Source organism: Sturnira hondurensis, unplaced genomic scaffold (genome assembly GCF_014824575.4).
Source record: "Sturnira hondurensis isolate 20B ecotype Veracruz unplaced genomic scaffold, ASM1482457v3 Scaffold0000780, whole genome shotgun sequence".
Taxonomy (NCBI): Eukaryota; Metazoa; Chordata; class Mammalia; order Chiroptera; family Phyllostomidae; genus Sturnira; species Sturnira hondurensis.
Window position 1 is genome coordinate 18,485,908 of NW_028073411.1, and position 66,673 is coordinate 18,552,580.

General features: G+C 60.8%; 4 protein-coding genes across 5 annotated transcripts in view; 3 read left to right on the forward strand and 1 right to left on the reverse strand.

The window, feature by feature from the left end:
• Positions 1 to 23,763: 23,763 nt before the first annotated feature.
• On the reverse strand, positions 23,764 to 33,235 carry TACC3 (transforming acidic coiled-coil containing protein 3). 2 transcript variants are annotated; one of them, XM_037047201.1, is made up of 16 exons: positions 33,103 to 33,235; positions 31,524 to 31,686; positions 31,214 to 31,356; positions 28,941 to 29,810; positions 28,219 to 28,294; positions 27,874 to 28,018; positions 26,489 to 26,541; positions 26,121 to 26,224; positions 25,784 to 25,871; positions 25,537 to 25,623; positions 25,149 to 25,225; positions 25,030 to 25,073; positions 24,668 to 24,828; positions 24,329 to 24,435; positions 24,131 to 24,251; positions 23,764 to 23,983 (listed from the first exon to the last, which is right to left on the reverse strand). In XM_037047201.1, exons 2-16 carry the CDS (start codon positions 31,683 to 31,685, stop codon positions 23,918 to 23,920), a joined length of 2,304 nt encoding a protein of 767 aa, XP_036903096.1. In that variant the 5' UTR covers position 31,686; positions 33,103 to 33,235; the 3' UTR covers positions 23,764 to 23,917. The 2 variants fall into 2 exon arrangements, with proteins under 2 accessions (XP_036903096.1, XP_036903087.1); XM_037047192.1 differs by having other exon boundaries at positions 25,784 to 25,877.
• Positions 33,236 to 33,381: 146 nt separating this feature from the next.
• On the forward strand, positions 33,382 to 39,109 carry TMEM129 (transmembrane protein 129, E3 ubiquitin ligase). Its single transcript, XM_037047213.1, has 4 exons — positions 33,382 to 33,967; positions 36,136 to 36,610; positions 37,264 to 37,423; positions 37,556 to 39,109. The coding sequence occupies exons 1-4, from the start codon at positions 33,763 to 33,765 to the stop codon at positions 37,802 to 37,804; spliced, it is 1,089 nt and encodes a 362-aa protein (XP_036903108.1). The 5' UTR covers positions 33,382 to 33,762; the 3' UTR covers positions 37,805 to 39,109.
• A 1,282-nt stretch (positions 39,110 to 40,391) lies between these two features.
• Positions 40,392 to 50,365, forward strand: SLBP (stem-loop histone mRNA binding protein). The gene is made up of 8 exons (XM_037047221.1): positions 40,392 to 40,516; positions 40,618 to 40,734; positions 42,950 to 43,054; positions 45,116 to 45,175; positions 46,020 to 46,157; positions 46,689 to 46,838; positions 47,948 to 48,032; positions 49,485 to 50,365. The coding sequence occupies exons 1-8, from the start codon at positions 40,458 to 40,460 to the stop codon at positions 49,599 to 49,601; spliced, it is 831 nt and encodes a 276-aa protein (XP_036903116.1). The 5' UTR covers positions 40,392 to 40,457; the 3' UTR covers positions 49,602 to 50,365.
• Positions 50,366 to 57,141: 6,776 nt separating this feature from the next.
• Positions 57,142 to 66,673, forward strand: part of FAM53A (family with sequence similarity 53 member A) — a 17,384-nt gene continuing 7,852 nt past the window's right edge. Inside the window, exon 1 of the mRNA XM_037047224.1 lies at positions 57,142 to 57,865. The gene's annotated coding sequence lies outside the window, so the exon portion shown is untranslated. The remainder of the gene's footprint in view (positions 57,866 to 66,673) is intronic.

Sequence of the window (66,673 nt, forward strand, 5' to 3'; positions counted from 1 at the left end):
AGCTAGCCTGTCCCTGGGGCGCCCTTCACTGGGTCTCTGGTGCGTTCCGTGCCCCCGCCCCTGTGGCCTGGAGCTGGCTCTGGCTGGTCCCCTGGTGCCCTGGCCCGTCCCAGGCTCTCTGCCTGGCTCAGCTGTCCCAGGAAACTGGGTCATCACGCGGCCTCCAGACCCCTCTGCCCAAAGCCTCAGCCTTCCCCGCTGCCGCACACCACAAGTATTCTCGAAGCCCGACCCTGCAGCGGGCTGGGCCAGGCCCCTCCCACAGGCTGCCGCCCAGGGCCACCCCCCCAAGGGTGAACGAGCACCTCTGTGTGCAGAGGGCTCAGGCTACAGAGTCCCCGGCAGACTTTCAGATCAGGCCCCGAGGTCCACCGAGTCCGGGTCCCCACGAGCATTCTCAGCCCGGGAAGCCTCGGCCTGTGCTCCCAGCCAACCCTCTTCCCAGCGCCGGCTGCTCCCCTCTGGGCCTCTGCGGCCTGAATTGGGGCCTCTCTGCCTGCCAAAGCCCTCTCCCCCCTCCCAAGCCTGGGGCCCCACAGCCGGGTCCGTACTGGAGGGGGTGGGCGTGTGAGCAGGGCTGCACCGCAGGCCAGACCTGGAGGCCCCAGTGAAACCACGAGCCAGGGCTGAGAGCCCCCCCATGGGGCTGGGATGCGGGGGGGGGGGGGGGGGNCACCCCCCCTTGGGGGGGGGGGGGGGGGGGGGGGGGGGGAGGCTCTGGCCTGCAGAGAGGGGTGGCTCCTCCGAGGTTGCACAGCACTCAAGCTGTGCAGACAGAATGGGGTGCTCCCGGGGTGAGACCCCAACCCCAGCAACCCAGCCACCCGTCTGCCTGGGGACTTCCAATCTCCCCAGCACTGGGTATGACCTATACACTGTGCCAGGTCTCTGTTCCCCACTGGGGGGTCTCGGCTCTGAACCAGGAACCTGCTCGGGGGGCCTTGATGTCTGGGGCCCTGAAGCCCTGAGTTGGGGGAGTTTGCAAACCCCATAAAGTCCCCCAGGGACCGCCCCTCCCAGCTTGAGCTGGTGCCCCAGGTCAGCCTGAGACTTTTCCGGCAATCCCCCGGTCCTACCCCCCAGCCCTCCTCTGGCACCCGGAGCTGCAGAGCCTGGAATGCCAAGGCCTTGGTCCTTCTGGCCCCTCCGCCCCTGACCCCAGGCTCCAAGCCGCTCCTCTGAGTGGCAGGCAGAGAGGGGACACTGCTCCTGCCTGAGCCCCACAAGGTGTCAAACAACAGCCAGGTGCCAGCCATTCACCGGTGAGAGGAAGACACCACTGCTGTTCCCGTGAGCGGTAGCCCCTGGCCAGGCCACATCCCACCGGCCCCACGGCCCCTGCGCTGCCCTGAGCAGGGGGCCATGCCCCTGAGCACCCCTCCCTGCTCCTGTAGGTGGCCCGGGACCTTGGCCGGCAGGCAGGCCTTTCTCCCTCGTGGGGGTCACAGAGCTCACCCCAGCAGGTGGACACTGATGGGGGTGTCCCTTGGGCCTCTCCCTAGGAGTAGTCCCAAGTCACCCCACCCAAGCGGACTCCGCCCCCACCGCCCCGCCCCTGCACCCCCCTGGCGTGGAGCCCAGTGGCCTGTGAGCTCATTAGCAGCGGCAGCCCCGCGGAGCTCGCTTTAATTGGGGCCTGCAGGACGTGAGAACCCGGGGACCTGGTGCCCAGGCTGGGGGGGCACCCGCCCGAGCCTCCCGTGGCGGCGGCCCCGGATTAGTGTGGCTCAGTGGGCCCAGTGAGCGGTAATTAAAGCTGCCTGCCGAAGGCAGCAGCAAAGAGCAATTCTGGCGCCCGCCCCGGCCGCAGTGAGTGCCTGCGCCCGTGAGTCCGGGAGGCTGCATCTGCTCGCTGGGTCCCAGCGGGTCCCCCACCCTCTGTGCTGGGGCGCCCAGGGCCCTGGGCTTCTTGCTCTGAAAGTCACACAGGGCTTTCCTGTGGGACCTCAGGAGGGGACTCTGGTTTCTGAGTGGGGGTGTGGGCATGGCCACCCCTCCAGGACCCTCTGGGACCCCGGCAGGCCGGCTTCTGCTGCAGGAACTGCCCAAAGGCCTGGCTGGGCAGCCGGACACGGGGACTGAAGGGCCCCAGTCCAGCCTGCAGACCCTCCCCCAGGCCAGCCCCATGGGGCTGGAGCAGGTGGTGTCCCTGTGTGGGTCCTCTCAGGTCCACGGGGGCCAGTGCAGCCACTGGCTGCAGGACGTTTGTGACCTCTTGTTTCTTTTACTTCATGTGAGCCCCCAGCCCTCCCAGACCCTCACCGCAGAGCCTTGGGGCTAGGGGGGCCGGCCTGGCCTGAGGAGGGGCGCAGCTGACAATGCAGAGCGCAGAGCTGCCCCTCAGCCTGACCCCTCCTGGGGTGCATTTCAGAAGAGCAGTCCCAGAAGCTTCAGAAGGTTCCAGAAGGGGGCCTGGTGTGGGCTGGGAGGTAGATGGCCAGGCTGAGAGGCTGGGGGCTACCAGGGGGAAAGGCAGCGGGGGCGATGGGCAGGCCTGGAGCCTGGCTCCCGGGTGCACTGCCAGGGGGAGTGCAGGGCGTTGGTGTTCTCCGCTGGCTGAGAGGCCGTGGGGTGGCTCCCTCGGCCAGTCATCCCCACACCAACCCTGTGATTACTTGATCGGGTTTCCCACTGCAAACCCAGGCTCCGCGTGGTTTCTCCACAGTCATAGGATCTGGCTGGGTCTCTCCTTGTCCTGGCCAGAGGGTAGGGGCCCCTGGTGGGGGCTGCCTCTCTCCTGCTTTTCCAGAGGCCAGGGGGTCAGGGTCAGTCATCACTTCCCACAGCCAGCCAAGGTAGGACTCCCGGACTCAGCTGCACTTCAGGGGCAACCAGGACCCAGGGGCTGTCACCTCAGGCCTCCCTCAGCCAGGGCACCCCTCAAGCCCCACAGGCCCCAGTGTCTGCAGCTGGCCCTGAGCCTTCTGGGCCCAGGGTCAGTATGCAAGGAGCCACGAGCGGGCTGTGGGCTCACGGCTCTCTCCTGGGCAAGACCCTAGGGACACACGTGGGCCTGCCCACTGGTGCCCGCTGGGACACCAGCACCCAGGTGGGTCCTCTGGGCCTGCCCAGCCCCTGGCTCCCCGCTGCCTGCCCTGGGGGGTGCCTGGCTGAGGGGTGGCTGTCAATGTTTCACCACCGACTGGAGAGGCCACTGTGACCCTGGGGCGGTAGCAAGGGGGGGCCCATAGGCCGCCTGAGTCTGGTTCCGCCACATTTTTTCTCTCCTGAGACCGACCTGTCGCTTCCTCCGGCAAAGATGTTTACTTTTCTCAAGCCTGGGCCCTCGTTGTGGTGTGTGTGCATGCATGTGCATGAGTGTGAACAAGTACATGTGTACACCCCTGTGAATGGGTCCCAGACGGTGGGGGGAGCTTGGGCCTGAACCAGCAATGAGCTTGAATGGAGGGGGGGCAGATCTGGACCCCCACTGCAGGCCCACACCACCTGGGCCAGCAGGTGCCCCAAACAGGCAGGCGGCTAGGGGTGAGGCAGAGGGTAGATGGCTGTCCCACACGCTCTGGCCGCTCGGCCTCGCTGCTTCCCCCCACGAGGCACCTCTGTTTCCTCATCGGTTGGATGAGGTTATGCTTATACCTTCCTGTAATTTACTCCGGGCCAGGTGTCAGGCAACTCTCCACTCAGCTCCATCTTCCGACAGGCGGCTCTTCCCCCTGCAGCCTCCTCTGTGCCCCGCGGGAGGCCCTGGGCCCAGGAAACACTGGGAGAGAAAAGGGTAAGGTGCTCAACGCTCTGCGCCCTGGCCGGGTCAGGGCGGCACCTGTGTGATCCTGCAGCCAGGGGTTCCGGGAGGACGGAAAAACACAGGCAGGCTACTGGGGGGGTGGGGGAAGGGCCTGGAGGTGGGTGTGCGGCCGGCCCTGCACGTAGGGCTGAAGGGCGGCTGGGGGATCCTGGGCGGGTCCAGCCCCACATAGGAGGCTGCACGGGGTTGTCTCCTGCGGAGACCACCTGGGGCCCCTTGTGGCTGGGGCTCTCCCCCAGCCAGCCCCGGCGCGGAGGAGGGTGCGAGGTCTCTCCCTCCACACACCTGCCTCCGCGGGGTGCGCGCCCGCTTGGGTGTGCTGAGCCGGCCTCCTGCCGACCCTCGACCCTCGTCTCAACTAGGGCAGAGGAGCCCTGGCCCCAGGCCTGGCCCTGCCCGGGGGAATTCCGTCCTCGCGGAGCCGCGGGGTGGCGGGACGGGTCCCGGGTGGGCGGGCAGAAGGGGCGGCCGCGGAAGGGGCGCCCCGGGCGCCGCTCAAAGGGCCGCTAATGTTCGCTAATCCCAGCCTTTCAGGCGGCCAGGCCGGGCTGTTGGCCCAACAACAGGCGTGTGAAAGGGGAGCGCGGGGCGCGGGGGGGGGGTTGCTGCCCCCGCCGCCCCGCCCCCGACCCCGCGGCCTCCCGCGCGGACCCCGAGCCTCGAGACGCGGCTCAGGTGCCGGGAGCGCTGGCTCGTGCGCTCCCGGAGGCGGGCGCCAGTTCTCGGTCCGGCCCGGCGTGGGGAGACCGGGCCTGGGGGGCGGGGGGGGCGGTTCCCAGGCCCGGGAGGGGCGCGGCGCTCACGTAGCAGACGGGCCAGGCCCCTCCGGAGCGTGACCCCAGCACCGCCCCTGGCCCGGCCCCAGCGCCTCGTTAGGTATTTAATTAAGGAGCCGCGGGGATTTGCATAATCTCCGAGCCTCTGGGAAGCCCCGGGCGGAATGGCGAGCCGGGCGGGGAGGGGGGGAGAGCGAGCTTAGCAAGCACTTGGGCTGGGGTCTCCAGGTCCCGGGACCAGCCAGACGCAGGAAGGACCCTTTTGTGTCGCAGCGGCCCTGGAATTCCCCAACCAAGCCGGAGGGTCCCCCCCCTCCCCAGCTGTTTGGATCTGTGGACTCAGCTGGGCCTGGGCCCCCAGGTGTGGGGAGGGGCTCCCCAGGAGGGGCCATGGGCACCCCTTCGGGCAAACAGTGAGCGCAAACATTCCAGTCCAGCCCAGCCTCAGGGAGCACCAGGCCCTGCCCCTGTTCGCAGGTCCCCATCCCTTGTGGCAGCGGGGTCACCAGCCAGAGCAGAGGGAGGGGAGAGGCAGCCCACCCGCCCACGCACTTCTCCCCGGTCACAGCGACTGGCTGGGTGAGGGCAGGCACCGGGCTCCGGCCCGAACCCCAGTGAAGCTGCTGTGCTGACCGTGATGTGGTGGCTCCTAGTCATGTCCTCGGCCCTGGGGCCCTGGGCTGGAGCTCAGAGAGGGGCCTCTGAGCTGGGAGAAGTTTCTGCCCTCCTCTGTGGTCAGCAAGACTGATGCTGGGGGTGGGAGTGGGGAGTAGCCTGGCTCCCCCTGCCCCATCCCCCAACATTCGGAAAACCTCATCCATACAGCAGTGCAGGGCTGAGGCAGAGGCCCTGGTCAGCTGGGTCAAGAAAGGTGGCATCTCAGGGCAAGGGCATGACACTCGGCCCCAGGAGCAGAGCCAGGACCCATCCCGGGTCCTCTGCGTCCCAGTCGCAGCTCCTGGCACCCGCCTGCCCCACAGACAGAAAGCAGCCTCCCAAGGGCCCTATGGCCCTCTCCAGGGCAGGGCCTCTCGTGTCCCAGGTGGTGAGCGTGGGTGGGGGGAGCCGTGATCCCTGGTGTGGTCACTTCACAGGCAGGCTCTTCCTGCCCCATGGGGGCCCCAGCCCCCAGCCCCCTTACCCCAGTAAGGGGGCCCTGCCTCTCCCTATGGGGGCAACTTTGCACTTGCAGTGGTTCCTGTGGCCTCTGAGCCCAAGCCAGAGTCGAGTCCCTGTGGTGCCCACGAGGCCATAGTGCCAGATGCTCTGGGGACCCAGTGCCCACCCGCTCGCTGGATCGAGGCTCTCCCTCCTCCAGCCACCAGGTACCCCTCACTTGAGGGCTGCTCAGGGGTCAGCCCAGGAGGGCCCCCTGGACTCTCCTCCATCATGCCTGCTGCCCTCAATCCAGATGTGTCTTGTCCACAGGCTGTGGTCTGTCCCGGAGCCGGAGGGCAGCTGTGAGTCGTTGGTGCCTCTCAGGGTTGGCATCTGCCCTCATGACTGCTGGGAGCTGAGTCCCCGCGGAAAGAACCAGAGACCCAGGCAGTGGGGCACACAGTGCGTGCTCAGGTAGTCCTGGGCTGCTGCACGCCACCCAGGCCCACCGTCCTTCATGCCCCCTCCCCTCTGCCATCTCTCAGGACAGAGGGCAGGGGGACAGGACCCAGGGGGCTGTGGTCAGCATGAGCTGCCCTGGCTTGGCTGAGTCAGGAAGGGGAGGAGGTGATACAGGAGGACGAAGCAGCCTGAACCGGGCCAGGCAGATGGGCCTGGGCTTTGGGCCTCGAGGTTGTCCCCAGAACCTTGCCCAGCCCAGGGACCCTGGGGACAGGTTGCTGCCTGAACACGTGTGTGTACCTTGTCCCCCCTCCTTCCGTGGGACTGGGCTCTGTCCAGCTCTGTGCCCTGAGAACCCGCATTCAACAGAGACCTGGAGCCGAGGGCAGGGGGGGAGACAGGGCAGACAGGCAGGACCTGGACTCGGGACGGGCCAGCCCTGGGCCAGCCCTGGGCATAGCGTGGGCAGTGCAGCCTGACGGGGGAAGGGGTCCGAGGGGTTCTAAGACAGCAGGTGTACCTCCGAGTGAGCTCTGGCCCCGAGTGCCCACCCCACTCTCAGCTGAGGTGTCCAGGGAGCCCAGGGGGCCCCACCCAGGTGGCCGCACCACAGACACGCAGAGAAGCTGGAGGACCTTCTGCCCCCAACTAGCCCTTGCTGGCCTGACGAGGTGCCCAAGGGCCCCACCGGGGCTGCTGTGCCGGTAGGCCCCTCCTTGTCGGCACGAGGGGTGCAGGAAGGAGGGAGGGTGGTGGGTCCCCAACAGCTCGTGAGGCTGGGGGTGCTTTCAGGGGGGCTGTGGGGAAGGCGGGGGACACCGAAGGTGGCAGTAGGCAGAGAAGATCTGGCTGGGGAGGCCCTACAAGGGCCCTACGTGGGGGTCAGGGCTGTGGCCCACCAGGGGCCTCCTCACAGGCAGGGCGACCTGGGTCAGGAGAAGCCTGTACTCACAGCCAGTCCCCTGGCTCCCCAGCTGCCTGCCACACAGGGCGCAGGACCCCAGAGCCCTCTGGCCCAGGACACATGGAGACAGGCCCCCTAGTTGCATTAATTTCCACTTGAATTGTCTAAATGTTGTCCTGGGAAGTCCCCACTGCACCGGGGCCTCCCCTGAACCTGGCGCTGGAGCAGTCAGGACTGGGCGCAAGCTCCGGCCAGGGGGCTGCACCCACAGCTGAATGAGGCTACTCAGCCGGTCCTCCTCCTTCCTCCTTCCCAGACCCCCCCCCCCCCCCCCCCGCTGGCCCTCGTGAGCTCTGAGCCCCAAGGGAAGACCCAGCTTTCGGCAGTGGGGGCCGCTCACCCGGACCCCCACTTTGTGCACAGGCCCTCTGGCCAAGCAGAGGTTGGCTCCAGGCCCCAAATGGCTCCTGTGGTCTCTGGATCTGGGGTACAAGGGTGAGGCTGCCAGAGAGTGCGCTGGGGGCACAAACCCCCCCGGCCGTCCTTCCTGAAGGGGCCTTTCTCCTGGCCCCTGCCCGCTGGTGCCTGCCCTGCGCTGGCGCCTCCCGGCCGGGCGGCCACAGCCCTGGTGTTGCTCTAATCAAACAAAGTTTTCCTTCGTGCGCGGCCTCCAGTGGTGAAAGAGCCGATTTACGGAGCCCGAGCCCCTCCAGGCCCCGCCCACCCTGCGGTGGCGCTGGCCGCGGCCGGGGTAATTTATAGCTTCAACTTAGCGCACTCGCGCTGGGCCAGCCAGCGGATGACTGGGGCCATTTATCCCGGGCCCCCCGGCCGGCCGCAGAGGACCGCCTTTCTCCGGTGCTCACAGGCGCCATTCACAGCCCAGCCGCCGAGCCCCCGCCTAGGCCACGTTCCTTATTAAGACGTTGGAAACCCGGTGGAACCCCGTGGGTGAAAACAAGCCGGCTGTTTGCGCCTTGGCAGCACGCGGCCCCCCGCAACCCAGCACCCGCCCCCCCCCAGCCCCTGCCTCGCCCTGGGACAGCAAGGCCCCCTGGGCTGGCCTGGCCACAGGTGAATGGCCTGGGCGGCTGCGGCGGGGGCAGCTGCTGCTCTTTTCTGTTCAGCCGGACCCCTATTTCCTCCCAGGAGCTTGGATTGACAGGTCCCATCACCTCCAGGAAGCTGTCCTGTTCTGAGGCTCCTGGCTGGGGGCCTGCTTGCTCGCTGGGGGCCAGGAAATGGCTTCATTCACAGGGTGCTCACTGACAGGCCGGCACTGCAGGCCCCCTGCCAGCCCCACTCCCCAGGGAGGAAGGTAGGGGAGCCCCTACTGGGGGCTGGGGGCCCTAGGGGCTGCCCCAAGCGCGGGGCCTTGAAGCAGGGGCAGAGCTCGGGTCCTGCAGGGAGGACCAGTGGCCTGACCGCTCAGAGGAGACTGCTGCGTGGGACTCAGACACCCTGCTGGCTGCCGTGTCAGTCTTGCCGCTACAACACCCTGCTGGCACTTCAAGTCCAGGGCTGGCACACACAGCCCTGTGGCACACGGACACCCACACATGAGCACATGTGTGGGCATGGACACACGTCCCTCCACGCAGCATCTGCGCTTGGACTTGGCTGATGGGCATCTGGACTGGGCATCCCTTGGAGTCTGACCACACTCTCAGCACCGGGGGCCCCCGCCAGACCTGGAGCCCCCGGCGGCCTCCTCTGCATCCTCAGGGCTGAGGCTGTGTGGGTGGGTCGAACTGTCTGTCCCCTGCAGACACCTTGGTGGTGGGGGCTGGAGAGCAGGGGACCCCTGACCTCTGCTGCTGCCCAGGCCGCAGGAGCCCCCGACCTGAGCCCGCTTCTGGAAGTTGGCCGCGCAGCAGAAGCCCGTGATTTCAGCCCTGGGGCCCCACCGAAGCTGGGCCGGAGGACCGGCCCAGGGTGGGATGCAGGGCCCAGGAAGTGGGTTCTCTGCACAGGGACCTGGCATATGGGAGAGACCGGCTCTGTCTGGGCCTTGGCCCCCCCGGGAGCCGCGCAGAGAGCCACCTCAGGAGCTCTGGTGGGTTGTCCAGTGTGACTTGGACTGGAAACTTCCATCTGCTGCCTCACTTCTGCCCTAGGTCCCTGGACACCTCCCCCTCCAGAAAAACAAGGCTCAGGGCACCCAGGGGCTGCCCAAGGGCAGGAAGCAAGGCCAAAGGCACAGCCGATGGCAGACATGGGCGGGAGGCAGTCAGAGGGGGAGGGCCCATGGGGTGATGCTGCCTCTGAGGACCTTGGGGGGCTGGGAGTAGACAAGGGTGGAACGTGGGGCTGTCGGGGCCCCCACAGGTCTCCTCGCACCAGGACCCCAGCCTGGGACCCAGGCAGACTGGTCCCGTCACTTAGCCTCCTCCCCACGACATGCCAATCTTGGGGGTGGGGAAACTGAGGCGGGAGGGGCAAGGAGACTCCAGGACTGTGTGGCATGAGACCCACAGGGCCCCAGGCTGGTGGCCCCCTGCCCGGCTCCCAAGAGAGGAGAGGAGAGGGGCTTCCGGTCGGAGAGCAGGTTCCCACGGGGCAGGTGGCAGGCCAGGCCTGAGAACAGAGGGCTGAGTGCAGAGGGTTCTGGGCTCGTGTCTGGTTGTCTGAGCCCTCGCCCCGGCACCTTGGGCTGAGCACCGTCCACAGGCTCCCTGGTAGGGGTGTCGGGGACTCTCTTTGGAGAGATTTTAACTTTGTTCCCCGCCTCTTGGGGTCAGTGATGGGGGCCCAGCGGGTGGCGGGCGTCCCCAGCGCCAGGGCCCGACAGGGTTAACGAGCTTCCTCGCTGCCGCGTTCCAGTTGGGTCATTAAAACCCCATCTCCGGCCTGTGTCCCGCCCTCCCGGGCCTCCCGGGCCTTTGTCCCCCTTTCTAAGGCTGTGACAGCACTGCCCGTGGGGGCCGGGGAGGAGGGTGGGGCCGCAGCCCATGGAGCCCAGCCCTGGCGCCTCCTCTGCCAGGGTGCCAGCCTGAAGCCCCTCCCAGGGTGCCCTCCTGGGGGGCTGGTGTGGCCCTGCAGGGCAGCTGTCCCCCGGGTCCGGTTGGGGCAGTGTGCCCAGCCTCGCCCAGGGCCACCCCTGTGCTGTTCCCAGGCCCGCAGTGCAGCCCCCGGCGCTCCTGCAATTTGCCCACGCTCGGCTGCCAGTTGCTAGGAGCTGGGTGGGGGTGGGGGTGTATGGCGATGGCAGGGCTGGGGGAGGATCTAGGCCGGCGGGCGCACCGGGACAAAGCCCGCCTGAGATTAAGTCATCTGCCGGACGGCGACGCGCAAGCCCCCCAGGCCCACCGAGGGCCACTCCTGCCAACACCAAGGCCAACACCATGGCCTCCCGCTCTGGGCCAGGCACGAGGCCCCGCCTTGGTCAGGGCATCCCCCTCCTCGGTACTCCCACCCACCGCGTGGCCTCTGCTACTTAGGTGTCCAGGACGCCCTGCCGGCCCTGCTCCGCCCCCACAGGTGACCACAGCCAGGGCCCCTCTTCCTCGGTGTGCCTGTCTGCTCCAGCAGCTGGATGGATACTCGCACGTCCCCACACCCCCGTCATGTGACCCTTCTCCTGGCTGGCCCCACCTTGCTGCCAGAGCTCAAAGGTGAGCTGGAGCTGTGGCCTTGGGTCCCAGGGCCAGGCCCGGTGGGCCGCCTCACTCAGGGGGAGGCAGCCGGAGACCCCTGTGCCCCCAGTCACCTTTCTGGCTGCTCCCAGTGTGCCTCCCACGTCCTCTGGGGCCCCCCTCCTTGGGGTGGGCAGGCTCGGCCAGTCCCACCTCCCACAGGGGCTCTGGTCCGCAGGACTGGGCTGTTCTGCGGTAGTGCACAGCTCTTCAAAGGAAGAGACCAGACTCGGGGTCCCTGGGGGCGGGGTGTCTGAGGCAAGGGGAGCATAGACCCAGCACCTTGGGCCCTGCCAGCTCCCCGGTCCTTCGGGGCCCAGGTCACAGAAGGACTGCACCCCTGCTTCAGCCTCCGAGGAGTGGGGCCCCCTAGGGGACTTTCCCTGTGCCAGAGAAAATGCTCAAGGGGGGACCCGGGGGCCTGGAGCCCTCAGTCCTGCCATCCCTGAGGTGGGCGTGCCGCCCTCGGGCAGGGCAGGCTGGGGCCGCCTGTAGGGGCGACAGGGCCCGAGGCCCGGATGGGCGGGGTTGCTGGAGCCAGGCTCCAGATGGGGTTTCAGGATGGGGCGGGAACTTCCTGGGATTTGCGGGCAACGAGGGCCTGGGGCAGAGGAGAGGTTTATCTCTGCCTCCTCGACCGTTATCTCTGCTGGGCGGGAGGGCAGGGTGGGGTGATGGGGGGGCCAGGCCCCGCTGAGGCTGGGGAGGGACACTGCAGCCTCCCAGCCGGTCTTTCTGTCCAAGTCCCCAGCCCCCTCCAGGGGTGGAAAGGCTGGTGGGCTCTCTGGCCCGCAGGCCATGGGAGAAGCAGCCAGTGGGGTCACAGGGCTCCCTTCTCCCCAGGCAGCAGCTGTGGGCGCTGGGGGGAGGTATGGGCTTGGGTGAGATGCCCAGAGCGGGTGCAGGCAGGAAGGCCGCTGGCATGCTCCCTGAGGGTAGGAGATGTGGGTGGGATCAGCCCCTAGGACCCCACTTCCCATCCCCAGGGCTTCCGCCCGAGACGCTCGTTCTCCTGGGCACCTGGGCCCCGACCCAGGCCTGGGGTGGCGGTGCCGTGTCGTCTTGGTTTGTACCCCTTTCCCCAACTCCGCCTCAGCCGTGCCTGGCCTGTCTCTGCCCTGAGCTCCACCGCATGTCTGTGTCTGTGTCCATGTCCGAGTGGCAGCCCCAGGACCCGCAGTGCAGCTGCGGGAGTCCTGGAGGACCCGGGTGTCCCCAGCAGGTGCTCCCCCCCAGCCCCCTGCACCGACTCCTTTTCCACCCACCACCCATGCACTGCTGGCCCCTGACTCCGAGGTCGTTCCTTCACTGGCTCCCCCCCTACCTGGGGCAGCTTCGAGCGTGGCTGTCAGGGGCCAGGACACAGGGCTGAGAGCTGGTGGGGGCCTGGTCTTTGCATTTTCAGGTATGAAAAGGAACAACGCCCCACCTGCACGGCCAGGCACCATGCCAGCCTGGTGCGGCAGTGACAAGACAGGCCTGGCGAGGGCCCAGCGTCCCCACACACCCTGCCTGCAGACCCCCATGAGCAGGGCCAGCCTGGGGGTGGAAGCAGCCCGTGAACCAGGCTCCACAGGCCGGTGGGGCCTCTGCTCACCCTACAGCCTCGCTGAACTGGTCCTGCTTTTGAAACCCACGTGGGGGGCCCCCCAAACCGAGTCTCTGTTTCACCGGCGGGTGTGAGAGGCAGCTCCAGGGTGTGTTCTGGTGCAGGGCTGTCAGGACCTCCGGCCACTGCCTGAGGCTGGATTGTGGTGGGGGGGAGTGATGGCTGCTGGCAGGGGGGCAGTCAAGGTGGGGGTGAAGGCTTTAGCCCTTGTCCCTGTGTCCCCTGTGTCCCCTGTGGGGGGGGCAGGGTGGGGCACGTGTGCCTGGGTCCTGGGCAGTTGGCGGCCTCCCTGGGCCTCTGAGGTCTGGCCCAATGGGGGCTGTGGGTGGGGCGGCCCGCCTTCCGCCGCAGCCCACTCACTTGTACTTGTGAGTGTGGGTGGCAATGCAGTGCTTTGTCCCCTGCTGTCCCCAGCCTGGGTGGCAGCGTTGTGAGAGTGGGCCCACAGGCGTGGTCAGTAAAGGCGGGTCAGACGGACAGGCGGAACCGGGGCTTGGTCCAGGGGCAGGTGAGAGCGCTGCATGACAGAGAGGTGGCCAGGGGAGCGTCGATGCCGAGTGACTGGGGTAGGGGAAGGGACAGGGTAGGGGGGACAGGTGGGCTCTCAGAGTTGGGGGGGTGGTGAGTCTATGGAGGGTGGACCTGGGAATGGAGGTCTGCTTCTCCCGGGGTCCTGGGAGCTGGGTCCCAGACTGGGTGTGTTTTTGAGATGCCAGGAAGTTTGTAAGAGTCCCCAAAATCGGTGGGCACGACCTGTCCAATCTCAGGTGTCAGAGTGTGACCTGTGGGCTGGGTCCAAGTGGGGCAGGCCCCAGGCGGGAGGAGGCTGCCCGAGTCTGTACCAGGAGGCCAGAGCCCCCCAGGGTCAGCGCCGGCCTCCCTCTGCCTCTCCCGAAGGGAGCCCAGCTAGGGGCCCGGGTGGGCGGGAGGGAAGAGAGTGAGTCATCCATCAGCCTGGGGAGTCTGGGTGAACCAGCACCCACACCGGCCTTGGTGGGCCCAGTGGAGTGACGTCATGTCTGCTGTGGGTGCCCCGGGGCAGGGCAAGGAGCCCAGGGTCATCTCGGGCCAGGTGCCCTGCCCAGGGCTGGGCCAGGTCCCACCTGGACCCCGCAGCAGCCTCGGATCTCTAGGGGTCACCCCGTGGGTGGACCAGGAGGAGGAAGGGGGCCTCCCCAACCTCCCCGGACTGCTGGCCCCAACGCAGTGGCAGCCTCACTGGGGCCAAGGGCCCTGTCTTCCCTCAAGGCCCCGGGGGGCTGGTGCTTCTGAGGAGTTGGGCCGGGCTGGGTCATGGCTGGGGGCACTGGCTGGGGCAGTGGGCAGGGCCAGGAGAGCCCGGGGTCCCACAGAACACAGCCAGCCCCGTGCCCTCCTAGATGCTCTGGAAGGGACCTTGTCTCGTGCCCGTGTTACAGGTGGGCACTCAGGCCCGGCAGCAGCAGGCCCAGGGGCTGCCGGTGGCACAGACTCTGGAGGCCCCGGTCTGATGGGTTGGTGTCCCCCCAGCCCAGGCGAGAGCCCAGCCAACCAAGGTCGCCCTGGCCCCTGGCCACTGATGCCCTGGCAGCTGCTGTCCCTGCGCCCTGTGCCAACTTGCCCACTTGTTCCTCCCAGGCTGGCGCTCAGGCGGAGATGGAGTCTTGGCTTCTCCGGGTTCCTGCCTCGCCCCCACCTTCTGATGGCCACACGAGGAGCCAGGACTTGCTTATGTCCTACCCGCTCAGGCTGGGCAGAGCTGGGGTGGGGGTCGCAGCCGGCCACAGGAAGGACGGCCCCAGCAGACGCCAGAGCCAGGAAAGCTGACGGGCAAATCTCGTTAGCAGCGGGCGGGCTTCCGAAGCGCCCGCCACTGACCGCCCAGCGACCTTTCTCCACAGCCTGCCCTGGGGCTGGGACTGCGGGGCAGGCAGCACCCAGGCCTCAGGTCCTGGCAGTGCCCCAGGCCAGGCTGCGGCCACCTCCGTCCTCACTGGGCCCCAGCTCTCGCTTGGGGCCTGGGGAGGCTGCTGGGTCTCAGGGTGCTTCCCTGCCTGGAGGAAGCCAAAGGGCCTGCAGGACACTGCCCAGCCCTGGGTCTCAGGCAGTGGTGGGGACACGGAAGGCCCAGGACTGGTCCCACTCACCCGGAGCCAGGACAGCGAAGGCTCGACCCTTCTCCATGGAGACAGCTTTCCTGGGCCACGTGGGTCAGGCCCTCTCCTGGTCTGGGGCCTGGACAAGCGGCCGACATCCCTGACACACTGGCCCTGCAGGCCCCTGCAGGCCCCTGCTCCAGGGTCCGAGTCCACCCACCCTGGGGTCCTCCCAGCTGGAAAGGGCAGGACTGGGCCTCAGGTTCCAGTCTGCAGAATGGGAACCACAGTCAGTAACAGCCACTCTGGTCCCAGCGTGGGCTGGGCAGCGAGCCCTGGGCCACAGGGCCCTGGTTGCCCCCGAGGGGGCCTGGCCCCTGCTCCCCCTCCCCAGGCGCAGCACGGAGAGGCCGGCAGCAGGGCCCCCATCTGGAAATGATTGTGCGGTGGCCCTCAAAGATATAATTAAAATATATTGGGTCTTCTTGCTCCCTCCTCGGCTGGGGCAGAATCCAGGCTGGTTTTGAAACTGATCGTGATGACGCTGGCATGGGGCACGTCTGACCCCCCCTCTGCCCGCCCCTGGGGCCACCTCAAAGCTGCCGGGGCCTGCGAGGCCCCGATGGCTTCACGGGCCCGCTGCCCCTTGTCCCCAGTGACCCTGTTCACATCGGGAGCACGGAGGAGGGGGTGGGTAGCACCGGCTGCATCAGTTGCTCCCAGGCCCTGGGTGTGGTGCTGTCCCCAGCAGTCTGTCCTCCCGGCAGGGCCCCCGTGAGCCTGAGTGGCAGGCAGCACTACGCCCACCCACCGGCCCCTCCTCCCCGGTGCCCGTCTTTCCCCGGTTCTTTACCCTCTAGGCTGGCCGCCTCTCCCAGGAGGCTCCTGTCACCAGGTGCTGACGCCACCATGGGCCCCAGTTGTGAGGTCTAAGGGTCATCCTGGTCCCCCAAGGAGCACGTGGGCCTAGGACAGGCTTGGGTATGAGGGGCCAAAGCCAGCCCCTCCTGCCCAGAAACCTCCGCCAAACTGAGGACTCCTGGGTTCCAATGAGGAAAGCCCGCCAGAGCCTTGAGCGGCGGCCCCAGGGGAAGGTGTGGGTGGCTCTGGGCAGGCCGCTGCCTCCTCATCCAGGGAGCCTTCCTGTTCCTCTCAGCTTGCGGTGCTGGACCCAGTCCTACCCCGAGCTCAAGCAGCAGCCTGCCCCTGCAGTGGGGCCTCAGGCTCTCCCTGTCCAGGTCACCCCCGGGGAGAGGCAGTGGGACTTGGCCAAGTGACCTGCCTCTGCTCTGGCAGGTTCTTAGGGGGCCGGGGGTGGTGCCACTCCTGGCCTAGGTGTGGCCACGCCACCCACTCCCACCTGAGCAAGTGGTGGTTCTGAGCTCCTTGGTCATTAGGGACAGTCACCCCCCAGGGCCTGGTGGCTGCTGCCCCTTGGACTCCCACCACACCCCCCACTCGGCTCTGGTGCCCACATCCCAGGCTCAGGGGTCCCCAGCTCCCCAGCATGTCCCACAGGACAGGCCCCAAAGGTTGCCATCCGGCCATCCACCCTTCAGAACCCTTCCCCCCCCCCACTCAGCCCCCTAGGGACCCACCGAGTTTCTGGACCCGGGTCCCAGGCCGAGCTTCCCGCCCAGGTGCAGGAATGCCCAGGCCTCCTCCTCCCCACGGTCCCCACCTGGTCCCCAGCTCTGGTGGAAGAGAGGGGCCTTGGTTCTGGGGTCTGGGGTCTTCAGTGTGAAGATGGGGTACGGAGCCTGGCCGTAGAGGCCCCCTGTCTGGGGCTGCAAAGCCAGGTCATCTGGTCCCCATCTCCCTGCACCTCCCCTGTGGCCCGAGGTAAGGTCCCGCCCTGAGTCCTGGCCCACCAGCCTCCCCTCCGGTTTGGCCTCTGGGAGGCCCCAGGCACCTCCTCCAGGAAGCCAGCCTCTCCCAACCGGGAGCAGGGGCGGGCGGCGGGGGTGTTGTCAGGCGGGGTTGGTGGGGCATCTGGGGCCAGGCAAGCCTGGGCTGGGGCAAGGGCGCATTCTTGCTTCCTTCGCGTGTGGGGGGTTCCCAGACGCCGAGGAGGCCTGGCCAGTGGCCCGAGGGGAGAGCCCCAGCGCTTCCTGCTTGGTGAGAGGCAGGCTCCAAAGTGCAGAGTGAGGCCCAGCCCTGGTGCCCTGCTCCTGGCGCATCCGGCTTCGGCCTCCAGCGCCACCAAGCCTGGGCTGGGCCCACTGCTCTCGGCTCCCCAGTTGCCACCGTCCAAGTGAGGACAGGCAGGCTCAGGAGCCCCTGGGCTCGTCCAGGGCACAGAGGAGGGGGACGGCCGAGCAGGGTGGGGAGCCACCAGGATGTCTGTGGGACCTCGGGCAAGTCACATCGCCTGTGGGGTGGGATGTCGCCAGGGCCCGCCCTGCCGACTGAGGGATGAGATCACGCTGCCCGCAGGCAAGCCAGCACCTGGCTCCAGGAACGCTCCTGGGGGGAGCGGCACCGGGGCACGTCCGGGCGGGCGCAGGTCTGGCCCGCACTCGCCTGGCCTGAGTGGCCCTCGGCAGGGTGGGGTCTTCCGGAGAGGGGGAGCATGGCCAGCCCCTGAGCAGCTGAGAGACTGGCTGCTGTGAAGTGAGAGGCCTGGGCGTGGCCGAGGCACTGCCCCTGCAGAGCCCAGCTCAGGGGCCCCTTCTTCCAGGCTGCTCCGCCCAGCGGGGCTGGCCTGCAGGAGTCACCCACAGAGAGGAGCAGCAGGTGAGCGGTGCCGCCCGGTCTGCAGGGCTGGACTCCATGGCAGCCTGGGGCCCAGACGCCATACCCGCAGCTCTGGAGGCAGCGCTTAGGGGCTGGGTGCTCTCACAGGGAATGGACCCAGCACCCAGCTCCTGGCTGGGGTGTGGCCAAGTCACTGACCAGGGCTCAGGAAGGGCTGGGCTCCCAGTGGCTGGGGACTGTGTGTCTTTGATGCGTTCCCCGGACCCTGGAGACCCAGGTCCTCTGGATGCCGGGCTCCTGGAGCCAGAGGTGCCTCCCTGTGGGCAACTCTGACCTCAGCTTCGAAGGTCCACCTTCGACTAACAAGGCTGGGCGCAAAGTCACGAGCCTCCAGGCAGACAAAGGAAGCAAGCCGAGCTGGGAAATGAAGGGACTGGGACCAATGGCCTGTCCTTCGTGCAAAAGTAAAAAGGGCAGAAAGTTCCCAGCAGACCCCTGCCGCCTGGGCCCCGGCCGAGTGCCTGGTCCAGCTCTGTGGGTGAGCTTTCCGAGGCTGGATGCGGGGACACAGCAGTGCTGGCCCGGCCTGGCCATGTGTTTCTGATTTCTGAAGGCCCCCCCCAGAGCTGCACCCGCCCCCACCCGCGGCGGGCCCGCCCAGTGCCGGGCACAGGACGGCCCATCCTCAGCCGAGGCTGGGCCCGGCTGCGGGGGTGGGTGCAGTCTGTGGTGTTTCATTACAGCAGTAGGTGCCTCCCAGTGGGAGACTGCTTTCCAGGTCCAGAGGGGCCTGAGGGTCATCGGTGCCCAAAGGCCTGTATGGCACAGGCAGTGTGAGGGGTTGCCTGGGCCCCAGAGCAGGGGAAGGGCTGGCCAGCTGGGCAGGGGGCTGCCAGTACCCCAGGGGAATGTGAGACCTTGCTGGCGTGTAGGGGCTGCCCCCTCCTGGGGTAGGGGTCAGACCACCCAGGCCCAAAGTCCCTGCTCATCGTTGCTCTGGCCTTGAACATGTTGGGTGCCCTGGAGCCCCTGCCTGGCTGGCATGGGTGGGAGTGAGTGCCCCAGCCTAGGTGCTTAGCAGAGGTGGGTGACCCTCCCTGCGTGGTGTGGGGATCAGGGGACACTGGCTGGAGGGGCACCGGGAGTCCCCCAAGATGCCCCTACATCACTCTTTGCTGCCCCCCCCATCACCTTCAGACATGTTCTGGATCTGACCGTTTTTTCCTTCCCTGTCAGCTCCCCTAGCCACTGGCGCCAGAGCTGGGCTCCACCAGGGCAGGCATGGGACTGGCCTGTCCCCGAGGCCCCCCAGGGCTTGGATCAGGGAAGGCTCCCACATGCATTCTCACGTGTGGGAGTGAAGGGCCCAGTGTGAGAGCAGCCTTAGAGCCTGGGGGTCCTGTTCCCTTGTGGGCTGATGAGGACACCAGGTGTGGGGGCTGGGAGGAGGCTGGGTGGGCTCCATACAGAGCTGAGGGCCCCGCCCTCGCCGTCTCCCCCCCCAACTGCCTTGTGGGGGCGGCTCTGCTGATGAGACGCCCCGGGTGGAAGCCCCAGCTGGCAGGCCTCTCCCAGCCTGTGGCTGCTGTGCCCCAGAGGCCATGAGGGAGAAGCGACCACTTGGGTGCCCCTGGCTGTCCTTGGCTGACCGAAAGCACTGCCTGGGAATCCCCCTCTCGCCAGGCACACGGGGAGCCAGCGCCCTCTGGTGGGCCCCTCGGGCTAGCTGTGACCTCCATCTCCCCGGTAGCATAGGCATCCAGATCGCCCCTTGAGGTTCAGGCCCCGAGGTGGTTCCTGCCAAACGGCCCCCAAGCAGGCCCCTCCAAACTTCAGAGTGGACACACACTGGGCAGGCCCAGGCCAGTGTCACCCCCAGGTGTCCCCTGCGCCCTGGGCCGGCCAGGCTGAGCGCCTCACATGCTCTCCCGTTGAAAATAAACGCACAGCACCCTGGTCGGGTGGCTCAGCCGGCCAGAGCGCCACTGTGTCACTGAAAGGCTGCAGGTTCGATCCCAGGTCCGGGTGCGTACGGGAGGCCGCCGATTGATGTTTTTCTCTCTCTCTTCCTCTATCTCTGAAAAGCAATGAAAAAAAATCCTCAGCTGAGGACTAATCAAACAAACACTGAGCCCTCCCCCACAGTCCCTCCTGCCCGCATCTCTGCACCCCTGCAGGGGGGGCTTGGCCCCAGGAGCCCAGCCCAGCGTGGGCCCTGTCATCGCCCGCAGAGCTGAGGGGGAGCTGGAACACAAGACGGGGATGCAGGAGAGGGGACATGGCCACCCCCGTGATGCGCACCGCCTTGCTCATTCATTCATTCACTCACTCATTCAAAGGTTCGTTCAAATCCCACCTGCTGTCTGCAGGGGTGTGATGCCCTCAAATTACCCCTTGCCCTAGAGCAAGGGGGCCTGGGGGCCACTGGTGCCACACCCCCACTCCTTACTCTACAAATGCCTGTGACCCACCCGGTTCAGGGCCCAGGGCCAGGCCACGGGCCACCGTGTCTCAATGAGGGTCCTGCCCACTCCTGAAAAAGTCCCGGCTGGTGCTTCACGGGGCCAAGATGCAGTGTCCACCCCACCAGGGGTGGCCCAGAACATTTGTGGATGAGGACTGGGCCTGAGGAGGGGGCCCAGACCTGGCCACAGACCCTGTCCCCTCCAGGCTTGCCCAGACCCTGGACCTGGGCCTTGCCCGCCCACTTGGCACGCCTGCCTTGGCCAGGCCTGCCCCACCATGGGCTCGGGGTAGAGGCCGTCCCTCCACTCTTTAGCACAGCAGTCTGAGAGACACCCCCACCCCGCGCAGGAGTCTCAGCTGGGCCTTCTAGAGGTGGTGGCTGAGGGGCCAGAGGCTCCGGCTGGACCATTGGCGCCCCCTGCAGGCCTCCCAGCTCAGCAAAGCCAGCTCAGCCCCAGCAGCTTGGGGCCTCAGGATTTGGCAGGAGGGGGTGGGGTGCCAAGGGTGGGGGTGGGGGTGTGGGCCGGGTGGGGGGGTGCTGGGAGTTAGGAGAGCTGGAGCCAGAGCATCACAGGGGTCCTGGGGTCTGGGGACTGAGGATGGGAGACCATTAGGAGCAGGACCAGGATGCCCACTCTGGCCCTAACACTGCCCCCAAGAGCCTGGGCTGAGTTGAGACCCTGCTCTCTGGCCTCTTCCAGCCCCAGCAGCTGTGGGGGTGGGCGGCTGTCCCCGAGTGTACTCCTGCTTCCAGAGTGGGCCATCATGCATAGGGACACCAGGGACGTGTGCCCAGAGCCCCTGGGCACACATGGGCCACACACGGAGGGAGGGAGGGCCTGACTGGAGGACGACGACACGGGGAGACACCAGCAGGAGCTCTGCCCCAGACAGTGGTGTCCACAGGCCTGGGCTTCTCCACCGAAGCTGGAGCCCCTGTGGGCCACCAGCCACGGAGGACCGGTGGGCAGTGGGTCACTGTGACTCAAACACTGTGGCCCTCTCAGGAGGCACTTACTGCTGTAACGAAACACCAGGGACAGCAGATATTTATTTTGCACGGTGCTGGTGGCTGGACGTTCTCGCTCAGAGCGGCGGTCAGTTCAGTTGCCGGTGGGGGCAGCTGGTCACTGCCTTCGAATAGCGAAGGGAGGCGCTCGGCCTCCTCTCCCCGGGCATGAATCCCCCAGGGGTCTGGCTCATGGCCTCACCCCACCCCACTCAGCTCCACACTCTGTCCCCTTGGCCCGAAGTTTCAACACATGAGTTTGGAGGGAAGAAGAAGCTCAGTCATGCTGTGGGGTCTCAGTTCAGGTCCCAGGGACTTGCCCCCAGGCCCACCACACCGGGGGGCAGGGGGTTGGCGACACTTCACCTCCTGTGCTCCAGGAAGGTGGGGTGGCCCTGAGCCTGGGAGGCAGACCCCTGGTGCTCTGTCTGCAGGTCTCACTGCTTAGAGATGGTGACCTGGAGGGGGCCCCCAGGACAGCTCCCCCCCCGTTTTCCCATATTCCCATCTGGCAGGAGGCCGCATGCTGCTGGGCTGTTGAGGTGCAGGAGATGCAGGGGGCAGGAGTCCAGGCCTGCTGCTGAAGGCCCGGCGCGGGTCATGTTTACCCTCAGAAGGCCAGTGCCAGGGGCCCCTGCCCGGCCTCGCGGCCCTGAGTTAACGCAGGTTCCAGGATAAACACCCATTCAGCTGCACAAGGCCCCTTTGTCCAGATAGGCTCCTGGGCCAGGACGATGCCCAGCGGCCTGTGGCCTTCTCCAGGCAGAGTCCTGGGGTCTGGTTCAGAGGCCCTGGCAGGGGACAGGGCACTGGGCAGTTCTTAGAGTGGCTGGAGGGGCCAGACAGGCAGAGATGGGCCATGAGGATGCCCCTCCAGGCCCCTTCAGAGCAGCCCTGACTGTGCAGCAGAAGGGCAGCCCTGAGGCCATGTGGGCAGCTCTCGGAGCCCTGGGGCTGCAGGCCCCATTGGCCCGTCGCCTGCCCCCACCCTGACCCCAGGTGCCCTGCCCTGCCTCTCCCCAGCCATGGTCACTGGTCCATTTCCTGGTCTGTGAAGTGAGCCTTGGCCAGCCCCAGAGGGCTTCTCAGCCTCAGAGCCCCTCCCAGGTGGAGTGCACCCCATTTGCATCTAGGATAGGGGGTGAGGATGGGGCTCATGGGAGGGAGGTTCTTGTCCAGGGTCCAGTGGAAAGGGTGCCAGGGGTGGGGCTGATACAGGATAGGGCATATATGGAAGGGGTCACGGTTTGGAGTGGGGGGCTGCCTGTTGAGGGAGGGGCCCAGCATGGTGAGGAGGGGACAAAACCCTGTTCTGAGTAGCAGGACTTGCGGGGGGTTCTGGCCTGGATTGGGGTGCCCACACCCACTGCCCACACCCCTGCAGCTGGCGAGCGCCCTGGAGCCTGGTGAAATGGGAGGCATGCCTTCCAGGGGCTGCAGCCCCGCAGACCTGCTGAGCAGGATACCAGCAGTCAGATGAAGTCCCTGAGCAGGGAGGCTGGAGGGCCAGGCTGGGCCATTGGGCCTGCTGTTGGGAGGGGGAGCATTCTGCTGAGGCAGAACCCCACCAGCTGCTGCAGCTGGTTTGGGTGGAGGGGAAGCCCCCCGAGGGGTGGCTTGAAGCAGAGAAGTTCTGGCCTGGGGCAGCGTCAGGCTGGCCAGGTCTGTGGGCTTGGCACTCACACCTGGAGCTGGAGCCTCTGCAGGTGGGTCCTTAACCACAGGAGGGATGTGTGCAAACGGTTAGATGAGGACCTCCAGTGGCTGCACCGGAAAGGGCAGCAGGGGTCCCAGGAGGCCAGACAAGCTGCCGCAGGGACAAGCAGATGCCGGGGCCAGAGCCCTGGGGTCCGTGGGGAGCAGGGGCAAGCGTGGCCCCTGGGTCCCTGGCCTCAATCTGGCCTTCTGCTCTCCAATACGCTGGGGACAAAGGTGCCCTCCACCTGTGGGGCCCTGGACACCCGCTTGAACGCCAGAGGCCCGCCCGACCCCTCCCGAGTCAGTATGTCACGGGCAGGTGCTTTTCGGACCCTACATGACGGCCCACGGCTGGCAGCGCCCCCTGGTGGTGGGCAGGCATGTTGCTGCTGCCCACCCTCAGGCCCTGGAGGGAGATCTGACTGAGCAGGACTCAACTGTGGTTCTGTGTGGGGAATGCACCCCTGCCCCCCGCACCACTCCCCAGAGAAAAGACCCCTTTGTGGGCTTCCCCCCCCCCCCAAGGCCTGAGCTGGAGNCTGACTGAGCAGGACTCAACTGTGGTTCTGTGTGGGGAATGCACCCCTGCCCCCCGCACCACTCCCCAGAGAAAAGACCCCTTTGTGGGCTTCCCCCCCCCCCCCAAGGCCTGAGCTGGAGCACTGCCTTAGCTGCCCCTGGGTGGCGCTCACTCCCTGGCACCTGCGCTGGGAGCACGGGGAGCTCTGGGCCCAGCACCACCGGCCTCACCTGGGAATGCTTAGCATTGCAGCCTCGGCCACCTGTACCCACTGGGTCAGTGCACAGGAGCCCCGTGCCCTCCAGCTGGTTCTGAGGGCCGAGGAGTGAGCACGCGGCTCAGAGCAGAGGGCTACATTTCAGCCTGTGGCCCGTGTCTGGTGCCTGGCTGGCGCCGTGCCCATCTGTGTCTGGGGGCTGCAGGCCAAGCCTCTGCCCTGACCCCAAGGGCTTCTGGGGTAGCCGTACTCCCACTGTGCCTGTCTGGGCCCCCACCACCACCCTGCAATGCAGCCCCTCTGTGTCCCAGCCCCTGAACAACACGGGCAGTGAGGAGGGCCAGAGGCCCCGGTGTCCAGTGTGTATGACACGCCCCTCCTGAGCCGGCTGGGGGATGGGGCCTGCTGTCTGTCCTGAGACGGTTCTGTGGGAGCTCATGGAGCCTCTGCCACCGGCTTCGAACACCCGCTTCGGTCAGGGCTCTGTAGGCAGAGCCGGGGGGTGGGGGGGCACAGGGGAGAGCCCGTCTCAGCTGTGGCACCCAGCTGCCTCCTGCGAGCCCGGGGGGGCACAGACCTTGACCATGGGGCTGGACGAGGCAGTGCAGGTGTTAACCCTCAGCCACACGCAGCGAGCACGCCATCCACGGGCTGTGGCCTCGCTGAGCTGCACAGGGCCGAGCTGCACAGGGCCGACCGTCTCTTGCCCATTTGCTTTTTCCCACGAAGAACCCAGTCCATCGGGTTCAACTCTGCGCGCAGGGACAGAGCAGGCCGCTGTGGCGAAGGCTGGAAACCTTGGTTTTAACCAAGACAAGGCGACTGCAGCGATAAACTCAAGGGAAACTTTATTTAGTCTTTTTAAAGCAATCTAGTTTAAAAGGGAGCTGAAGTGAGGAGAGAAGAAAGAACACGAAAACTTCCAATAGACAGACAGACAGACAGACAGAAAGAAGGCTGGGGGTGTACAGCAGGAACCCCGTCATCAGATCTTCTCCATCTTGGAGATGAGGTCGTCGCAGATCCGAGTCAGTTCGTCATTCTCCTTCGTCTGGAGAAGAGATGTCCAGCCCTGAGTCTTCCAGGGCTCAGGCAGGGCTGTGGGGGCCCTGGTGGCACCCCGCTTGGCCTGGAAGCTGACAGGACCCAAACCCGGGGACTGGTCCCTCCCACGCCCCGGGCCTCTGGCCCACCCCACCTTCTGCTCCACGGTCTTCTCCAGCGAGTGCACGCGCATCTGCTCCTTCCTCAAGCTCGCCTGGAAGGCCAGCGCCTCCGCCTGCGCCTTGCTCCGGACCTGGGAGATCTCCTCGCTGGCCCTGCGCACACACCAGGTGGGCTGAGCTCCCCTCCCCCAGCTGCCCTCCCCCAACTGCCCGCAGGGGCCTGAACTCACAGCCGCAGTTTCTCCTCCGCGTGGGCCTTCAGTGCTTGGTACCTCTGGCCTTCCTTCTCGATTCTGACGATGTAATCCTCTACACACTTCTTCAGGGACTCTTCATTCTTTAGGGAGGAAGGGCGTCACTGCCAACAGGCTTCCACTCGGGGGGATGGGCCGGGGGCCAGGCATGGGCAGGTCCCGTCACTTCGCAGGTGAGCAGGCCGCAGGGAAACGGCACATCGGCTCCCCATGCAGCCCGGGCCTCCCCAGGCCCACGGCGCCTCCATCCCCCAGCCCTGCCCACTGAAGAGCCTGGCCTCAGCCCGGTGCCGGGCATGACGCAGCCCCACCTACCGTCCGGTAGCCTTCGATCACCTCCTTCTGCTTCTCAAACCGCTTGAAGAGGTCTGAGAACGACTTTTCCATGGAGCTCAGGTCCGAGGCCAGCTGGTCTTTTTCTTTCAGAGCCTTTTCAATCTCAGCTTTGGCCAGTTCCTTCTGTTTCTGAGCCTCCTCTTGAAAAGAGGGGAGCACAGAAGGTTGGGGGGCAGCCTCCACACGTGACTGAGGGCAGGAGGCCAGCTTGGCAAGACCACCCAGGCACCCTGAGGGCCCCTGGGGGACGTGGAGCAGGCCCTGCCCCCACTGCTGTCCTGGAGCGGGGCCTGGGGGCCCAGGGGGGGGCCGCCGCTGCTCTGGAGAAGCACCACACTCACCCATCGCCTGGTACACAATGCTCTCAAACCCATCCATGACCTTCCTGCAGGAGGGGGACATGTGTGAACACCACGGCTGGCTTTGGGTCCCCTCCCAGCCTCACAGCCCCAGGCCTCACCCCATCTCCAGGTTCTTCTCCTGCAGCTCTTTACACTGGCTCCTCAGCTGCACATTCTCTTTCTGCGCCGCCTCTACCTGCACAGACCACACCCCTGGTGCCTCACCGGCTGGACGTCAGCAGGCTGGGCCAGCAGGTACTGCTGAGAGCCCAGGCCCCGGGGGTGTCGTGTGCCAGAGCCCGTCAAGCTGCCCTTGAGGGCAGGTGTGCTCTGGGGGGCCCCACTGGCCCAGGGTGGGACACAGTCGCCAGCGGGGACACCTGGGAGCACCTGCTAGTCGGGCGACCCCACCCACAGGCCCTGCCCGTGCACACCCCCAGTCCCCTGAGTGGCACAGGGTGGTCGGCACTCGGGGCTCCCCTCCCGGGCTGTGTCCCCCGCCCTCACCGCCGCGTCCAGGTCCCTCTGGCTGTACTGCAGCAGGTCCACGATGGGCGCCCCTGGTCCAAGGACACACGGCGGCGGGCCCAGCGCCTGGGGGGCAACAGAAGGGCAGCAGAGGGGCTGGTGGCTCCAGCACAGCAAGGCAGTGACCAGAGACAGCAGTGGCTGAGCAGCCCCCAAAGCCTGACCTGCTTTGACCCGAGGGCCCTCCCACCACGCGTCTCTGCAGGACAGAGGGTGGCACACTCACGGGCAGGTCAGGAGCTCCTGGGAAGTCAAGGTCCAGCAGCTTGGCCTCGGGCGGGCCCCCCAAGGACGGGGCAGCGGTGCCCTGCACGCTGGAACCAGAACAGAGGCGCACACGCCGTTTCGCTCCAGAGCAGGTGGGCCCAGCCCCCCAGGGCCCGTCGCCCCTGGTCTCCAGGTGCCCGTCCCCGCTCCATCCCTTCCTGTTCCCAGTCACCTGTGAGGCGGCCCCCCTGCCCCCAAGGGGTGTCAGTGCAAAGCCTGCCGTTCAGAGCCGAGCTGTGACACCCCTCAGACCTGACGTCTCTGACACCCAAGCCCCCCCCAGATGTCTGACACACCTGCCCACGTCGGGGGTTGGGGGGGCCGGTCTGCGAGGACTGTCCCTCAGGAGCGGGTCAAACTTGAGGTACAAGGACTGCTTCCTCAGGGCCGACTCCTTAAACTGAAGGGGCAGGCATGTCAGCAGGGTCCTCGTCACCCAAGGACAACAGCCCTGCACACGAAGCAAGCAAAGGGCCCGGGGAGACGGCCGCACGCCGGGAGGGTCTCTGAGCGCGGCGGCGAGGCGGCTGCAGGAAGCGGCCGGCCAGCTGGCCCTGCAGCTGAGGGCCGCGGCTGCCCAGGTGTGGCCTGGCGCGGGCTGCTCTAGCGAACGTCCCTCCTCCAGGCACCCTCAGGAACGGCTGAGCTGGGCACGGGCACTCACCAGGGTCGTCCCGAACTGCTCCAGGTAGTCCACGTCGGCACCTGTGCCTAGAACTGAGGGGAGCAGGTCAGCGCCACTGCTGCTGCTGCCCCCCAGCCCCATGCAACCCACGGCGCTTCCTCCATGACAGAGCCAGCCCACAGCTCCCTTGGTACTCGGAGCGCGACCCCAGAGTGCCCGGCACACCGACTGTGCCCACTCCGAGAGGCCACCACCTGCCCAGGCCCGCCCGGACTGGAACCCGAGGTCCTTGGCTCTCAGTCAGGGTGTCTGGCCACACAGGACTGGGGCCTGGGGCCAGACTTCTGGGCGGGGCAGTGCCACACACCCCTGGGTAGAGGGAAGCAGCTGGGGCTGTGGCACCCATCGGGCCCTGGGGCTAAGCCGTCCTGGGGGGGACCTGTTGTGTGCCGACAGCGCCCCGCAGAGCCCACCCATTTCCAGTAATGTGGCCTCTGCTTGGGAAGCCTGGCGCCGTGTGGGAAGTCCGCGCCAAATGGGCCAAAGGCTATGCAAGAGCCGGAGCTGGAGTGTCCCCAGAAGGAAGTGAGGGCACAGCTTCAGGCCCTGGGCGCCCGTCTCTCAGACTGAACACCAAAACCGCCCGCGGTAGCGGGAAAAGACACGGATGTCACAGTCCGAGTCCGGGCCTCCACTATGAACCAAGTGGAGACAGCCTGCCTGCAGGGTGAGGGGACTGCTGCGTGCCATGCGGCTGGTCCGGGCCCCCTCTCCAGTTTGCAAGCAGCCCAGGGACGGACAGCTTCGGACAAGGGCATGAGGCAGACCCTCCTCGGAGACTCACGAAGGCGCCTAGCGTGCTGGTGCCACCAGGGAGTGCCTCTCCGAGCACCCATAGCGCGTCAAGGCCATAGGGCCAGCGGGAACTGAGGCCAGGCAGCACACGCGGGTAAGGCACCAAGGGCCCATGGGAGGTCAGACAGCCACGCGGGTGCCGGTGCTGACACCCAGGAGACACAGGAGACACACCCCCATGTGCTCACAACGCTCAGGAGCCACTGGGGAGCAAGCTACGTGCTGCTCTGTGCACTTGCAGCTGCTCAGCAAGAGGTCAGACTCAGAGCCCACGACCCTGACCCTGACCCTGGCCCACCGACCAGTGTTTCTCCAACAACCCCTGAGGTCCAGGTGTCCACGTGCTTGTGACGGTAACAGCCTCATTCATGTCTCTGCACCCCGACCTGCGCGTGCTGGCAATGGCCACCCCCAGAAGCCCTTTGCACCCCGGCTGTCCCTGGCATCTCCCAGCTGCCGCACGGGGGCCTCCCTGATCCCAGGGAGCCGAGCTGCCTGCACACGTTGCTCAGCACACGGGCTCCCAAAGCTGATGGCGGGAGGACGAGTGACAGCCACGGACAACGTACCCTCGGTTGGGTCTCGGAATTGCTCCTCACTCAGGTCCGAGGCAGGCTCTGGCCCCTGCAGAGCTGGGGCCGCTGGCAAGGCTGGAGGCTTGTGGTCTGGACTGCTGGGGGTGGCTGCTGGCCCTGCAGAAGTCTTGATGCCCTCCTGGAAGGGAGGTGATGGTCACCTGCATGGCTCTGTTTGAGGATCTCGAGATCCCCAGCCTCACCCGGGCTCGTCAGGACGAGGGGGTGGAGGCAGGGGTGTGTCCTGCCCGGTCACCATGGGCCCTGCTTTATTATAACGTGCGAACGGTGAGGACAGGGCAGAGATGAGCTCACACTTGGCGCACACACACTCGGTACCTCGCTCGCCGCTCCCGGGGTCCACACTGCGGTCTGCATCACAGGCGTGCCCTCTGCGGAGGCTGGAGGCACCTGCCTAAAGAGATGAGGTAAACAGGGGCTGTGCCACAACCCCCCCCCCGGCCCTGAACCAAACCTGCCCTGTGCACCTTCACCCACAGAGCCAGGCAAAGCCCACCCACTCCTGGGAGAGCACCCAAGCCTAGGAGGAGTGCTTGGAAGCAGGCTCTGAGGGCTTTTCTACTCGATGGACAGTGGCCCTGACATTCATTTGTCCTTTGTACCAGAAAACTGGTCAAGAAGCTGAATGGGGGTGAGGGCAGCCTCCCTGGGCAGTGCCAGGATGCCAGGACCCGGGGGCAGCTGGGGACAGTCAGGGGTCTGCGTGCGAGTGGGAGTAGCGGGCACTGGGCTTCCCTTAGGACCCGTTGCTTGGCAGCCACTTGGCCGCCGGGGAGCCGCCGTCCCTGGGCAGCGCAAGGGGCACACACACGGGGGACGGGAGCCTCGGGGACGGCCTGCACGGCTGCCGACAGCTCCCAAGCCCTGGTTTCCTCTCCAGGCACCTCTCTGTGGTGGGGACCTAGCAGGGTGCAGGCCTGCTCCTCCACGAGAGCCCCCTGCTTTGTAGCTCCTTCTTGGGGGCGAGTGAGCAGCATCTGTGGTCCCAGGTCTTCCTGCACCACAGATCAGCCTCGCCAACACCCCCCCCCCCCACTCACTGGCTTGGAGGTGAGTCCTCTGCAGCCGCAGGCCCTGCTGGTCTGCTCTGGGGGCCTTCTGGGGGCCAGGCCTCTCCATCGCCTCCAAACGGGTTGAGGTCAGGGTCACCCAGCTTGTCCCAGTCCAGGCTATACGATCCCTGAGGAGGAGGAGCAGGAGCCTCATCCACCTCCGTGGGGGCCTTTTCCTGCGTTGCTGCTGGTCTCTTCCCCAGTTTTCTTGGTGGAGGTGGCTTTTTGGTGGGGGCATCACCAGAAAAGTCAAATTCTAGCCTTATGGGCCCATTCCTTGATGAGCTGTCCATTTGGCCACTGGCCTCCTCCTTCTGAGGACTTGGGGCTGTCGCCCCTCCAGCCTGCAGAGGGCCCACCAGGGCAGTGTCCTCAGGGCTGGCTGGGGGCCCAGGCGGGTCTGTGAGGAGGTCTTCTCTGAGGGCCACTTTGGGATGAGTCCCAGGGAGCAAAGTGGCCCCAGCTGAGGAAGCCGGGGGTCCGTTCGAGGGTTCTCCTGTGGTTCTGTGGGTGCCCTGTGTTCTGTCTGGGGATGTGACCTTGGCAGGATCTTCTACAACTTCTGAAGTGGACGTAATGGTTTTATCTGGGGAATAAGAACTGATGTTTTCCTCCGAGACTTGCTCAGGGCTGTCAGACATTCCTGGTGGAGATGCCGTCTGGTTTCCAAGACTCGTGGTGGCCTGGGCACAGCCTGAGAGGCCCGGCTGGGTCTGGAGAGTGGTGGCCGGCTCGCTGGAATGCCTGTCTTCAGAGGCTGGCCTCACGTCCTCCACAGGCCGGTGGGTGCCTGCCACCGCTGGGCTCTGTAGAGTCCCATCTGTTACTGGAGGGTCCACTTCCTTGGAAAGCTGTTGGCTTTGGAAACACACTTAGTCAACGCTAACAAACCTGCTGGCTTGGTGAGTAGATTTTTGTCTACACTGAAAACATCAGCTAAAGACAGAAAAAAAAAAAAGGACATTCGGTGAACCCTGTCCCCAGGATGAGTTTTCACGAGTGTGTTCCCATAAGTCACTGCTGGCGAGCCAGCTGGAGACACACAGGCCACAGCGAGAGACAAACACTCAAAGGTGAGGTTTTCTGTGCTAGCCTCTTACCCTTCCGGTTGGGACCCCTAGCTCTGCAGTCAGGACAGTCAGGACAGTCAGGGCACTTGAGGGCCATGTTTGCACTGAGGGGGGGCGGTGGGGCCAGAGGGCTGCCCTCAGCAGCTCCCAGGGTACCTTGCTGGGTCCTCTCCCACCACCCTCCACCTCTGCTCTGAGGCCCCCAAAGCCAGAAGGCAACATCCGAGCCACCAGGCCTCCCTTCTGACTTGGGGTCGCTGTAAGGGAAGAGCGTCTGAGTTGCTCTCATTAAGTTGAATTTCAAAAGTAAAAGCACAGAGTGAAGTTGAAAAGTAACAAGGAGAACTGGGGAGAGAAACAGGTCCAGGTTCGAGAAGCCCCTGCAGGGCCTTGGGCAAGGGGCCCCTAGATGTCCTAGAAGTCGGACAAAGGGTCCATCAGTGGTGTTTTACTCAAATGTCTTTCTCTGTACATCTGAAATCTCTTTAAAAGAGAAAAAAAAGTTCCAGCCCTGGCTGGTATGGCTCAGGGTTGGGTGTTATCCTGCAGAGCAAAAGGTCACTGGTTCAATTCAGCAGGCAGCCCCCAGGAGTGAGACCAGAGGCTGGGGACACAGCCACAGACAAGACACCGCCTGGCCTCACAGGCCTGGCGCTCTGGTGGGTGGAAGTGCAGGCGTCTCATGTCACTGCTGTGACTGATTACTGCTAAGTTAATGGCTTAAATAAAAAAACACAACTGGATTGTCTTCTTTAAAAAAATCTTTAAAAAGGGCCCTGGCTGGTATAGCTCAGTGGATTGATCACCGGCCTGTGAACCAAAGGATCACGGTTCAATTCCCAGTCAGGGTACACGCCTGGGTTGCGGGCCAGTTCCCAGTGGGGGACTCACAAGAGGCAACCATACATTGATGTTTCTCTCCCTCTCTCCTTCCCTTTCCCTCTAAAGATAAATAAATAAAATCTTTAAAAAATTTTTTTAAAGAAAAAGGAAGTTTAAAAAAACTATTTACTTATTTTTAGAGAAGGGAAGGGAAGAAGAGAAAGACGAAAGGCAGGCCTCATCCTGCACAGACTCAGAGCACTGACCAGAAGAGACCCAAGTGGGGTGGCCGAGAGCACCACACCACTGTCCTGCCAAGTCCGTCAGAGTTGACACAAAATGCAGGACATCAAAAGCACTGACACTTACTTCTCTTTTTGGGTCCAGACTTGATGGGAGGTCTCTAATCCAGCGGTATTACCCAGAGGAGAACCAGTATCGGGCCTGCTGCTCACGCTGGGACTCAGGATCCTATGTGTCTGTGGGTCCCGCAGGGGCGTCTGAAAGGTCACCTGTGGGGGAGGGAGGAGAGCACCTGTTTAATACTTCAAGTTCTCACTGCTACCCTGGCTACGCCCTGCTCAGCCTCGCCAGCTTAGTTAAGTCACCAGGAAGGCAGGTCCTGGGGTGTCCAAAGGTGTGACACAGGATCATTCTTGCACAGGCAAAATGCACTCACCTTTGTAGCTCTGGCCGTGCCCTTGGGTGGCACGTTTTCTTTCTGTGACAGACGGAGAACAGGCGATCTCCCACTAAGTTCCGGTGGTGGAAACAGGAAGTCGCAGTTTTCTGTACTTTTGTCCCCAGTGACATTTTCGTCATTGAAGATCAGCAGACTCATTCTGCAGAAGCAGACGATTTGTGTCACTGTGAGGGCTGCACTGCCCGGAGGGACAGAGGTGACAGTGAGAGCTGCCCCCACAAGGAGGGTCATGCCTCAGGCAGGGTCCTTTGGCAGGCAGTCCCTGTCCTATTTCAGGGGACTGGGACTCCTCCACAGGGCTGGGGAGCCTCCACCCCCCCCCCCGCCCCAGGACAACAGCTAGAGGAGCCATCAGTGAGGGGAAAGGACTGGGTTCTCACTCACAACCTCTGTGGGTGAAAGTCAGTGGACAGGTGAGTGCTGGCCTGGAAGAAAACCGGGAGTGGAAAAAGCCGCCTCCCCCCCCCCCCGCCCCGCCCCCAGGCCTCGGCTGCAGGGCAGGGCCAAGTCATGGGAGGATGGAGAGGCAGAGGTGGGCGCTGGACAGGGAAACAGCAGTGAGCGGCAAGGTGAGTAGGTGGGGAGTTGAGGAGCTTCTACATCCGCACCCACGTCTGAAACCGCAGGGGTCTCTGGTCAGGCCCAGAAGGTTCTAGGACAGCACATTATTCCTTCCCACAGTCTTTGGCATGGTCACTGATTTGACATTCTCAATCTAGAAGACGCCAGACCACTGGGCATCAACCTGCCTGGGGGCCCTGGGGGCTGTGGCTGGAAGGGCAAGGCCAGGGTGGCTGGGGCAGGGGGAACAGGGCGCCAGGAAAGAAAGTTTGGGGTGGGCAGGACAAGATGGCTTGGAAGGCGTGGGGGCGGGGAGTGGGTGGTTCCTGCAGCAGCAGGAACTGGAGTCAGCCATGGCTTGGCCAGCAGGCCACTACGCTCAGTGCTGAAGCAGTAAAGACAAGTCGAGGGTGATTCAGGTTTCTGGTCTGAGCAAGATAAAAGGGGCAGCGGCCCCTTCCTGCAGTGCCCTGCCTGGGGAGAGAGCAGCACAGGGTTGGTGGCTTCCATAAGGCTGGGCTCCTTCTGCGACAGGGACCACAGGAGGGGCTTGTGAGCAGAGGCTGCCTGCGCGCTGCGGTGGGTGGGGAGGGTGAGAGCCCAGGTGTCGCGTCGGGTGCAGCTGGAGTAGGGCTCCCAGCTGGAGGGGCACCCAAGTGAGGAGGCGGGTCCAGGGGCGTCGGCAAGGGGCTGGGGGCGGAGACGTGCCCTTGCCAGTAGCAACTGTGTGTAGAATTTGAGACTGGACGAGGTCCTGGAGGACCAAGGGGGAGGCCCAAGGTCCACGCCCGACAGACGAACCGTCCTGGAGGACGGCGGAGAAGACCGAGGGGCCCGGGAGGCTGGCGGACCTAAGCGACGGCGGGCTCGGGGAGGAGGGGCGGTGCCAGCAGCAGCCACAGAGGAGGAGCCAAGGGGAGGGGCGGCGCCCACCTGCCGCCAGAGGGGCCAGAGCCTCGAACGGAGGCCCCAGACTGGGAGCCCGCCGCCTTACCTGCCGGTCGCCGCGCGTAGTCGAGGATGGAGTAGGAGGTGCCGCGTCCCGGAGTCAGTCCACCCGCCACCGATTCAAATACCGACGTTTGGCGCAGGCAGCCAATCAGCGCGCGGTTGGAACGCACGGGGAGCCTGCAGCCAATAGAAGGAGGTGCCAGCCAGCCACGCCCCTCCAGCGAGCCAGAGGGTGTGCTTCCGGCATGAGGGCCACCGGGGCCGCGGCCGGAGCCGGAAGTCTTTGGGAGCAGTGTTTAGCAGAGCACGTGAAGGGGAAGGCTGCTTGCGTGCGGGCGGTGATTGCGGAGTTCTCTGCCGACCGGGGACCTCGGGCTCTGTTTCGAGTGCGACTGTACTGCGCGGAGAGCCTGGGGCCTAAGGGCCCCTCACCCGAGCGTCTCAGCTTCCCCAGCCGTAAAATGGGACCAGGTGCAGACCGCCTTTAAGGCGGGTCTTGACTGGGAACCAAACACTCGCGAGGACTGCCGCGGCGGCTCTCGATTTCGGGCTCTGTCCAGGATGGGAGAACTCCACCTCCCAGAATGCCTCTTGCCGGTCCGTAGCGGGACTCCATCTCCCAGGGCACCCCGCGCCGTACCGGCTCCGGACGACCGGCAAGCGGGGGCCTGTTTTCTGCTCCGTGGGCGGCGGCGACGGCACGATGGACAGCCCCGAGGTCACCTTTACTCTAGCCTATCTGGTGTTTGCCGTTTGCTTCGTGTTCACGCCCACCGAGTTCCACTCGGCGGGGCTCACGGTGCAGAATCTGTTGTCCGGCTGGCTGGGCAGCGAGGACGCCGCCTTCGTGCCCTACCATCAGCGCCGCACAGCCGCGACGCTGTTCTGCCACTCCCTGCTGCCCCTGGGTGAGGTCCCCCCCGCCCCCCCGCCCTGCTCTCCTGGCCGGTATACCCGTCTGCTGGGCGGAAGTGGTCGGCCCTGCCGGGGCTCGCGGTGGAGCTTTGGGGCCCCAGAGGTGCCCGGGCCGTGGGACCACTCTTTCTGGGGAAGAGTCAAGGGAGGGTTTTGGGATCTCCCCGAGAGCCGAGGCTCCTGGCCAGCCGCTCATGGGTTCCGTACTAGCGGCAGCTGCTCGTTTCTAAGTGGTAGAAACGGAGGCTCAGAGCCCTAGGGAGAGGCGATGCTTCGCCCAGCTGGTGTGGATCGTGCACAGTCATGTGGGTGGCAGTTAACTGATTCCAACCGAGAGCGGAGGTGCCCTTGGCCCAGCCCTTGAAAGGTGGGTGTGGGAAGGGCAGGCAGATAGGGGTGGGTGACACCACCCCTGGGGGTGTCACTGGAGGAGAGACTGGAAAGCCTGTGTGTAGCTAGGACGCTCCCACCTTGCCCAGGGGCTGTACTGGACAGTGGCCTCGGTGCTAATGGGCCTCTGGGGGGCGACTCTGTCAGCTGATTGATTGGTCGGAGGACTGGCTGAAGAGTGGGGTACCAGGCAGGGGATCTCTGGAGGACTTGGGGGCAGAATCGGACTTGGGACAGCAGGTGGCTGTTGCCTGCCCACAGCCGTGTGGACCCAGGGAGGGGTTTTCAGCTGGCAGCAGGAAGCAGCAGCCCTGGTGGGTGTGGGTGTGGAGAGGAGCCAGGAGGGCCCCCCCCAGGCCGGAAGTGCATGGGGGCTGTCTATGGGAGTAGAACTGGTGGGAGTAGAGGGATTCAAGGAGGCCACACCTGGAGGGGTTAGCAGAGCCTGCCTTAACAGTTTTTTATCTTTCAGCTACAGTACTTGTGTACAGTATTAGTTTCAGATGTACAACCCAGTGATTAGATACAGACCTTAACAAGTGGTCACTGTGTGAGTCTAGCATCCACCTGGCACCACACACAGCTGATAAAACATTGCTGACTCCACTCTCTGTGCTGCGCACTTCAAGTTCCCCCGACTATTCTTTTTTAAAAAATTCTTACTCAAGGGTGTGTTTATTGACTCTTAGAGAAAGAGAAAACATTGACGTGAGAGGGAAACATCGATTGGTTGCCTCCCATTTGCAACCACAACAGGGGATGGAACCTGTAACCAACCTAGGCATGTGCCCTGCCTGGGAATTGAACCCCCAGCCTGGTGTATAGCATGACGCTCCAACCAACTGAGCCACCTGGTCAGGGCTCCCTTGACTATTCTGTAACTACCAGTGTTATTTGATTCCACTTATTTATTTTTAGAAAGAGGGAGAGAAACATCTGTGTAACAGAAACATCGGTTGGTTGCTTCGTGCACCCCAACTGGGGACTGAACCCACAACCCTTTGCTTTTCGGGATGACGGCCAACCCAGTGAGCCGTGCCGACTAGAGCCAGAACCACCAATTTGTACTTCTCCACCCACCCGCTCCCATCTGACAACTGTTCACGTGCAGATGGAGCCTGTCCTGTGGCCCCAGACCCAGCTCCCGTTTCTCTTTGCCATTTGTTTGGACCAGTTCTGACCCTTTGCAGGCACAGTGTCCACTGCAGCACAACAGGCTGCCCTGAAATGTTGCAGCTGAGCCAGCTCAGTCAGATGTTTGCTCTTAACTTCGCAACCTCAGACCTACCATTGCAGCCCTTCGCATCTGCCTCCGTTAATTTCACCCTGGGAACTGGCCCTGGTCTGGCCCTCATGTGACATGTGACATCCCAGCTAGGGCGGGCCACACTCAGATCTGCCTCAGGGGGTGGGGCCACTCTGCAGGTGACACCAGGCCTTGCATTTGTTTTCACCTTTCCTGGGTTTTGCTGGTTTTTAGTGCTCACATGTGTCGACTGAAGCAGCGAGTAAAAGACACTTTTCTTTCACCTGCAAAGTCGTTGCTATGGGCATGGTCTGGGCCAGACAGGCCATGGAGGTAGCTAAGACCTATCTGGTGACCCAGTCAGAGGGTCAGTTGTAGGCTGTGAGAGGAAGTGGCCCCCTGTGAGGTCACAGGAAATGACCTGGTCAGGGCTCCCTTGACAGTACTGTGGCTGTCAGTGGGCCCCACCCGGAGGACATAGGCCGGGCAGTCCAACCTCCACTGAGACCGCCCTGTCCTCTGCAGGCTACTATGTGGGCATGTGTTTTGCGGCCTCGGAAAAGCAGCTCTTCGCCCCCAGCCAGGCCCCACAGGCCTGGCGGCTCTTCTTCCTGCTGGCGGTGCTCCTGCCCACTGTTGCCGGCACCCTGATCTACTACTGGTACCGGGATGGGTGGGCCCGCCACCCACTGGCCCGCTCCTTGGCCCTCTATGCCCTCCCGCAGTCAGGCTGGCAGGCTGTTGCTTCCTCTGTCAACACCGAGTTCCGGAGGATTGACAAGTTTGCCACAGGGGCACCGGGTGCCCGTGTGATTGTGACAGACACATGGGTGATGAAGGTGACCACATACCGCGTACATGTGGCCCAGCAGCAGGATGTGCACCTGACTGTAACGGAGTCACAGCAACATGAGCTCTCGCCGGATTCGAACTTGCCTGTGCAGCTTCTCACCATCCGAGTAGCCAGCAGCAGCCCTGTGGTGCAGGCCTTCGACATCCGGTAGGTGGACCGAGACTGGAACTCCACAAGGCCTCATGCTCAGCTGGCACCTGGTTCTGGTCTTTGTGTCCCTCTGGGAGGCAATGATGGGTAGGAGTGGCCCCTCCAGTGTGACCTTCGCTCAGGGCCCCTGTCACCCACCCCAGGCCTCTTCCCTTTGTGCCCTGGCCTTCTGTTCCCTTTGTGCCCCATGGGTACCCCCTGTGCTTCCCCTTTACCCATGCTGTGTCCTCTGAGCTGCCTTCTTCCCTTTCTCAGGGGAACACACTGGGACCTTTGGGGGCTGGATGGGACAGAGGCTTGGTGGCTGCCTCACCTCTGAGGCTTAGGCTGGAGCTGAGGCCCTTCCATCTTGTTCAGGCCATGTCGGTCTGCTGGGCCCCTGCCGGGATACCCCTTGCTCTCGAACCTGCAAAAGCCAGGCACTGGGTCTGTTGACTCTGGCCTTACGGCCATCTTGGCTGGCTGATTTTCACTGGGCAGCTGGGCTGTGCCTGAAGCCCCCGTGTTCTGTTTGTGGGCACCCTGGTCCCCGCAGGGTATAGCCTTGGCCTCCCTGACGCCTGTCCCAGGGTTCTCGTCAGGCCTCCAGGGAACAGGGTCCTGCCCTGCAGGGTCCAGTGGCCCCAGCTCAGCAGCCCCGCCTTGTGCAGGCTGAACTCCACGGAGTATGGCGAGCTGTGTGAGAAGATCCGGGCTCCCATCCTCCGAGCGGCCAACGTGGTCATCCGCCAGAGCCTGGGCGACCTGTTCCTGGAGACATTCGCCTCCCTGGTGGAGGTCAACCCAACCTACGTGGTCCCTAGCAGCCAGGTGGGGGGCTGGGTGGTGGGGTGGAGGGTGGGCTCCCACTGCAGGGCCCCCATGGGCTAGGACCCTGGGTGCAGCGGGGGACCCCTTGGGGGTGTCCGGCGGTCTCCTGTGACTTCCTTGGGCTACCCGTAGGAGCTGGAGGCGTGCATTGGCTGCATGCAGACGCGTGCCAGTGTGAAGCTGGTGAAGACCTGCCAGGAGGCGGCTGAGGGAGAGTGCCAGCAGTGCTACTGCCGCCCCATGTGGTGTCTCACCTGCATGGGCAAGTGGTTTGCCAGCCGCCAGGACCCACAGCGCCCTGACACCTGGCTGGCCAGCCGTGTGCCCTGCCCCACCTGCCGTGCACGCTTCTGCATCCTGGACGTGTGTGCGGTGCACTGAGTCGGCTGGGTCAGGGTGAGGGAGCAGCCATGGGGGTCCTGCCAGCCCTGCCAGGGCCCCCACTGCTGCCTTGGGGAGCAGCCAGGCCTCCAGGCCCAGGGCTCCTTTCCCAGCTGCAGAGGGACAAGGGCTTTTTTAGAAAGGAAGTTCTCTGCCAAAGTTTGGGAGGGGGCAGTGGGATGGGTCTTCTGGGCCCTGCTGCCTTCCTTTCCCACCCCTCGGGGTATGGGTGGTACAGGTCACAGAACACAGTGTGGGCCCATTGCCCGGGTATTATGGCCCCATGAGCTGTCTTTGGGAGAAACTGGCGTCTGTCCCAGATGACCCTGACCTGGGCCACTTGCCTTAATTTTATGGAGCACATCGGCCCCTTGGTTACATGCCAGACGCAGATTCATCCAAGACGGGTGTGGTCAGTTCTGCTACAGTCCCCATGCTGGCTGCTGGCCCCATGGAGGCTGCTCTGAAGGACCTGGGGCAGAACCCGACAGTGGAGCAGAGACCTAGGGTGTCACTGCATGGTGACAGCACCACCCAGGGCTTCCTGGTGGCTGCTCCTGAATGAAGGGGCCCCTGCTTGCTCCCTGCCCACAGGGACTCAGCTTCCCATCAGGGGTTAGGCAAGGCACTGGCTGCTTTCATGCGCCTGCCTCTTAGCTGTTCGCTCCTAGGGCCACTCATCCCCTAGAGGATCACTGCCTGTAGCCTGCTGCCCCAAGAGTCCAGGGAAGAGCCGAGCTTCAGATTCCTGGCTGGTGAGGCAGTGAGCTGAAGACCAAGTGCCACAGTGGCAACCTGCATTTGCACAAACTTGTCAGGACGCAGCACAGGACTGGCCACAGCCCACAGGGCCCACCTGGTTCAGCAGGGGACATGCCCAGCAGGCAAGGCACTGACCGGTAGCTCAGCAAGCTCTGGTGGTGCAGGTGTGGGGGCAGTGCCAGGGCCCTGCTCTGATCATGTGGCTGCTGGAGCCCTCAAACTCGAGACAAGTAAGCCCCCCTAAAACTGGCCCCTTTATGCAGAGACAATGCACCCAGCTGGTCCAACTCACCCAGGGCCATGCCAAACCCCAGGGATTAGTGGGGGAGAGTATGTGGGCCCTTGGGGTGCTCAGCAGGTGAAGGCATTAGAAGGGCACTGGGAGCAACTCCCAGCCCAGTTTGGAGTTTCAGGTGCTGCCTGGGGAGGGCCGGTATGGGGCGTTTTTTTCTACAAAAGGAAGTGACCTAGTTTTATAAAGATAAGTCCATTGTAGCTAAGTGACACAGTATTCAATAAAACCTTAGCCTGAAGTTAAATGCACTTTCTCTTGAGTGGACTGATTTTCCTGATATTCAAGCTTTGGTAACAGGTGGAGAGAAGCCATCTTAAAAATGTACCCACTTCAGTGTGGGGGTTGTGTCCAAGAAAGGGGAGGCCTCTCCCGAGAACTTCCCCTCTGATTTCCTGCTGGGGTGCAGGTCTGCGAAGCCCATTTCCAGAGCAGCTAGGGGAGCAGGCCCAGTGGTCCCTGGCGGGTGTTCTGGTTGGAGGGGCGGTGGCCTGGGCGGGGGGGGGGGCGCGGCGGGGGCTGAGGTCAGCCTGGGACACTGGTGGCCCAAGGGCACAGGCCTCCCCGTGCTCTTGAGTTGTCCTGTGGCAGGGGGCGGGGGGGGGGGCTGGGTGACCCAGGCTCAGGGTTGGGAGCGGGTGAGCTCCCCAACACTCTCACTGCCAGACCCGAAATGTGAGCCACTGAAAATCCAGAGCCCTGGCCAGGTGGTTCCGCGGGTTAGAGTTTCGCCGATTCGCCAGGGTTGAGGATCCGACCCCCAGTCAGGGCATATACAAGCATGAATGCGTAAGTGGAACAAGTCGACGTTTCGCTCTCTCTACAACTGGTAACAAATTAAAAAACTCGACTTTTCTGTGTCCACAATCCGAGGTCTCTTTCCACCTGGGGTCGTTTTACTGGCCAGGGCGCGCTCTGCTGGGTGGGGTGGGGTGGGGCGGAGTGAGCGCGGGAGGCGGTGCTGGAAGCGGCCGAGAGAGCAGGGCTGCGAGGCGGAACCGGACGAGGCGCGGCGCCAGCAGCTGTCCCGGCTCACAAGTTTCCGCAGACTTGCAAGGGGTGAAAACAAGTTTTTCGCGCGTCCTCGCTACCGCCCCTTCCGGGTTCCAGTTCCCGCCAGCGCGCGGAACGCCGCCGCCCGGTGGACCAATCGGAGACAGCCCCCGCCCGGGCCTGGGCCAATGGGGAGGGCTGAGCCGCTGGCCTCCCCGCGAGCAGTCGCGTCACGCGCTTCGGAATCTCCCGCCAATGCCCCGCCCCTCCCGCGAAGGAGCGTCCAATCGGCGTTCGAGGGCTGCGGGCGCCTCCACACGGAGGGGCGATTTTTTCGGGATCGCGTGCTCAGTCAGCCCCAGGGCGTCCGCCCGCCTGCATCGGGCGGCGTCCGAACGGAGGCTTCGTGTCTCCTGCGGTCCTAGGCCGCCTGCGCGGCGCGCGTCCGAGCGGGATTCCCCCCGCGGGCCTGATGGTCTCGTCCTCCGGGCGCGGGACAGCCGGGCGCAGGGCGGGGCGGGGCGGGGTGGATAAAGGCGGTTGGGGGCGGGGCGCGCAGTGTATCTGCGCCGCGGGAGAAGACGTGTTGGCCGGCGGTCTTCGGAAATGGCCTGCAGCCCGCGAAGCCCCCCTAGGTACCGGAGCCGCTGTGACCGCGACGCCAGGTGAGGACAGGCCGCGCGTTGCGGGCGGGCCAGGCGGGGGCACGGCGCGGCGGGGGGGCGCGGTCCCGCTTGCCTGCCCTGACGCGGCCTCTCGCCCGCAGCCCGCCGCCCCCAGCGAGATGGAGCCTCGGGCGCAAGCGCAGAGCCGACCGCCCGCATGGGACGTCGGAGGACGCCGAGGTCCCCGCGAAGCCGGCGGACGACCGAAGACCCGACAGGTGAGCCCTGCGCGAACTCCGGGCAGGAGGTGCGGGCGACGGGATGGTTAGGGTGGCGGTGTGTCGGGCGCCAGCGCCACTCAGCGCGACTGCGCAGTCTTTGAGGGGCCCCGGGGGAGGGTGTCATCACCTTAGCCGGCAGCCCCTTTGTATTCCCGGACAGTTGGGCAGGCTCAGCCTTGGGAGGTGTGGTGTCGGGGCCGCGGTGAAGGCAGCCGAGCGCTTCTCTTCCTGGAGCCTTTTGCTGCATTTGCATATCTTCTAGGCCGGGCGTCGTGCTGGAGCGAGGTCAGGACCCGTGCCCAGCGAGGTTCTGCTTTTGTGGGGATGGCCGGTGCGGGGTGAGGGGGGACGCGGTCCGCTTGAGGCCGGCGGTGCTGGCCCTTTGGTCCCTGGGAGCGTCCAGGCGCCGAGGCCTTTGTCCCGCAGGTGGGCCGCGGCCGCGCGGAGGAAGTGGGCGCTGGAAGACTGAGTAGAAGTGCCAGGAAACGGGTGCAGGGGAGACTGGAGGCAGGACTCCGAGAGCGTGCCAGTGACTTGCGGGGCACCGAGAGGCCCCAGGGTTTCAGAGCTGAGCAGCTCTGTCGTTGGCCAAGTTGGACCTGGCCTGGGGAAGGGCCGGCGGTCAGGCTGCAAAGTTGCCAGGTGAGCAGATGATGTTGGGAGCTAATGGGATCCAAGAGTAGCGGAAGGCCACTCCTGTGAGTCTCAAAGGAGCGGGGTGAACGGCTTGTAGAGCTGGACAGGTGAGACAGGAGGGACCCTGCAGGGCTTTGGGCTAGAAGTGAGGACTGAAGATGGGGACCAACGTCACTACTGCAGTCAAGCTCTGAAGTCTCAAAGCACCCCAGGGGCTTACCAGCCAGCCACATGGGCCTCCTTTTTCTTCCAGTACGGTAGGAAGGTTCTGGTCCTTGGCCCTTTCTGCTGCTATCTCTGCATAACGCTGTTGTCCAAAGTCCCCTGTCCGGCCACCAGAGTGGGGCCTACCGGTGCCTGGTCCTGGGCCAGCTGCACATGGTCACAGGCTGCAGGCTTGGGTCCCCGGGGGTCCTTTCCCCGGGAGTACTCCCGTGTGAGGGTAGAACAGGGTGAGCGTAACCTGCCTTGTCTAAGAGATGGTTTTAGCTCCATGAAAGGTAGTCTGTTTTGTTACTGAATAGGAGATATAGCAGAAGGTCCTTCGGAAGCACCTGTTAAACGTTTAAGAATCTGTCATAGCCAGGGGACCCAGACCTGAGCCATGTGACCAGCCTGTGGTGTTGCCTGTGTCCAGCCGGTGGTCAAGCCTGCATCTATGCGTCCATGACAGCCACAGAGTCCATCTTACTTGGGGGTCATTGATTTGGGTTTCCACTCTGCCAGCAGTTTTTAGACTTTGGAAAGTTACTTTTGGAAATCCAGCTTGGATTTCTCTGGGCGGGGCAACCAGAGAAGAAATGACAGCTTTGTAAGGTGATGGATCCTTTGGTGCTGTGCTTCCAAAGCATGTTGTTGGTGGGCGTCTGGGGCATATAGGGCTGCTTATTGTGAAAATGTAAGCGTACCTCTAACCTGGAGAGACCATCGACTAATGGTCAGAATTCTTGGCGTCGAGCCTTACGTTTTCAAGTTGCCTAATCTCAACTGATGACTCCCTTGAGTTCCAGGCGCAGCTGAGCTGGGTTCTGTGGAACCCAGCCCTGGCGGCTGCCTTTCCCCATAGACTGAGTCCTAATGCAGTGAAGACTCCTGTGTCTGACCTTGTCCTCCCCCACCCCAGTTTTAACTGAAGCGATGTGTTCTGAGTCAGTGCTTGTGCATCTGCAAGTGAATTGTAGCCTTTGTTTATTAAGTCATTTCACGGTGCTGGTCACTCTGCTTAGCATTAAGTGTGTTACCTGAAGTCTTTAAGGTCGTCAGAAAATGAACTCATTTTGCAAAGAAGAAAACGTGTTGTCTTAGGTCCCTTCTCAGTGCAGATGAGGCCTCGCTGACCCTGTCTGCCTCCCCATGGACTCTGTCCTCATGGTGTAGCCCGCACTGGCCCCTGGTGGGTGCACAGAGCACGCTCCGCCAAAGCCCAGAGAGGTGTTGCGCAGCCTCTCAGACGCAGCCAGCCAGGGAGGCCCCTCCTCTTGACAGTCCCCAAACTCCCTAGGGCTGTGTCCTGGTGTCCCACCTGAAAGGACACGGACAGCGTGTCATGGTTCAGGGTGCATTTCCCTCTCTGCAGCTTCACTACCCCTGAAGGCCCAAAGCCCCGGTCCAGATGTTCAGATTGGGCAAGTGCTGTGGAAGAAGACGAGATGAGGACCAGAGTGAACAAAGAAATCGCAAGGTACATGCTTCAGACGGCTTTGAAATGCTATCTGTGGTCAACTCCAGACCACCACAAGGCAGGCTTACAAGTCTGGTCTCAGACCCGCAGCATCAGCAGCTCCTGGGAACTTGGCAGAAGTGCGGGTTCTCAGGGCACCCTGCACGCTGGCCTGCTGGGAGGAAAACTCCAGGTGGGCCTCCAGATGAGTCTGCTTTCTGAGGTTTGAGGACTGCTGTCTCGGTGGCCATGCTTGCAGGCCGCGACCTGCTGGCAGAAGACCAGCCTGTGGTGGTTGCCTAGCCCGCAACGTGGGGCGCTGGGCCCATAGGCACAGGAGGTGCTCTCTGCAGAGAGGGGGTGCACACCTGACCGATGCCTGGTGCAGGTGGCAGCCTCCAATGGCCTGAACTCAGAAGGGGCTCCCTGGCCTAGTGTCGGAGCCCTGTGCCATTGTGCCCCAGGTTCTCCCAGGCTCTGAGCTGCTTCCTCCTCTTGGGCTCCTGCTGGCTCAGGGGGTGCCCCCGCAAACCCTGCTCGTCTTTTTCAGTGATGTTTCACTGGTGTTTGGGGGCCTTTCTCCCCATCGATGTACACCATCTGACCCAGCTGAATGAACTTGGCTTGTTAAAATGTCATGGCTTGTGAGAGCCCAAGTGTGTTGAATCAGGAACACGCTGGTTCTTGATTCTGAGGGGGGCGGGCGGCTTGGCCCACCACTTTAGGGCTGTGACATTTGCAGCCACCTGCACAGGGAAAGGTGCTGGCATAGGGGCATAGAGGCGTATGGGTGGCCGAGCAAGGGTACTGGGCGTCGGCAGACGTGGGCCGCAGCATTCCAGACCCCTCTGTCTGTCTTGGGTGGGCCTTGATCCGTTGGCCATGGAGCTCGGCTGCTTGCCCTGGTCCGTGTGGTTTCCTTGCTCTGCTCCCAAGGCTCATAACAGTGCTAATAGTGTGCCTGGGTGCTCTGTGCCCGCACCCCGTCACCCCTTGCTGGGGACCGTCTGCCGCTCCTAAGTCATGCAGGGGTACCCCTCCATGTTCCTTGGTTATGTCACAGGCCTCTCAAAATTGTTCCTCTGCTTTGCAGAGCAGGCCTGCTCTATCTGGGGCCCCTCTGTCCACCACACCTCCTGTGAGGGTGCCACTGCCTGAGTAACCCCTAGGCATGTGGGTGCTGGGGGCAGCCAGCAGCCTCACCTTGGAGGGGGCTGTGAGAATTCAGCTCACTGTGCTTCGTGGAGGGTGACCCAGCAGCTGTCTGTCTGACAATTTGGAAAGCGTTTTTTGTCACACGGGGGTCCTGGAGAGAGGAGGTGTGGGGTGGGCGGGCAGTGTCTCAGTCCTCACGGGATGCTGTGTGGTCAGTGCTGCTGTGGAGACACTGGAGATGAGCCAGTTCTCTGTCCCCTGGTGCCCCAACAGTGGGCGGCCGCTGACCTGTGGAAGGAGGTCGATGCCACGTGACAGCTGAGACAGGCTCGTGAACTGTCGCTGGAGGTGGTCCTCGGTACCAGTGGCAGAGGGTCGGGCCATTGCTGTGGTAGAGGCGGTGATCGTGCCCCGCAGGCACACAGGCCCCTGTGTCAGCTGTGCCATTCGCGGGAGGCCCCCAGTCCCAGCTAACACATGCTCATGTTTTAAGGCTACAGGGTTTGGGGAGGTGAATGTCTTTGTTGTTGGGGTCTTGCCACTGAAGCCGACCTGTCAGGGCAGCAGTCCCCAACCTTGCTGGCACCAAGGACCAGTTTTCTGGCTCACCCCTGCTCCCCTCCTGCTGTGCAGCCCAGGGGTTGGGACCCCGATGGTAGGGCTTTTTTGGCCTCAAGAAGCTTGTATTCCCCACAGGCCTGGGGCATCGGCGTGGTGGTTTTCTCTTAGAACCGCTGGCTTTGGGCACTTTGTCGTCTTCTAGAAGAAAATGACTGAGGGACATTCAGACGACAAACGGCACAGCAGGCCTGGCCTGCCCCACTCAGCAGCCCACAGCCCTCGAGCACGCATTCCCGGGCTGCTGTGAAAGCCCCCGGTGTCCGTTTCTATATCTTTTAACAACTGCAACCTTTGCTCGGCTTCCAGATACAAAAGAAAACTCCTCATAAACGACTTTGGAAGAGAGCGAAAGTCATCGCTGGGAAGGTAGGTGCTGCCTTCTTGCTTTTCTGGTTGGCGGATGTGCGGCTCATCCTCGAGGAAGGACAGGGCCCTAGAGGGGCTGGTGTGTTGGTGGCATTTACCTACAAGTCCGCTCTTCACTGAGTGGGGAACATTGTGCTGGGCTGGCCAAAGAGTCCGTTTAGTTTTTTCTTAAAACGAAAGACACGTGTTTTCATTTTCACCCATAATTTTACCGATTTGGAAATGTCGAGTACGTCAGCTGTGTCCCACTCATGGCTTCTCGTGGGCAGAGGCCAGGGTGCTGCTGCTGGACACCCTCCAACGTAGGACACAGCCCCACAGCAAAGGGCCGTTTAGCCAGAATGTCAGCAGGACCAAGGAACTCCACAGACCGCTTGTGACATGCTCGATCAGTCACAGCACCTTCTCCATACACCACACAAATCTTTTTTTTGTACTTTAGCTGCATTTTTACCTGCCTTGGATCAGAAATGTTTGTTTTATTCGATGTTCAATATTAAAACAGTTGCACAGAAATTCACCAATTTTGGTAAGTTTTTTTTAAAACGCATGTTGCTATGATAGGTGTCATAGTACAACCTAACAGAATTGTCTCTGATGAACTTAAAGACAAACGTCGGAGCACTGTTAGAGCGGTACACGAAAAAACCAAACGAACTTTTCGGCCAATCCAGGATCTGTTATGTACTTGATTACCATGTGCACACGGTTCTGGACTGTGCCATGGTTATTTGGTTTGGAATCCAGAGGACAGACCCCTCTTCCCGTTACCGTGTCTCCGCACTTTCCTGCATGTCGATCTCAGTTGTGAGGGGTGTCCTGGTGTTGATTTCGTCCTCTCCAGCTGTGATTCGAAGGCGACCTCGTCCTCGGTGCCGGCCGACCTGGAGACAGATGAAAGCGTCCTGATGAGGAGACAGAAGCAGATCAACTACGGAAAGAACACCATGGCCTACGACCGATACATCAGGGAGGTCCCGAGGTAGGCCAGTGGCGTGAGCACGTCCTAGTCACCCTGGACCCTCGGTCTGCCCAGACACCCAGACGGTAAAGCTGATCCTGGGTCAGAGTCCGCTGCTCGTGTGAACACAGGGGGCCGGTGTTGGAAAAACTCCGGGCAGGAAGGTCTAAGTCATTGAGATAAGCATCTCGTTTTTCAGGACTCACAGCTGCCTTGTAGCCATAGAGTCATTACAAACACAGTGGGGAAGAGGTGAAGTTCACGTCACAGATCTTCCCGAGGGGGAGCGTGGCCCGTGTGTCCAGGCAGCTCGTGCTCCCAGCTCCCTCACAGACACACGCCTTAGGATGTTCCTTTCTCCGAAGGACTGGGCTTTGGACACGCTTGTCTCGGCACAGGTCATAGAGGGCCAGGCGAGTCCAAGAGGTGGGGCTCGCTCGGCCGTTGCTTTGCTCGTCCGGAGAACCCCAGCCGTAGGTTGCAGCAGCGCTCATCATCGCGGCGCTGGGCTGGTCTTCGGGCCAGTCCCAGGGTGACCTTCCTCTCCTGCAGGCACCTTCGGCAGCCCGGCATTCACCCCAAGACCCCCAACAAGTTCAAGAAGTACAGCCGGCGCTCGTGGGACCAGCAGATCAAACTCTGGAAGGTGGCCCTGCATTTTTGGGACCCTCCAGCTGAAGAAGGATGTGATTTTCAAGAAATGTATGTCTACTGCTTTCCTTTCTTAAGGATTTTATCTGTTCGTTTTTTAGAGGAGGGTGGGGAGGAGGGAGAGAAACATCTGTCTGATGCTTCTGGTACGCACCCTGATTGGGGACCACACTCGGACACCAGGCGTGTGCCCTGTCCGGGAAGTGAGCTGGTGACCTTCATGGTTTACAGTGTGACTCCAGCTGAGCCGCAGGGGTCAGGGCTCGTATTGCCTCCCTGTCCTCTGTCTCTGCAGCTGGTGCTCTAACCGAAAGAGCTGTCTGTCACGTGGCAGTCAGCCATCAAAACAGGTTAGGAACTCTAGAAACGGGGGGGTTTATTTACTTATTATTTGAGGTCAGAGGCTGGGGGAGCAAGCCGGGGAGAGAAGCGGGGTCTGTCGTCCCCCTTCCGTCTGCAGCACTGGCGGGCGCCTGTCTGCGCCCCGGGGTGTGGGGGTCACGCTCTGAGCCACCTGGCCAGGGCCTCGTCCATGTGCTTTTAAGATCAACAGTCTAAAAGTTAGTTGAGTAATTTATATCACATTAAAATTTAAGAAAGTTTTTTGCCTTTTCCCTATTGGTTTTTAAATTTGTGTCTTGTTGGAAAGACCTCAGGCCAGAATACTTGCCACGTGGTCAGGGTGTGGTTGAACAGGGAGGTAGAGAGTTTGGTATTACTTAGCCTCCCTCTAGTTCCTTGAAATTTTGCTTCGTGCTAGGGAAATTTATTTGAAACTATCATGTTTGAGATGACGTCTAACGTGGCTTTACAGATGTGGTCTCACAGATGTCGTATCGACGTTCTTGTTAGTGTGACAATGTCCCCTTCTCTTCATGAGTGGAGAAATGAGTGATGAGGTGTCGTCTGGTCTGTCACTGCCCCTGCCCCCAGATTTGGCTTCGATCATTGCGTCTGCTGGCAGGTGCTCGTGGGTGTGTTCCGGTCCCCCAGGGGTGAGACAGCTGCACCTCTGCCCGGCTGGTGGGCACAGTTCAGGCGGCATGTACCAGAAAGCCCTTGTCATGGGGCCACGTGGCTTTAGTGATCAGGCTCGTAGAACTTGCCTGGGGTGCGGGTCTCCCGGCTCTGCTCAGGCAGAGGCTTGTTCGGTTCCACAGGCACCCCGCAGACCTCGGGGAGATGGAGACGGAATCCGCAGAGAGCAGCTCCGAGTCCCAGGCGAGCTCTCAGGACAACAACTTCGTGAGTGCCTTCCCTTGGTTCCCTCTCAGCGTGGCGTCTCGGACCACCTGTTGGCCAGGCGCACCCCTTGTGAACTGCAGTCTCGCTGCAGTGTGACTCACGCGTGTGAGGAGGGGCCCCTCCCCCTTCTTGGGTGACCAACAGGAGGTCTGGTGGCATTTCTATGTAGTAGCCTTCACTTAGGTTTTTGGTTCAGTCCAGCTGATCCCATTTTCGTTGAAAAGGAAAAGGCCCTTCTGGCTCCAGCATCTGCGCAGGCAGGGCCACCAGCCTTCCTCCCAGGCTGAGCCGGATCTGCGCTGGCGGACTGCTGCCTGCCACTGCGTGTGCGGTGCCGCGTGCCTAGGGATTTCCCCCACGCGTGCCAGTTTTAGAAGATCCCGTGTTTTTGAGTGGGGGGAAGTTTCCAAAATTAAAAGCAACTAACTCATATTTCCAACTCCATCATTTTTGGTTGGGTGCACATTTTTGCAGACTTGTTTTAAAAGTTAACTAGAGCGCGAGAAACAGTGCACCGCTCCACTTGTGGGCATGCGCATTGGTCGCTGCTCGTATGTGTCCTGAATGGGGGTCAAGCCCACAGCCCTGGCGTCTCAGACTGAGCTGCCTGGCCAGGGCTCTTGCAGACTTTTCTGTCCGAGCACATCCACGTCAGTGGTCCAACGTGGAAGGTCAGTCCCTTTATTGTCATCACGGAGGAGCCCACCTGGTGTCTGCACGTGGGCGATGCAGCGAGTGTGGCAAGCGTGAGAGTAGGCTCGGCTGGGAGGCCCTGCTCGGCGTTGTGGGACATTCCCCGTCCCCTGCGGTCGTCCTGGACGGGGTGCGAGAGGGTCAGAAGCCTGTGCACTGGAGCTGCCGCACCCCCCCCTCCCCGCCCCACCCCGTAGTGCTGGCCCTGTGAACCCAGCCGGCCCCCTCCCCGCAGGGCTCTTGCCCAGCCTGCTCGCATCGTGCCTGGTGCGCCCGCTGGTGGAGCTCCCACGGGACCCCTGCAGGTGGTGGTGGGTCAGCACTGGCCTCTGCTGTCGGGGTGGTGTGGGCTTGGCAAGGGGCTGTCCTCGTCCCCCTTGCTGGCGCTCAGGTAGTCTGGTGTGATGGCCTTACCAGTCATGGGGACAGCTGTCACCAAGTCTGCACAACAGCCCCCGAGCCTCCTGTCCCAGCTGAGTGAGTGGCCACAGCTCAGAGAAGCCTCGCAGGGTCTGGCAGTTTCCAGTTGGGGGGCGGGTGGGGGAGTGGGTAGTGGGGTGGGGGGACTCGACACGTCCCGCAGTAGCAGAGTTAGATGTTGTCTGTGACGCTCCGTTGGCTACAGGTTCCCTCTCACGCACGCAGCACTTGGGGGCCTCTTGCTCATAGGGACCAGCTTTAGGCCTGGAGTGCTGGGGCCATGGGAGGCGGCACTCCCCACCTGGGTGGGGCCAGCTGTGACCACCGCCTGTGTTCCAGGACGCGTACTCGGGCACACCCACCAAAGTCAGGCATGTGGACTGCCAGCTGGAGGACGAGTTCGACCTGGAAGCCTGTTTAACCGAACCCCTGAAAGACTTCTCTGCCACGAGCTAACCGGCGCCACGGGATGGCCAGGGCTGGCACGTCCCCCTGCCTGCCCGAGGGGGGGCCAGCCAAGCCAGCGTGTGCTCATCACACAGCGGCTCCTGTTAATAGTTTGTTATCTCCTGGTGAATTGTTCTTCTTGCCTTCTTTTCTTAAGAAACAATTTTATGTATAGTGAGTGGATTTTGCATGTTTTAAGTCATAAATGGAACTGAATCCAACAAAAATCGACCTTGCAGCCACCTTCTGAGAGACTGGCCGCTCATTCCTGCCATCCCGCGTTCGCCCAGCACGCACACTGGAGCCGGCTTCCTGCCCGAGCCTCAGGGTGAGGGTGCCGCTGCTCAGGCGGCCGGCGTGGGCCGCGCTGCATCCAGGGGCCAGTGTGGCCTCGCCTTTCCATGCTGGGACCGGGTGTTGGCACGGTCGGGTCCTCTGACATCTGTACGGGAACTTCGTTTTTGGCCTTTTGTCAGTATGTCAAGGTGGTTTCCCCCCGCATACAGAGCACTGAGTACTCAAAGGTACTGAAGTAATAGGTTCTAGTAAGTTGCACAGTCCTAATGGGGAGCTCGTAAATGGTGTGAGGCGGGCCATCTACTGGGCATACTCCAAGAGTTAGGGCAGCAGAGGGGTCCTGTGAAATTGCTGTACATGGTGATGGGAACAGATTTTCTGTCCAAATACTCAGCTGTACCCTTCTCATTAAGACTTGTGTTTCTGCTGCTTTTGTACGGAATGAGATTGCAAGAATAAAAAGAACCTTTAACCAACTGACTGCATTGCCAAATGGGTCAGCTGCTGAGACAGTTTCTGTGTGGAGGAGTCGAGTGAGTTTCTGTCCTCGCTATGTGACATGGGGAGGACAGTGCACAGTGGGGGTAGAACCAGAACTGTGGCCCAGGATTGTTAATGCGTGTTCCTCCCCCGCCCCACCCCCCACCCCCCCAGCTTCCTGCCTACCTGCTGAGGAGGCCCTACCTCCACTTCAGGGCCGGGGCAGGGGCGGCCCGTGCAGTGAGTGCTGGGGCCTGCCCTGCCTCCCGAGGGAGGCTGGGAAGACAGCCCCCAAGCGGAGGGAGTGCTGGACTGGCCCTGCCCGCTGTCGCCACCAGGCCACAGGCCCCACGCACTCCTTTGAAACTCGCTTCAAGCTGTTTCCCATGGGTTTTGGGACTCGGCTCCAAGCGTTTCTGAGGGGCAGAAGTCTGTCCGTGGTCATCCAGTGTTTGTGAGCCCATGCTGTGTCAGGCACAGTCCTGCAAACACTGGGGACCTGCAGGAAGCAGCATCCCGGTGGGGACAAGACACTAAGTGTGGTGTCCAGTTACAGGGTGAGGGAGTTGGGGGTGGTCCCCTGGGGGTGGGATACGAGTGGTGGGACAGAAGTGGCTGGGAGAGGCCTGCTAGTGGCATTTAGCAGGGACAGCTGTTGGGGCCAAGCACTTGCCCAGACACAGGGCAGCAGGTGCAGAGGCCCTGAGGGGGCTGGTGTCCGGACTGCCAGCCAGGCTCTCAGGTGTGGGAGGCTGGGCAGTGGGGGCGGGGAGGGCAGGGATGTTGCATACCAACGTGGTGCTGGGGAGTGGGGAGTGACACTACCCAAGTGAGAATGCTGGTCGCCTCAGAAGGCTCCTCTGGCTACCTGCCCCTTACTCCCCAAGATAACAGGAGCGAGGCTGCTGGTCCCTCTGCAGAGCCGCCCTGGGAAGTCCAGTTGTTTCAGTCTCCAGATGGCGAGTGAGGCTAATGCCGAGAAACGGCCTCTGAGCAGAACCGAGGTCAGAGGGCAGCCAGGAGGACATGGTCTGTGGCTGGACGAAGCGTTGTTAAGGCCTCTGGAGTGCTGCCTCCAACAGTGGGACTTCTGAGAAACGTGGTACCTTGTCCCTCAGCAGGGGCGCAAGGCAGGGCAGGGCTTGTTTTGAGGAGGCCTGTGTGTGTGGCATTTGTCAAAGGAACCCCAGTACGGTTCACAGGAGACTCGAGAGCTTTTGAAAGAATCATATTAAACACTGCCATTCGGACTGAAAAGGACAGCGCACAGGCTGAGAAAGCTACGCAGCTGCCGGCATGCCCCTTTCCTGGGAAGGGGGCTCCGGAGGGCGGGGCACAGAGGTCCCTGATGCGATCAGGGACTGCTGTGGTCAGGACGCCTGTCCTCCACGCCTCGCTTACCACTGCCATCAGGAGTGTCTGCAATGGTTGCCTTGGTGTGCCAGGGGGTGTGTGTGCCGGGGGGTGGGGACAGATATGTCTATGCTCAGAGGTCTCCAGGCTGATGGTCGTCCATCTGAGGAGCGTCAGTCTCAGGATGAGGGTCTCGACTTGGGGCTGGTGCTGTAGGAGGGCGAGACCTGGAGGCCTGGGGAGGGTGGGTGTGGGGCTCCAAACTGGGTCAAGGCGCTTGGGCTGGCTGGCTGGCAGGAGCCCGTGAGGGAGGGGTCGGGGTCAGGGTCAGGGTCAGGGTCAGGGCTGTGGAGTGGACTTGGGCTTTCCAATCAGTGAGGTGGGCAGCTGGGGTGCTCGAGCAGGAGCACGATATCTGACTCAGGCTCTAGAAGAATCTGCCCATGGCTGCTAGCTCTTCCTTCACATTTCAGTTCTTGGAAGGCTCTGAAGCCCCAAGGAAATCGATCTTCAAGGCTTTCACGCTCGTCTTTTAATGCTGTTAACATAACCCAGAAATTTTCTGTGAGCTACAAACCGCTGGGATGGAGGTGTCTTTGGTCTTGGCCGGGTGCGTGGAAACCGAATTAAGCCTGTCTAGTCTGATGAATTCTTCACAGTTCCAGGCTGACAGCTGCCTTGGTCCCCTTCGTGAGTCATTTTCCTGGCACCCCGTGTACAGATGGACATGCTGGCCTGTCGGGGTGGTCGTCCAACCCCCCACCCCCCACTCACTGCTCTTGTGCGCTGTGAGGCCATTCTGGGTTCTCACCGGCCCATCAGGACCCTGCCCTCCAGGTGCTCTTTGTCAGCAACTCAGCCCTCAAATCACTGACACCTCTGTCCCTTTGGTAGGACAGTGACGATGTGCACCCAGGTGAGTCAACAGCCTGGACCCAGGTGGGTGGCTCTTCTGATGATCGAGAGCTTGCAGTGTCGTCTTTTTCCCCCTCCATGTAGACACATCTGAAAGGCCTGCTGGGCAAAGCCATGTTACCGGACTCGGCCAACCGTGAGTGCCGTGAGAAGCACCCTGTGAGCTTCCTCCTCTGAGCCCCGGTGGCTGTGTGCATGTGGGGGCTGGGCGTGGGGAGCGTGCTCTTGGATCATTGGGCTGCGCATTAACTTTCAGAATCTCGAGAGGTGTGTGTGTGGAGGTTTTTTCTTTGTTGTTGCTGTGTTCTTGTTTTCCCATGCAGGCTTTCGCTGGATTTAAGCCACTTTGTAAAACTCGCGCTGCAGATAGGCGCATGCCCACCAGGCGCAGCAGCCTGCGAAGCGCGGAGCCATGGGGCCGAGGCCCCAGGAGGGAAGTCACTCACCGGAGTGTGCTCCTGCTTCATCTGTAGCTGCTGGACTCCCAGGACCAGCGGGGCTGACCTTCCAGCTCCTCCTCCTTTCGTGCTTGTCCGGGCGCCTTCCCAGACCGGCAGTGACTGCACGGTTGGTCGTGAACCGGAGGACTTTGCACCTTACACGTCAGCTGGACAGTGGACTCCAGCTGAGAAGTTCTCAATTGCCGAGTGATGTGTCCAAGGATAAACTCTCAACCCATGGCTTTAACTTAAAATAATGCGAACTGTTGTATGCTTTTTTAAAAAAGTTTTTTAAAATATACTTTGATTATGCTATTACAGTTGTCCCATTTCCCCCTTCATTCCCCTCCACCCTGCACACCCCGCCCTGCCACATTCCCCCTTTCATTCATGTCCATGTGTCACAAGTTCTTTAGCGTTTACATTTCCCACACTATTCTTGCCCTTCCCCCTGTCTATTTTCTACCTACCGTCTATGCTACTTATTCTCTGCACCTTCTCCCCCTTCTTCTGCTCCCACTCCCCTGTTGCTAACCCTCCATGTGATCTCCATTTCTATGGTTCCGCTCCCGATCTAGCTGTCCTCTTAGTTTGCTTTTGTTTTAGGTGTGGTTGTTAATAACTGTGAGTTTGCTGTCCTCTCAGTGTTTGTATTTTTTATCTTCATTTTCTTAGGTAAGTCCCTTTAACATTTCATATAATAAGGGCTTGGTGATGATGAACTCCTTGAATTTGATCTTATCTGAGAAGCACTTTATCTGCCCTTCCATTCTAAACGAAAGCTTTGCTGGCTAGAGCAATCTTGGATGTAGGTCCTTGCCTTTCATGACTTGGAATACTTCTTTCCAGCCCCTTCTTGCCTGTAAGGTGTCTCTTGAGAAATCCGCTGACAGTCTGATGGGAACTCCTTTGTAGGTGACTGTCCCCTTATCTCTTGCTGCTTCTAGGATTCTCTCCATTTTAATCTTGTGTAATGTAATTATGATGTGCCTTGGTGTGTTCCTCCTTGGGTCCAACTTCTTTGGGACTCTTTGAGCTTCCTGGATTTCCTGGAAGTCTATTTCCTCTGCCAGACTGGGGACGTTCTCCTTTATTATTTGTTCAAATAAGTTTTCCACTCGTGGCTGTTTCCTTCCCCCTTCTGGTACCCCTATAATTCGGATGTTGGAACGTTTAAAGATGTCCTGGAGGTTTTAATCCTCTCCTCATTTTTCTGAATTCTTGTTTCTTCATTCTTTTCTGTTTCATTGTTTCTTTCTTCTGGTCCACTCATTGATTTGAGTCCCAGTTTCTTTCCATCACTATTGGTTCGCTGTGTATTTTCCTTCATTTCACTTATTGTAGCCTTCATTTTTCATCTAATTTGCGACCAAATTCAACCATTTCCATGCGCATCCTGATCACCAGTGTTTTGAACTGTGCATCTGATAGGTTGGCTAGCTCTTGGTCAGGTGGGCTTGTGTGTGTTCGAGGACCCTGTGGGTCTCTCCAACAAACTCTCCTGTGAGGCTGGGAGTTTCTCCCTGCACCTCAACCCCCGCAGGTGTTTTATTTATTTTATTTATTTTTTATTTTTATTTTTATTTTTTTTAAATTTTATTTATTTATCTTTAGAGATGAAAGGAAGGAGAGAAACATCAATGTATGGTTGCTTCTCATGAGTTCCCTGCTGGGAACTGGCCCGCAACCCAGGCATGTGCCCTGACTGGGAACTGAAATGTGATCGTGTGGTTCGCAGGCCCGCACTCAATCCACTGAGCTACGCCAGCCAGGGCGGTGTTTTATTTTTTATTTTTTTAAATTTAATTATTGTTCAAGTACAGTGTTCTGTCTTTTACTCCCATCCCAGCCCACCCCCTTCCCATGCATGCTCCCCACCTCCCTCCCATCTCCACCCCCCTTAGTTGTTGTCCATGTGTCCTTTATACTAGTTCTGTAAATCCTTCCCTCCCGGTGTTTTCAATCGGTGTTTTGAGGCTTTATTTCCCAGCGCTGGGACCCTGGGTTGCGCGGTCTGTCTTGTTCCCCAGTTATCTGCACGCGAGTGTGGGACCGCCACCCGGTCAGCTGGCCACCTTTTGCTACCCCTCGCCCAGGATCTGCCAGCCACCACCTGCATGCCCAGGGTCCGCCCTCTGCTGTCTTGCGCGCCCGGGGTCCCTTGTGTGCCTGGTGTCACTTCTTGTGCCTTGACCCCTCTCCGCTCGTTTGCCGGACTCCACCCCACCTACTGATCTGGATGAATGTGTCTTATTTCAGCTCCTTGGTTGTCTGACTTACATACAGTTCAATTTTCTGTCAGTTATGGTTATTTTGTTTCTGAATTATTGTTGTTATTTTGATTGTGCAAGGAGGCACAGTGTGTCTAACTACGCCTCCATCTTGGCGTGAAGTTTGCAAGTGCTCGTTGTAAGCTTTTAAAGGAACCATTGCCTTCTGTAGTAAAATGCCTTCAGAAGGTGCACATACAGCTTCATGTAAAAACGCTCCCTCGATGTAGGTGGGTGGGAAGCAAAGGCTCCAGATACAGGCACCAGGGGGCTTCGGGGCTGGCCTCCCAGGAAAGGCACTGAGTGGACAGTGCCCTGGAGTGCGCCCCCTGGCCCCAGTGTCAGGCCCTTTGTGTAGGGCAGGGAATGCAGACCTGCCATCCAGGCCCAGCTCTGTCCTTTCTAGCTGTGTGACGGGGCTTCGTGTCCGCATCTATAAAACCAGGACAAAAGTGTCTACCTCATAGGCTGGTTCCAAGAATTAAAGGACCGAGTGGATGCCATTTGCTCACTAATTAATGCTCAGTGGCAGCAGCTGTTACGGTGGTGGAGCGCCCCCCACGGGCTCCTGATGCCCAGTGAACAGGCGTACACAGGCACAGTTCTGCACCCCAACCTCCACCTCACACTTCCACCAGCAGTTACCTTCGAATAGCCCCAGACTCCAGTGTCAAGTGTGAAAGTATCACACTTGTGGAAAAATCGCTGGAGTGTAGAGTTAGGCAGAGTTTTAGACTTGACGCCAAAAGCACAATCCACAAATGGAAAACCTGTGGAACCGGCCTGGGCAAAATGAAAACGTTTTTATCTGTAAAAGGCCTTGGGAAGAGGATGGCAGAGACAAGCTGCAGGAGGAAATCCTTGCAAAGTACGTGTGCGACCAAGGCCTTGCCCCTGAAATGTATAAAGAACTCTCAAAACTCAGCAGTGACAAATCCCATGAGGAAGCGGGCAGAGGGGTGTGAGGGCATGTAGGTGGTCGGCGAGACCACCGTGCTCGCACTATCTCCCCGTTCAGGAGTGAGGTGTTCTCGCGGTTCTGTTCAGAGGAGACCTTGGGTATGTCCGTCACCTTCCCAGTAAAAGGTCTGGAAACTTCACGTCCACGCACAGGAACCCGACTGTTGAGAATGGTACTTTCCCAGACGTTCTACCGTCTGTCACGAGTGAAAAGCTTCAGCCCCCACTGCTGTGTGTGGACCACGGTCCACATCAGAAGCTATTATCACATGTTGGCCTTATGTCTCTTGGTACTTCTTTGTAGAGAATCATGTTTGGTATAAACGGCACTTTCACTTCTTCCTTTCTAGGCCTTTACTTCGTCTTTGTTTTTTGTCCTGTTGTGTTACTGATGGCCAATAGCAGGCTCCTAAAGAGACTTGCTCAAGGTCACACTGCTGTCACCGGCACAGTAGGTTCTGCCCTGAAAACAGGGACCCCGGTGTTGCAAGGCAGATACCCTGGAATGGCCAGGTGGCCGGCGGGAACAAATCGTTCCCGCCAGCCAGACACACTGGCCTTCCTCGGCTAGAGACCTACACCTGCCTCAAGTCGCAGTTGTGGCCCGCCTTCCAGAAAACACCCACATCCCCGTATGCCCCGCCCTTACACTACTAGCGCAGCCCCTCCCTGCCGCCGCAAGCTCCGCCCAGACGCAGCCCCGCCCTTCCCACAGCACTGGCCCGCCCCTGGCGTTTCAGTCCCCGCCCATCCAGGCATAGCCCCGCCTCCCCCTAAGTGCTGAGGGCGGTGTGGCGTGGGCGGGCAAGGGCTGTGGCTGGGCGGCCAATGAGCGCCGCAGCAGGGGGCGGAGCCGCACGGTGTGGTCCTTCGGCCGAGGCGCATTGGGTATTGCGGGAAGAGCGTGGCCTGCGGGGGGCCGGCGATTCAGCCGCTCAGCCTGGCGGGCGGTGGCCGCCGCTGCTCGAACACAGAGGTACCAGCCTGGCGTCGGCCAGTGAAGCGGTGACCGGCGCGCCGACGCCCGTGCGTGCGCGCTAGCGCGGGACCGCGTGTGAACTTGCTCGGGACTGTCTGGCTGCTGTCAGCGCTCACAGCCCGGCCAGGGCGGCCCGATGCTTTGCCACTCGGGTCCGTGCCAGCGTTTTCGCCACTGGACCCCGAGGGCGCGGCGACTGGGTTGCTGAGGGCACGGGGGCCCCGGGGCTCGAGACCCGGACTGGGACTCCCGCCTGGTGCGAGACTCCTCGGACTGGCCCCGGGACCCCCGCGCCCCGGGACTGCACGTGCGCCCAAGGACCCCCACGGCCTCCACGCATTCTCTGGCTGTAAGGGGTCGGGCCTGGGCCGTGCTGCCATTTGTTGAACCAACGTGGGTGTCGCCTATCTGAGCTGTCGTCGTTCCTGAGGCTGGTGTGCTGGTCATTTTGAAGCGAGAGAAGCAGGAAGTTTGAAGCGACACACTGTGCGTTAGGGGAGCTTCCAAGGTGGCCTGGGCGACGTGGGAGGCCGGACCCTCTGAGCGACCTGTGCACGGTGACTGCACGCAGCGCAGGGCGTAAGTCTCCAGCTTGGGCGGTGGAGGGAGGCGCTGGCTGCTGCGGGTGCTTCGTTTCGCCTGTTCTTCCCGTCTTCCCAGTACATGCGTACATCTAGATGGGACGATTTGCATTTTGTCACGGGTACCGCTGCTTTGATTCTGAACTTCCACAACTTTAAACTCGTCGGAAAACCTCTCCAGTCGACTCTTTGACGATTGTTCAGCACTGAAAACTTTTTAAAGATGGGTTAGACATCAAGGGTCTGTTTCAGTTTCACGGTACTTAGGGAATGGAACTTTAGTCTATACATTCTGCCTCTTCAGAGGAGTCAGTCATCATCTCACTCCCTGTGACTGAGTGTGTCCAAGGCCCCAGCAGGTCCCAGAAGGGAGGTGCAGCCTGTTTGTTGCACTGATGGTGGACTCTACCAGGCAGAGAATGTAGGAACACTTCGTCCTGGTTATTTCGAAGTTCTTGAGTATGCCTCTGAAGTTGAAATTGTATGGACAGTGACTTTTCTTTAAAATGGGGTAGTTAGTGCAGGAGTTCTAGTCTTTGTGGCATTCCCCGCTCAGCAATTCTGGGTCTGGCCCATGTCCCCTCCCAATCCACTTTGCGTTGTGGCCGTAGCAGGCCTGGTCCCCTCCTGTGGCTCAGTAAATGACCCCTCTTCGTCTCCTTCACGTGTATGGCCGGGAACTGGTCTGGGGCTCTGTCCCCCTGCACACCGTGTGATGCCACTTGGAGGCTTGCACTGCAGGGAGGCCATTGTCATGGCCTCCCCGTGACATTGATTTAGGGTGGGTCTGGGGCCTGCGGAGGGGAGCATAGTCCTTGTTGCCGTGGGGCATATGCAGTGGAGAAAACGCCAGAGTCACTGTCTTTTTTTTTTAAGTGGCTGCACTGGGATGTCTCCTTGTCACAGAGACAGTTACCCCTCTTGCCCAGGGAGCAGGCGTTTGGGGAGACTCCTCTACTTTCATTAGGAGAGAAAAGAACCAGGGGAACACTTAGGTATTTTTCACAGGTGCATGGCAAACATTCAGAAAAAAAACCCTAAAAAACCCCAATTATTTTAAAGATTTTACTTATTTATTTTTAGAAAGTGGAAGAGAGGGAGAAAGTGAGGGAGAGGAACATCAGTGTGTGGTTGCCTCTCACACGCCCCCTACTGGGGACCTGGGCGGCAACCCAGGCATGTGCCCTGACTGGGAATCGAACTGGGGACTCTTTGGTCCATAGGCCAGTGCTCAATCCATTGAGCCACACCCGCTGGGAAGAACCCAATATTTTTAAATACAAACCCTTTCAGCTTTTTCTGCAGCAGTATCTTTTAAAGGAGAGTTGACTTTCACACTTTTTAAAGCATCTGTTATAAGTGGTCGTAATTTAAACATGTGTGCCAGGAACCTGGGTGTTTTCTTGTGTGTTGTTTGATTAGATTCCTTGTGGCTTGAAGTGGATGGTTCTTTTCTGTTTTCAGTCAAGGAAACACAGGCCCAGAGAGCCCAGCCAGGGTGCAGGCCAGCCCGAATCAGGACCTGTGCCTTCTGGCCAGCCAGTGGGAGCCCACCGACGTCCTTTCTGTCGTAGTGAAATTACTTGTCTGCTTGCACCAGGAGAGTGGTGACCATGACAGCCTCCATTTTAAGATGTGACTTTGTGCTTTGTTGACTCGCAGAGCAACACGTGAGGCCTCGTTTCTGTGCACTTTTAAACTCAATGTCCTGCTGACCAGATCTGCTGCTTGCGGGCTGCAGAGTCAGCGAGGTGTTGGCGGTTGGGACCGGCGATTCGGTCCTCGTGCTGCAGCCCTCAGAGGGACTCGTGCAGTCCTGGAGGCCGTTCACCCACAGTGCCAGTGGGCAGCACCAGCGTAGGGCTCCCCCCGCCCTGGCCCCGGCCGTCCTCAGGACCGCTGCACAGGGCGCCTACTTACATCCTGTTCAAAAGCGAGCGGTGCCTGGGTCCCGCCAGATGAAAACAGGCGGCTGTGGTGGTCTGCACTGCCCTCACCTGCGCCACTATGTCTCTCTTCTCCCCTGCCTCTGCTGGCTCCAATGGGGAGACAGCCTTTGGCTATGCCCGCCTTGTTAAGGGTCACTGCTGTGGTTGCCGTGGCAGCCAGCACACTGTCTCCAGAGTTGGTGGCGTCAGACCACCTGCATCGTTAGTCATTGCCCGTGGTCTCTGGGGTACAGGGTTTTGGAGCTCCGTGGCTGGCCGTCCTCACTTGGGCATCTTGTGCAGGCTGCGCCAAGCGGGCTGGGCTGAGTGTCCCTCTCAGGCATCCCCACTCCGTGCATTGTGCCTGGGCCAAGGACTTGGACCGCAGGGGCTCCCCACCTCCTTTCTCTGGTCGCCCTGCTGGGTCTCCCAGCCTGAGAGCTTTCCGCATGTCCCCGAAGAGAGCCAAGTGGCTGTGGCACATGTCCCGCTGCGGTCTGGGAAGTCCTCTGGGCTCTGTCATGGTCACAGGGCGGTTACCCCCACCCTTTAGTGGGAGGAGGGTCAGGGAGCCTGCAGTCCTGTGCTAGCCCACTGCACTCAGAGTGGCCAGTTAGTGACCGATGTCCAGCTAGAAGACAGATTATTAGCCAAGTGCTGTTTGGGAGAAAACTGGAGAGAAAAAAAGCTCCGCCGACCTTGAGATGGTGCCACCGTGTGGGCCATGGGGTGGGCTCAGCTTGACACTCCTTGGATTTGGGGGGCTCTGCTGTGAAAAGCCCCAGGAACCTGGTGCTCTCAGGTCCGTGAGCGGGTGGGCACCGGCCTGTTCCTGGGAGACGCTATGGACTGAGTGCTACTGTTCGGGTCTGGGCACAGCAGACTGAGCCTGTCCTTGGAGCCCGTCCCGCTCCAAGTTGCAGAGGCCAGCGTGGACAGGCGTGTGCAGCTGGTCCAGGGCCCAGATTCACACTTGGCGTCCGATCTGTCACCTGTGAAGGGCCCCGGTTGAGGGCCTGGCCAGGCCCCTGCTTGGGACTCGGGGCTGGGGGGCGGCTGCCACTCCAAGCCCCCCCACTTGAGGCTCCAGTCTGCACAAATTCATTTATTCTGCTCGTTGTTGCCAGCTTCTCCTGTGTGTCAAGCCCCTGCTGGTGGGGGTGCAGGGCTGATGTGTGGCTTGAGGCAGCGTGGACCGTGGGTCCTCCGTCTCGGTGGGCATGGGGAACCGAGGCGACAGGCACAGAGACCCCCAGAGGAGCCGAGGGGACCGAGGGCGCTGGAGCAGTGTGGTGCAGGCCCACACGGATGGTGAGCAGACAGCCCTACGCAGGGACACGGCTGCAGGGAGCCTCCCTGGAGTGTTCAGAGGTGGGGCGAAGCCTTGGGGGTTGACACAGGGAACAGAAATCACCGTGTCATTGGCAGGTGACATGGAGGGCAGTCCTGGGAGAGGAGCAGCAGCAACAGGAAAGCTGGAGACTGAAGGTCAGGGCCAGCCCAAGAGGCCAGGGTCAGACCACCAGCGGCTCCAGAAACAGACTGGGGAGGGGACGGAAGGAGCCTGGCAGTGATGAGGCCCCGGGGACAGTCTCCAGCACCGGTCGGGAGGAGACCCTGAGAGCCCAGCAGGCGTCCAAAGAGAGGCGGCCTGGGTGTTACCCACCCATCCACCCAGGGCACCCACTCAGGAAGCTGGGAGACGAGGGCAAGGGAGAGTCCCAGGACCCCACTGGACAGCTGCACCCCACCCTGCACAGAGGCTGGGGGTCCAAAAGTTGGGGGCTGAAGAGTGTCCTGATGTCTTCAACCAAATGGGAGTTGTCCAGTTTTATTAATTTTTTTCTTTTTTAAATCATGTCTTACTGATTGTGCTATTACAGTTTTCCTGATTATCCCCCCTTGACCCCCTCCACCCTGCACCCCCACTCCTCCAGGCAGTCCCCCACCATTGCTCCTGTCTGTGGGTCATGCAGGTATGTTCTTTGGGTGCTCCATTTCTGTACTTCACACCCCATGGCTACTCTGTCCTGAATCTGCCTGACTGTGCTTCCTCGCCTCCTCATCCACTCCCCCCAACCCCCTCCCATCCGGCAACCATCAAAAATCTCTCATATCCATGATTCTGTCTCTGTTCTTCTTTGTGCGTAGTTTTGTTTTAGATTCAGTCATTGATAGATATGCATTTATTGCCATTTTAAAAAAGATTTTATTTATTTTTAGGAAGAGAGGAAGGGAGGGAAAAAGAGAGGGAGAGGAACATCAATGTGTGGGTGCCTCTTATGCACCCCCAACTGGGGACCAGGCCCCCAACCCAGGCATGTGCCCTGACCGGGAGTTGAACTGGTGACCTTTTCAGTTTGTAGGACAGTGCTCAACCCACTGAGTTATGCTAGCCAGGCATTTATTGCCATTTTATTGTTCATAGTTTTGATCTTTTTTTTTCATTTTTAAAAAGATCATTATTTTATATATTTTTTATAAATTACTTTATTGTTGTTCAATTACAGTTGTCTGCATTTTTCCCCACCACTCCCCTGCAGCCCAGCCAAACCCACCTCCCTCCCTTGCCTCCATCCTCCCCCTTAGTTTTGTCCATGTGTCCTTTATAGAAGTTCCTGAAAACCCTTCTCCCCACAGTCCCCTCCCCCCTTCCCTCTGGCTATTGCTAGATTGTTCTTATTTTCAGTGTCTCTGGTTATATTTTGTTTTCTTCTTTCTTTTGTTGATTATGTTCCAGTTAAAAGTGAGATTGTGTGATATTTGTCCCACACCATCTAGCTTATTTCACTTAGCATAATGCTCTCCAGTTCCATCCATGCTGTCGCAAAGGGTAGGGGCTCCTTTCTCTCTGCTGCATAGAATTTCATTGTGTAAATGTACCATAGTTTTCTGATCTACTCATTTGCTGATGGGCACTTAGGTTGCTTCAGGCACTTGGCTATTACAAATTGAGCTGCTATGAACATTGGGGTGCATAGGTTCTTTTGGATTGGTGTTTCAGGATTCTTAGGGTATAATCCCAGCTGTGGAGTCACTGGGTCAAAAGGCAGCTTCATCTTTAGTTTTCTGAGGAAATTCCATACTGTTTTCCACAGAGGCTGCCCCAGTCTGCATTCCTACCAACAGTGCATGAGGGTTCTCTTTTCTCCACGTCCTCTCCAGGACGTGTTTGTTGATTTGGTTGCAATGGCCATTCTGACGGGTGTGAAGTGGTATCTCACTGTGGTTTTAATCTGCATCTCTCTGATGACCCCAGTGATTCTGAGCATCTTTTCATATGCCTCTGGGCCCTCTGTCTGTCCTCCTTGGAGAAGTATCTGTTAGGTCCTTTGCCCGTTTATTTATTTATTTATTTATTGTGTGTGTGTGTGTGTGTGTGTAGGGGAGTTGTGTGAGTTCTTTATTTATTTTGGAGATCAAAACCTTGTCTGAGATATCATTGGCAAATATGTTTTGCCGTGTAGTTGGTTCTTTTTCCATTTTTTAAAAAGATTTTATTTATTTATCATTAGAGGGGAAGGGAAGGAGAGAAGGAGAAAAATATCAATATATGGCTGCCTCTCGTGCATCCCCTGCTGGGAACTGGCCTGTAACCCAGGCATGTGCCCTGACTGGGAATCGAACCGCGATCGTCTGGTTCGCAGGCCCGCGCTCAATCCACTGAGCTACACCAGCCAGGACGGGTGTCTTTCCATTTTAATGCTGTTTTCTTTAGCCTTGCAGAAGCTTTTCAATTTGATGAAGTCCCATTTGTTTATTCTTTTTTTCAATTTATTTTTAATTTTTAAAATTTATTTTTATTTTTTAGTATATTTCATTGATTATGCCATTACAGTTGTCCCATTCCCCCCTTCACTCCCCTCCACCCTGCACACGCCCTGTTAATATTTTTCATCTTCCTTTTCTTATATAAGTCCCTTTAGCATTTCATATAATAAGGGCTTGGTGATGATGAACTCCTTGAACTTGATCTTATCTGAAAAGCACTTTATCTGTCCTTCCGTTCTAAATGAAAGCTTTGCTGGATAGAGCAATCTTGGATGTAGGTCTTTGGATTTCATGACTTGGAATATTCCTGTCCAGCCCCTTCTTGCCTGTAAGGTCTCTTTTGAGAAATCCACTGCAGTCTGATGGGTACTGTCCCCTTCTCTCTTGCTGGTTCTAGAATTCTCTCCTTCATTTTAATCTCGTGTGATGTAATTATGATGTGCCTTGGTGTGTTCCTTCTTGGGTCCAACTTCTTTGGGACTCTCTGAGCTTCCTGGACTTCCTGGAAGTCTATGTCCTTTGCCAGACTGGGGAAGTTCTCCTTTATTATTTGTTCAAATAAGTTTTCCACTCATGGCTGTTCCTTTTCCCCATCTGGTACCCCTATAATTCAGATGTTGGAATGTTTAAAGATGTCCTGGAGGTTCCTAAGCCTCTCCTCATTTTTTTGAATTCTTGTAACTTCACTTTTTCCTGTTTGGTCATTTCTTTCTTCCTTCTGGTCCACTCCCTTGATTTGAGTCCTAGTTTCCTTTCCATCACTATTGGTTTCCTGTGCATTTCCCTTCATTTCAAGCAGTTTAGCCTCCATATGTTCCTCTAATTTGCGACCAAATTCAACCATTTCCGTGCGCATCCTGATCACCAGTGTTTTGAACTGTGCATCTGAAAGGTTGGCTATATTTTGGTCACTTAGAATTATAGGCTCTGGGGCCTTGAGTTGTTCTTGAGTCATAGTGTTTGGTCTGATTGGACCTGTTATGTATGAGGGGCAGAGCCTTAGGTGTTTGTCAGGGCCGGGAGACCCAGTGGCTAGGTTGTGACGCTGTATGTGGGGCCGGGGTCAGAGAGAGAAAAAAATGGCACTTTGCTCCACTCCGCTCTCTCTCAGATTTCTGTCCCCTCTGTGGCTTCCCACAAGCAAATTGGGCCCCTCTGGTGCCAGTTCCTGGGTGTGTGGGCCCGTGTACTCTCCAGGACCCTGTGGGTCTCTCCAACGAACTCTCTGTGAGGCTGGGAGCCTCTCCCGGCCCCTCAAGCCCAAGAAAGTCTTTCCAGTTGGTGCTTTCAGGTTCTAATTCCCGTCTCTGGGGCCCTAGCCAGAGCGATCTCACTGTTTGCTCCTTCGCTTGGTTTATCTGCGCATGAATGTGTGACCGCAGTCAGCCAGCCACCCTGCGCCCTCACTGGGTCCGCCCATGTTCACCCCACGCCTGGGATCCACCGCCTCCACCTCCACTCCTGGGTCGGTCGGATGGAACGAGGACGGAATGGTCTTTCCAGCCCGACCCAACTCCACCACTGCCTCCGCCCCTCTTATCAGTCTGGCTGAGTGGTTCATTGTTGTTGGACTTCTGTACAGTTCAATTTTCACTGTTTTGGCTGCGTTTTTGTTTCTAAAACTGCTGTCTTTAAATTTAGTTGTGGGAGGGGGCACAGTGTTTCCACCTACACCTCCATTTTGGCTGGAAGTCCCATTTGTTTATTCTTTCCTTTGATCTTCTTTTTCTTAGATATAGTCCCTTTAACATTTCATATAACAATGGTGTGGTGATGATGAACTCCTCCAGTTTTTTCTTGTCTGGGAAGCTCTTTATCATCTCCTCCATTCTAAATGACAGCTTTGCTGGGTAGAGCAATCTCGGATGTAGGTCCCTGCTTTTCAGGACTTTGAATATTTCTTGCTAATCCCTTCTTGCCTGCAAGGTTTCTTTTGAGAAATCAGCTGACAGCTGTAAGGGAACTCCCCTGTAGGGAACTAACTTCTTTTTTCTCGTTGCTTTTAAGATTCTCTCTTCGTCTTTAACCTCTGGCGTTTTGATTAGTTTTGCAGTGGGCCTCTTTGGGTTCATCTTGATTGGGACTCTGTGCTTCCTGGACTTACATGTCTATTTCCTTCACTGAATTGGGGAAGTTTTCTGTCGTCATTTTTTCAAATAGGTTTCCATTTTCTTGCTCCTTCTCTTCTCCTTCTGGCACCCCTGTGCTGTGAATGTTGGACCCCTTCAAGTTGTCCCAGGGGCTGCTTATATACTACCCTTGTGTTTTTGGATTCCTTCTCCTTGTTGTTTGAGTGGTTGTTTCTGCCTCCTTATGCTCCAGATCATTGATTTGATTCTCGGCTTCATCCACTCTACTGTTTCCCTGTAAATTGTTCTTTATTTATTTCTTTAGTTAGTGTATCCTTCCTTTCTGACTGGGTTTTTTTATGCTGCTGAAGTCCTCACTAAGTTCCTTGAGCATCCTGATAACCAGTGTTTTGAACTCTGCATCTGATAGATTGCTTATCTCCATTTTGTCGAGTCCTGGTTCTGGAGTTTGGGTCTGTTCTCTCATTTGGGCCATGTTTCTTTGCCTCCTCATTTTGGCAGCCTCCCTGGGTTTGTTTCCATGGATTAGGTACAGCTGCTTTGACTCTGTGTCTTGGTAGAGTGGCCTAATGTAGCAGGTGTCCTGTAGGGTCCAGTGGCACAGCCTCCTCTATCACCCAAGCTGGGGCCTCCAGGTGCTGGGTCCTTCCTGTGGGCTGAGTACACCCTCCTCTTGTAGCTGAGCCTTGAGTGCTGCTGGCAGATTACCCAGGCCAGTCAGGTATAAGGCCTGGCTGTGACCACTGACCACCAACCTCCGCCCTCCGTAGAGGATCAGCTCCACCCGCCCTGTGCAGGGGCAGGGTGGTGGTGCTCCGGTGTGGTCTGTGGCTGCCCACTGGGTGCACTGGCCCTGGGGTTTCCCCGGGGGTACAGGCCAAGGTCAGTCCCCACTTGTGTTTTGCCTGGGGCCACTCTGCCTGAGCGATAAAGCAATCTGAGATGGCTGCTACTTGTTCTGGGCTTGGAGATTCCCAGGCAAAGCCAAGCTGTGAATCTAGGCTATTTGCTGCTAGT

Coding starts and splice junctions, on each gene's coding strand:
- TACC3 (XM_037047192.1), bottom strand. CDS start 31,685: ATGAGTCTGCTGATCTTCAATGACGAAAATGTCACTGGGGACAAAAGT. Junction 26,225..26,488: donor AGCAGTTCGGGACGACCCTG/GTGAGTGCCCGT, acceptor CTGCCCCTTCAG/TTTAAGGAGTCGGCCCTGAG. Junction 24,436..24,667: donor TGATCGAAGGCTACCGGACG/GTAGGTGGGGCT, acceptor TCCTCCCTAAAG/AATGAAGAGTCCCTGAAGAA.
- TMEM129 (XM_037047213.1), top strand. CDS start 33,763: ATGGACAGCCCCGAGGTCACCTTTACTCTAGCCTATCTGGTGTTTGCC. Junction 33,968..36,135: donor CCACTCCCTGCTGCCCCTGG/GTGAGGTCCCCC, acceptor TGTCCTCTGCAG/GCTACTATGTGGGCATGTGT. Junction 36,611..37,263: donor GTGCAGGCCTTCGACATCCG/GTAGGTGGACCG, acceptor CGCCTTGTGCAG/GCTGAACTCCACGGAGTATG.
- SLBP (XM_037047221.1), top strand. CDS start 40,458: ATGGCCTGCAGCCCGCGAAGCCCCCCTAGGTACCGGAGCCGCTGTGAC. Junction 45,176..46,019: donor CGAAAGTCATCGCTGGGAAG/GTAGGTGCTGCC, acceptor CGTCCTCTCCAG/CTGTGATTCGAAGGCGACCT. Junction 48,033..49,484: donor GCTCTCAGGACAACAACTTC/GTGAGTGCCTTC, acceptor CCTGTGTTCCAG/GACGCGTACTCGGGCACACC.